The sequence below is a fragment of the Pinus tabuliformis genome, chromosome 4_1 (assembly GCF_031772625.1).
Source record: "Pinus tabuliformis cultivar Carrire ecotype Pingquan chromosome 4_1, CPIR1, whole genome shotgun sequence".
Lineage (NCBI taxonomy): Eukaryota > Viridiplantae > Streptophyta > Pinopsida > Pinales > Pinaceae > Pinus > Pinus tabuliformis.
Window position 1 is genome coordinate 4,413,501 of NC_142303.1, and position 72,089 is coordinate 4,485,589.

Here is a 72,089-nt window from a genome sequence, read left to right on the forward strand (position 1 = left end):
CCTTGTAGTTTACTACAAGAAATAACATATTTGCTATAGGGAGTTATAATTCACCGAATGACCAACCAAATTAGATCGAAATTGGGTGAGACAAATTTTTTTATTGACTAAGATGTCTTAGGTCTCCATTCCAAGTGGAATCACTCAAAAATACCTCTGTTAACCCATACTAAAAAATGGCAGAAAATTACTAGTCTAAAATCTAGAAATTCGAGAACTAGAGAGCTAGTAAATCTATCAAATGCCTAACCTAATCAAGTGCAAATGAAATGGGGTGGTATTTGTTATTAACTAGAATTTTTTTATGATCTAATGAAAGTGGAATCAACTTGATTGAATCTTGTTAGCATGCTCTAAAAGATAACAGAAATTCACTGTTATTTTCCACAAGGGACTTCCAGAAATCTAGATTTGGGAATAAGCAAGCTAATCCAAGTAGCTCAATGATTACTATGACCTTACAAATTTTTTGCAATGATGACATGAATCTTTTGATCTTGAAAAATTACTTGCTTCAACCATTTAACCCAATCCTACAATAATAAATCATTAATACTAAATGCACAAATAGAAAAAAGGCAAGAATAAGAGATGCATGTGAATAAGAAGTGAAAAGAAGGAAATTAAATGATACAAAAGGGCTTTGAGGCTCCTGGGATGGCCAGGCCCAAGGAAACACAGATTCCTATGAAGGATACCAAGATTTATAAGTTTAAAATGCCACCAATCTTCATTATTTCCATCAATACAATTACATCCCTGCAGAAAATGAAAGTGGAGCTACAAAAATATGAGTTCTCTCCACAAGAAGACTAATAAAAATTTGCTCCTAGAGAAAAATTTGACTTGGTAATTATACAAAATGATTAGGAATCATTTCCCATGAAAGGATGAAGCTTTTCCCACCAAAATCCCTAGATTAGTTGATCTGGTTCCCAATACTAGGAATTTGCATTAAATGGCAGGGAACACATTCCTAGATTTTCTCAAACATTGGAGCTCCACAATCTGTCCCATAGTTCTAGAATATATTGTTGATTAATTATTTAATATTGGTCCTCCTATAGTAGGGAGCAAGTCACTAGATTATCTCCTCCTCCAAATCTCCATAATTTGCCCAATATTCTCATAATATTCGACAAAATAAATAATATTAGGCACAAATACAAAATTATCCATAAACCTTCCTAATGAACATATTAAAGTTAAAAATACATTATCTAATGCAAAAAGAGATGTTTAATGTGTTAAAGGATAGTCAGATGGGCCTTAATTTATGTCTAATTTAGAGGCTCGTCACATAGATTTCATAGTATCAGATATGTAATAAAAGCGAGATAAATCCAAAGAGGATGTGTTTTTGTAAGCTGACAGATTATATTTCTTGAAAGGACGCTTGTTTTTAAATTGAGGTTGACAATCCCCAATTTATCTGTCCAAATCAGTGACTTTTCTTGTTAGATTCTTTAATAGCCTTGCCTTATTCAAAAGGTCGAGGAATGAATATTGCTCATAGTCGACATTACTAGAATGCGTTTTTTTGCAGACGTTGAAGGCTTATCATAGTCAACCAATGTTTTTGAATGAACACTTACAAGGTCCTTTTCAACCTTAATGGATTCTTGGAAATTTTCCTGCAAAGTGGCCTTCTCATCTATTTTGACATGCATGGACATAGATGGTGGCAGGATAGAAGTATAAAAATCGATGGCCACTTCATCTATAGCCTAGGATGTTTGAGGAATCTTATTCCAAAGGAGTTGAAACCTTTAACTAAAATATTTTACTTTCTTCTTGGGGCCTATTTTTATCCAAGATATTTCTTAAAGGAGACCAGATGGAGTCTTACCCTCTCCAAACTTTCCAATAAAGAGAAACTCAAAATCCTCCCAACCCAAAATTATCATGGGAGTCAAGAAAAAGTACCAGGAGGAAGATTTCCCTTCAAAATTATATGGGAATTAATGGAAAACTACATCTTCATGTTCTATATTTTCACAATCAAAATAAACCTCTTAATATCATCATATGGGGCATCACCTTTATTAGGGTTAAAATTTGGGAGGAAATTTTCCAGGTTCTTAGGTAGTGGATGTTCGGGTCCAAGGACAAAAACAACATCTTGAGATAACTAGGGTCTATTGGCCATAGTTGGGTTTATTTGATCTCATTGATGATATAATGGAAAATGGGGTCAATATTTCTTGGTTTAATAATTCGGCTCAAGGGATTCAATATATGAGGAGTTTGTAGATTGGGGCAAAGACAGTGGCTTTCTCAAACTTTCAACCAATAAATTTTAAATCTATTATTTCAAAAATCCTTTGACACTCAATGGAGGCCTAGTGGAAAAATAATTAGAAGTGTCTCTCTTCATAGATTTGGCCCTAATAGACAATTTTGGTATGTCTTTCTTAGCTCTTTAGATGTATTTCTTATGTTATATCCCTTGTTTGCATGTTATATTGTGGGTAAGTCATCAACTTGTTCGAAGTAATTAAACTAGAAGAGGATTTACATTTCTGGGAGCATAACTAAAGGGATGATTCATTGAAGGTTGAGTCAGATTCTTAAATTTAGGTAGGGATGTGTTAAGAAATTGTGGAATAGAGGATGGACTAGGCATTTAATTTATAGTGATGTCTTTATGTGCCATTCATCTCTTGAGATCTATGATTACGGATTCTTATGGGCTAAACCTCATTGGTAGCATCATAATAATACTTCCAATCCCTCGTGGAGTGGCCCTCCTTATAGCCGCATTTATATTAACAGGGAAAAGGTTAACTTTAGAAGAATGTCACCAATGAAAGGAGGAAACTCGATCATTAGTACCAATTAGACTTGTTTTCATTTAGTGCAGTAACCTCCGACTAGTATGTGGGCCTAGTTGTTTCTTAGAGGATTAGGAATCACTTTTTTCTTATGTTTGCTTATATGATTGAATTATCTAGTAGACTTGTTTCCACCTTTGGTTTGTTGTCATCAATGTTGATTTTCTCAATGCCTGAGGCTCTAGCCTAGGTTAACTTTTGTTGTGGTAGTCTCATCTCTGCCTTCACTATTTCTTTTCAAGGGCTTCAACTTTGAGCTAATTTTCTTCATTTTTTCCTTCTCAGAGTGCTTCTATCTCAAAATGATGTAACTCCTTTTGTTTTTCTCTTTGGTTTGATTCTAGAAGTTGGATGATTGATAGGTGTTCTTGCTGTTGAGAAATGGAAACAAGAAATTCTAGTTTAATTTTTCCTTAAATTAAACTTAGAATTAAAATCAAATTATATTCTCATAGCAACTTGTAAATAGCTAATTAAGTTTAATTAACTTAATTATCTTAGGAATTTTGAGTTGGACGTCTTTTTGTAGTCATGTAAGTGTTCTCCCTAAATTTTAGGGGTCAAGTATGAGTTTAAATTGAGTTGTAATTAGATAACTTAGTTTACTGAGTTATGGTCAGTTAAATTAGTTCTAATTGTTTATGGAACTAATAGAGGACTAACAATCAGTTGGTGCACTAGTGCATCCACAAGTGTTACTCCATTTAACTAAAGATTCCCTCATTAGAAACTCATGCATGTCAGTTCATAGAAAGACCCAGTTGAGACTAGAGTGCAGGGACAGTGTACTATCAGTTGTATGATTTACTGAGTTGTAAATATAATGCATGAAATCAGAGAAGGACCTATGTTTGGATTGTGTAGTTTTGGAAGCATGAATTCCATTTAAATATGGGATATTCATCCTAGGAATTTTGCAATGAAATAGGGGCTTGGCAGATAGTGGAAATTGGCTAAGTTTTGGCTAATAGGGAGCTTGTGATGTTGAGAGTTGAGCATAGTTGTGCGGAATTTTTCTTGTGAGAACAAGCTTTGTATATTCACTCATATTTATGATATAATACAATACAGATAGGTGAGGTTTTGAGCTGTGACTTTCCCCTGGAAAAAATATTGTGTTATGTGCCATTTTTTGTCTTCTTCTTGTTCATATTGTTTTCATCAATCTATTGGCTTCCACTGGTTGAAAGTAGAGGTAGATTCTTGTCCTATGCTTTAGAAAATTGCATGAGATTGTGAATCAACAGGAAATTCTACATGGTATAGGAGTTGAATTCAATATACTAGAGGATATTTTGAAGTTTTTAGTTTTGGGTTACAGGTGAAATTCGAATTTGCAATACATACTTCAAATGGCGTTCTACAGTTTGCGGCTCAAGTATGCCTTCGAAGGCAACTCGAATTATATAGCTTGGAGGGACATAATGGAGGTTTTTCTAGAGGATAATGGCTTGAAGGAATTTGTTGATCAAGACATTCCTAAGCCAGCAACATCAGATGCATAGAATCTGGCTTAATGGAAGAAGCGTGTGGCAAAGGCGGGCTGATAATCCTTGATGGAGTTCAAGACCACATTGTCTTGAGTCTCCACAGAAAGGAAACTCCATATGCTATGTGGAAAGCATTGACAAACTTGTATTCGAATAACAGTGACCAAAGGAAATTGGCATTGAAGGAAAAACTTCGAAAAATAAAAATGGAGAAAGGCGAGACTATTCCAAAATACTTGACAAAGTTCACTCAATGTCAGGATGAACTTGGAAGTGTTGGAGTCACGATTGCCGAGGATGATTCGATGAGTCTTTCTCTTCTGGGACTCCCAAAGAGTTGTCATAGTTATTATGAATCTGCCAATGGTCAGGAGAAGCTGCTAGATTGGGAACGACTATGGTTGTATTTGTTGTAGGAGGAGATCAGGAGGAACACCGGGGATGACTCTTCATCAAACACTGATGATGAAGGAAAAGAAGGGGAAAGGGAAAGCTTCCCATTCCAAATCAGATTCTTTCCATGAAGGTAAGAAGAAAGACATGACAAAAGTTATGTTCTTTCATTGTCATGAGCTGAGTCATTTTGCTACAAATTTTCCACTCAAGAAGTCCAAGAAGAAGTCATCAAGAGGAGTGGCAGGTGAGGCTTTGGCCTCTCAATTCGAATTGGAATTTTCCCTCATTTCATGCATGGTGTCATCAATGATGGGAAATGTATGGTACTTAGAGAGTGGAGCTTCATTCCACATGACTAGCAACAAGCAGATATTCAGTGACCTGGAGGAGAAAGATCTCTAAATGCATATCGATATGGGTGATGACGGGAGGTATAGTGCTACTGGATTGGGCATGGTTAATTTTCAGAGGGAGCATGGGGCTCAACTCACCTTGAATAATGTTATGTATGTACTCGGGCTGAAGAAGAACTTAGTATTTGTTTCCATGCTTGAGGATAGAGGCTATAATGTGATCTTCTCAAAAGGAAAGGCATTCCTTCGACATATAACCACAAGTCAAGTAAAGAAGATAGAGATTCGGGTGAAAAATATCTATAAGCTAGAGGTAAAGAATTGTGCTGCTTTGAGCATGAAAGCAAAGATGGTGTAGAGCCGAGACATTGGTGAGTTGTGGCACAAGCGATTGGGTCACTTGCATCATGGGGCTTTGAAGATCATGCAATAGATCTCTATTGGGCTTCCCAAAGGTACAATAGAAGAAGTTGATACATGAAAAGGGTGTACTTTGGGTAAATACACCAAGTCTTCCTTTCACGGCAGAGACAGTCGAGAAGAGGCTATTCTAGAGCGAGTCCATTCAGATGTGTGTGGACCATTCTCAACAGCATCCATGGCCAAACATAGGTATTATGTTATATTTTTTGATGACTTTTCTCGAAAATGTTGGATATTTTTTATGCATAAAAAGGATCAAACCTTCACAAAGTTTTGTGAGTTTAAAGCATTGGTGGAGAAAGATTCGAGCAAGAAGGTTAAATCTCTATGGAGTGATAATGGTGGTGAATATGTCTCAAACGAGTTTAAGAACTTATGTGTAGCGGAAGGGATTAAACGGGAGTTGATGGCACCCCATAACCCTCAGCAGAATGGGGTGGCCAAGAGGAAGAACAGAAGCATAGTAGGGGCAACGAGGGCAATGTTGCATGATCAAGGTATCCCACTAGACTTGTGGGTTGAGGCATCAAACACAGCAGTTTATTTGCATAACCATAGCCCACATCGAATACTTGGGATGGAGACACCAGAGGAGGCTTATTTCGGTAAGTGGCTAGATGTTAGTCACTTCAAGATTTTTGGGTCATCAGTATATTTCCATGTGACCAAAGATGCATGAAAGAAGCTTGAGCCAACAACAGAGTTGGGATATTTATGGGGTACACTGTTACACCTCACAACTATAGGGTGTACTTGCCAATCAACATGATGACAGTGATTTGCAGGGATATCAAATTCGATGAGGAGAAGGCCATGTAAGTTTACCTTGAGAGGGAGCTTTAGCTACATGCAGTTGAGGAGATTTTAGCTGCTAAGGTTGAAGAGCCTCAGACTGATGTGGAGCAGCCACATGCAAAGGATCTAGGAGTGGAGACATCCACTCAGGCTGAGTCTTCCAGAGATGGGAGAAAGCACACCAGAGAGGCGGATAAGTTGTTGTCGGATGCTAGAGAGAATGTGGGAACACACACATCATAACGTAGACAATGTAGGTCACCTGATAGGTACACTGGATGCATGGCTCTTCTGAGCAGATGTGTTTTGAAAGAGCCATCTACCTTTGAGGAAGCAGTGTAGCAGTTGATTTGGGTTGATGCCATGGTGGAGGAGTATGATTCCGTAGTTCGTAACAGTGTTTTGGATGTGGTCCCAAGAGTGGAGGATAAGTCTATGGTGAGCTCCCATTGGCTTTACAAGGTAAAGCAAGTTGCAGATGGTAGTGTGGAGAAGTATAAGGGCATAAGGCTAGATTTGTAGCCCATGGATTTTCGCAAGTAGAGGGGATTGACTATGATGAGATATTTGCTCCTGTTGCAAGGTACTCGTCGATCAAATCTATATTGGAACTATCAACATAGATGCGGTGGAAGATACATAAGATGGATGTAAAGACAACCTTCCTTAATGGCACGATTGAGGAAGAAGTGTACATAGAGAAGCCTAAATTTTTTGAAACCTTTGACTGTGATTCACATGTGTGCTAGCTCAAGAGAGTGTTGTATGGGCTGAAGTAAGCACCTCGTGCTTGGTACACCGGGATAGACAACTACTTTACCAGTTTGGGCTTCACGAAGAGTGAAGTGGATGCGAACCTGTACCACATAGTGGTGGAAGGTAAATTGTTGATCATTGTACTTTATTTTGATGATCTCATACTGACATGTGATGATTAAATGATCAAATCTTGCAAGGAGGACCTTGCAAGAGAGTTTGAGATGAAGGACTTGGGGCTCATGCATTACTTTCTGGGCAGGGATGTATGGAAGGGTGATGGGGAGTTGTTTGTGTCTCAAGGCAAGTATGCCAACCAGATACTCAGGAGGTTCCACATGAAGAGCTGCAAGCCTATGGAGACTCCTCTAGCTGGTAGCTGGAGGAATGAGGATTCTACTTTGGGAGAGGTAGTGTGTTATCGGGAAATCTAGTGTCTATGCAGAGCTGCTAGTCCCACTAAGGCTGGTATCTACCTTAGAAAAAAACAAACTAAAACCACTTTCGTTTTCCTTTATGAGAAGTAGATAAGAGAGGAAAGAAGGAGACCAACCTCTGTCTTACGCTTGGTTCCTTGCTTGATTCCTCTCCCTTCTGATAGACCTTGGCCACTCGCTTCCTCGTCTACCCAGCTTCAAAGAGCACATGTAGAATCAAATCAGCATAACTGTGATCAAGGACATAGATCTACTATCATAAAAAATATAGGACCAGATATATATTGACCACACAAATGCATATATCATCAATCATACAAGAATGTGGAGGAAAACTTGAATAGCTTTATTAATAATCAAGAATAGAAAAGAGGATTACAACCAATTGTTCTGACCCAACATCATCCTCTCAGCAAGAAAGCCCTTCTTCACCTCATGAAAAGCTTAGATCACCCAACACTATGATGTTACACCAAGAAACCAGTAGCACTTCCTTACAAGATACAAAATTCCAGCCTCCAACCTCTGGATCTCTGGGATGAGAAATCTATATATAGATATTTGCAGAGGTGTGAGTCAGCTCTGGGTTTTTGATTAGTGTCTTCTCTCTGATAGTTCTTGATTCCACTTGGAGATATCATTGATCTCTTACTCATCCTTGGGCGATTCTGAGAGGCAAGTGTCACAGGAGAAGTTTCTGGAAGATTCCATGATCATCCACCTCGCAAACTGTCTCCACCACTTGTCTATTCTCGCTCATCGCACCCTATAGAAGGAATTTTTAGTATGCATCGCACCTCCCATGTGAATTTAGGTGGGATGCATCTCACCCTTAGCACTGAGCAATCAGTATGGTCCAGTTTTGACCATTTCTGAGTAGTTTTTCATGGAGAACTTCTGGTAGATGATGTAATCAGCTGACCTTGTTTCTTTAGAGTCTTAAGCAACAATTTTACGGACTTAGGATCCCTTTGTTTATGGACATTTATGATTGGGGTTTCAGTGCCCAAAAATGTCTATAAAAGTTGCCCCCTAAAGCATGAGGTCGTTAATCTTTTGATGTCGGGTGAAATGCTTTATCATGAGGATCCGAAGTTTTTTCGAGCTAGAAGGCGACCTGTATAAGATACAATACAATACATTATCTTCATAATATTTTCATGATCTAGATGAGGCAGGCATGCCCATGCTCAGCTTTATAAATTCATTTTCATGTACATAAGACAGAAAATCGTCTGAGTGCAGACTGATGATTCTAGTAGAGCCATCATCCCTTAGATTGGATGATTATCTGTGCAGCAATGATGTACATTTGATGTCTTTATTTTCTTGAATATATATCGTAGCCCAGATGGATGAAACTAGATCCGGGGTCTTCAATATCGTTCGATCTTCACTCAAATTACAAGTCGATCCATGTGAGAGATGTTCTGGAGTCGAACATGGAAAGACATTGCCTGATTACCAGCCAGTGATGTAAGATGTTAATAGGCGTGAGAGGAATCACCGATAATGATGATTACCCTCAAGGTACGACAGTACAATTCACGTGGTGTGAAAAAGGGACTTGGCGTCGAACACCACGCAAAATCTTTTGGTCGAAGTCCATTGATGTAAACCTGTCGCCGGAAGTGAGAAACTTGCCATTGAGGCATGCAAGCTTCAAAGTACTGAAAGGGTTGTTCCTAGATTGACTTCCTGGATAATGAGCTGATGTCGACAAGAAGCGATCCATCATAGGAGGGCCTTAATGAATCCCACATCTATGACATGGAATAGAGCAAATGATTTTAATGGAGGTGAAAATGTTCTAATGATATAAGGTTCAGGGTGGCGGTCATGAAAAAATGGAGCGTAAATGTATTGCAGTGGATGAGACACAGGTGAATTCTCTGAGCGACTTCTCTTGAACATATCGGCGACACTGACATGATGGATTGGTAGCGTTAACCCCAAATGTGGATGGTGTGATGGACCAATGGTGATATGACCAGTGAACGGAACAACCCAACCCGACTTGGATGCGGAGTGAAAGTGTCATGTTCAAGAGCGACTTGCTACCAATAAAGTTTCTTCAAGTTTTCTTCCCAATTTTTCCCCAGTCATTGCTGACCAGTACCTCTTTATTTTTGTCAAGCTTGAGGAGGATAACATATGCTTGTTCTATAATTTTCCCTTCAGGCAAACCCATCGCTATGTTTTAACGAGCCTAGCGATAGTGAAACTCGTTCTTGTCTGTATGGACAAGTTTGTCGCTATTCGGTTTTAACGAGTTTAACGACAAAGATAACTCGGTCCTTTTCAATTTTAGAGAGTCTGAAAGGGACGTAAAGAAAACTCCAACAATCCTTTTTCGTCATATAATCCCTTAAGTTCGAAAAAATATAAAATAATACAAAAGGGATGAATTTTTGGTAATTTTAATGAGCCAAACAAAACAAGCGCTCGATCTTTTTGTGTAATAATCCCTCAGGTCCAAAAAGATTAAAATCTATAGGAGGGATAGCACTTCGGTCACTTTAATGAGCTGGAGAGGCTAATTACTCGGAAATCTTTTCATATTTTACGAGTCAGATGAAAAGAGCTTAAAGGAGACTCGTTTTTCGAGGAACAAGTGATAAATTCTAGTAGCAGTTAATTCCAGGTAAGGTTTGGAATTTTCCAATCACGACAGTGTCACAAGGATGGCTAACAGGATCACTCTTCGCAGTTGTTCCTCAAAAAGGGTAAACAATCAAATGGATGTGAATGATCGGCCAATATAGAGTGGAGGTGATGATGAGAACACGACCAAGGCTTCAAAGGCTGATGATAATGCATTCACGATGGTTATTTACCGGAAATTGGTTCATTTTTTTAATGAATGAGCTTAAACTCTGGGGGAAACATTTGCTCACTGCTTATGTTTAATTTTTAACGAGCTTGAACTCCACATAAAAACTGGTCGAGGCGGGTTTATTTTTTAACGAGCTTGAACCCTGCGGTAACACTGCTCGTGGCTAGGTTTATTTTTTAACGAGCTTGAACTTTGCGGAAACATTGCTCGTGATAAGTTTGCATGCCCCTAGCATAATTACGCAAATCAAGGTGCATGCCCCCCAAGCTTCATTGCATTCAACTCGGTGGTTGGAATGAAGGTTTACCTTTGAGATTTGGAAAGGGATTTGTTTCATTTTTTAATGAGGTTGACACAGTAAAAGAACTATCCTCATGACTCCTTGTTTCATTTTTTAACGAGGTCGACACGAGATAAGAACCGTCCTCGATATCCACCGTATTTACAGTATTTGATAGAAAATCAAAAACTGAAGGATGATTAAGGTTGCCGGAATAATCTTCGTGGTAATCCGGAAGATGGGAACGATGGTGGTGATTTTCCCATGGTGCCTCTCCTATCATCATTGACTGAATGATTCCTTTGTCTGTAGAACGTACATGCGACCAAGGATTTGAAGAGGTACCATATTCCTTAGACCTATCTATCCAAACACTCGATGAGCGTTTTTTTGGGTCTGCCCCCCAGGCCAAGAAAATTGATTGCTACAATATTTCTAAAATGGCGATGATCCATGCTGTCAAAATGTTCAGGAATCTTTCGAATCCATTAGATATAGAAGATTTCATATTGCAGGTTTTCACTGTGGCCACTTCCGCCAGATTACTCAGAGGTGGTAGGGAAAAAGTACCCATGAAGGCAGGGTATTTTAGTAGGCCTACTCCGATATTTTGAAGCGAATGGGGGCTTCCATGGATCATCGGAATGCTTCCCGTAACTTGGGAACTATTGGGGAGAAATGTTTGTTGGTCGACGATTGTAATTCCTCCTTGAAAGGGAAATGCAATATTCCTAAAGTAGGTCGACACAACCGCAGCCATAGCATATATCCAGGGCCTTCCTAGTAGGATGTTGTAATCGAGGTTTCCGTCGATTACTTCAACATCTATTTCTACTATTTTGCCCCTCAGTTCAACTTGCAAGTTACTTAAAATCCCGTATGGAGTGTATGATCATCCATCAAATGCTTTTAACATCGTTGACGATCGCGACAACGGTGGTGAGCCTAAATTTTTCCAGCAACTCATCGACATAATACATGTAGATGCCCCCTCATCAATAATTGTTCGATGAACATTTTTGTTGAGGGCTTTCACTTGAATAAGGAAAGCTAGTTGAGCTGGTAACTGAGGGTCATATCCTTTGTGATTAAAGGATACAAGATTGGAACCCGTTGGCTCAATCCCACCTATTACTGATAATAGAGCCTGCTTTTGGGAGGGGAAATTTTGCGGTACCTCAAGTGTCGACATAGCGGATGGCGATTGGGCCAGGTCCTCTACTATATTATAATTATGTGCTACTTTAGCACGAGGATTAAATGTCGATTTGTGTACTACTCCCTTTGGCGGCTTTATCGTTAGCTCAGGAATGATGGGTGGCATAACTTCGGTTGAAGTTGTTGTCGAACTACTCAGTTGATCAGTGGCCTTGTTGTTCGACAACTGTGGATTCCCGTAATCTTTATTCCTTTTCGATATCAAAGCATCATTTTGTTGTTTTGAAATGGACAACATAAGCACTTGGGATCGGGAAGCATTTTGACTAGCAACCAATTTGTTTCCCGGGTTTGGAAACGGATCAGTCAATACCACTGAGGTTTTTGAACTCTTAAAGAGTTTCTTAACTTCAGCTTTATGTGGACAATCTCTCGTTCGATGATCCTCATCACATATCTGACACCCTGCAGGGGGTTTCCTTTTCCCATAAGGGTTTGCAGAAGGTTTTTCAGGAGATGACTCATCCTGCTTCTTTTTTCTCCCTTTCTTTTTCTTCTTGCCCCCTGGTTGCTTCAGTTGTTTGCCCTTGTTAGTCGACATGACATTTACCTCCGAGGCGAGAAGTTCTTCATTTGCATTTTTATCAGAAATCTTACGGGCTTTCGTAGATGTAGCCTTTGTCGATTTCGTGCTTGTCGTACCTATCATGCCATCACCGGCATGAGAGTCTTTGTTTGATGTAGGAGGGGGAGGAACGAAAAATTCCGGTCTAGGAGAATCAGGTATTTTGTTGTAGAGCGTGCCATTCTGAGTATAGATCAAGTCTAGATATTGTGCACGAGCAATAACTTGCTCTTCAGTGACGACTCCTCCCTTTGCCACATCTTCTGTGATAGAAGGTAATAATGATTTAATAAACCATTCAGCTAGAAGCTGATCAGGAACATATGTTTTTACCATTCTACGGTGATGCCGCCACTCATGAATATGATCAGATATGTGAGTGGTTGTCGTTTGCTTAAAATTGGTAAGAAGTTCTGTTCCCATTTCGTACCTTATTGGTAACTGAAAATGGGTTAAAAAGGTTGTGGCTAGGGTGTTGAAGTTATCAAATGAAGCTCTAGGCAATTCAATATACCATTTTGCTGCTGGACCAGTTAACGTTCGCTGAAAAAGGCGAAGCCTAATCGAATCATTGTTTAGAGTGTTAGATGAACACCACAGATGAAAGGTCATCACATGATTCAACGGGTCTTCACCCGGATTTCCATTAAATTTAGGAATATCTAACGAAAGTTTATGCGAAATCGCCAGCCACCAAGGGGCGTAAGCAATTAGATCATTCATCAATCGGTTTAGATCTGGTAATTCTAGAGTTGCTACAAAGGGCAACTGTTGATTCAAGTTAGGCGAAGCATACCCAGGATAAGATGGAATTGCCTGAGCAGTTGATCTTTGCATACCAGCATAATGCATTTGATGCTGGTAACTTTGATAAGGTTGGTGGGCATAACCATTATAGTATGGTTGTTGATAACCGCTTTGGAAATGAGGTTGCCCATTACTTACAAAGATTTGTTGCTCAGGTCCTTGATATGATTGCTGGAATTGCAGTTGTTGAGATTGAACCAGCCATGGTTGTTGGACCATTTTCTGTTGTCCAATACTGGATGATTGACCAAGATGAGGAGTCATAGTACTTGTTTGAGCCTGAGTCATTCCAGATAAGGAGGCACTAACCTGAGGTTGTGATTGAGTCGTTGAGATAAGAGGCTGTTGTATTGCAACCTGAGAAACTCGGGGTTGACATACAACAGGTAGCGCTTGTACTTGCGATGTAGTCACCATAGCAGGTATAGTGGGAATATTCGACACAGGGTGGACTGGTTGCATTGAATATACAACCCTTAGTTGCCGAGGTAGTATTGGTACCCAACCGCTAGAAGTAATTATAGTTTGACCTGAACTTTGTTGCAAACTCCCATATGGTTGTTCTCCAAGAGGGAACAATGAAAAGGCATACTGCCCTCCATATGGTGGCAATCCAGTACTTAAAGGGTAGATTGGCCTTTGAAGACACATTGGATCAATTTGTTGAGTTTCAACATAAGAAATACCAGATGATAATCCAGATAAAGAAATAGGAACTGACCATGCCGTCGAAACAGTCCCTAATTGGACTTCGGCTTGTTGTTGATAACTTGTCGAGACAGATGGTACACCAGCGAACATTGTTGGAGTAGCAGCAGGAGGTTCTGCTGCTGCTGCGTCAGATGACACAGTCTTGGATGTTGACGGTTGTTCAGACATATCTAGTCTATCCAAAAGATTTCCTAGCAATTCTACAAGAACTTGCGATGAAGGGAGACTAACTTCTAAGACCAACGAGGGAACAGTGACGTTATTCGGATTAAAATAAATTTTAGACACTTTGACACAACTTGTTTTTTCAATTTTTAAGAGTCGAGAAAAAACAAAAGATGACTCTAGTCGTGTTCGATTTTTAATGAGCTTGAAGTGACAAGTGCTCAGATGGACCTTTTCCTTTAAGGAGTCTGAAAAGGAACGAAAACGACTACTCTGGAAATCTAGACAGAGGGATTACCAAACCAATTGCAAAACTGTAGAATACTTTTTACGGTACGACAGTCAATCTTCCCGAATGTTGTGTTCAGTGCATTGCGATCAATAGGGCGGCAGTCACGGCTTCCTATGGATAAAAGATATAGCCTATTGTGGTCTCCCAATATATACTCGACGGTACGTGGGAGCACAAGTCCATATGGCACTTATCGTCTCAAAGTGGAGGAATCACCCAACCAGCAATGAAAACAACAGTTACCAGGCTTTACGACGCTGAAATACGTCTCTAGCCTAGACTTCTAAATGTTGTGCGTTAGGTTCCAAAGCGTTTTTAGATTCATTAAATTTATTTTATAGTTGATCTTGCTTAAGAAATTTTCCTTTCAGGTTCACTGCGTGATGTAGATGTACAATTCCTAAAATGCAATCTAAGATGATAAACAATCGTTTAATCTTCTTTTTGCAATGAAAATCCTAGCTACTAAGGAAAGAGAGACGAAATTCTTTCAACATAGAGTAGAGAGCACACACTATATGCACTGTCCTAAATCAAACCAACAAATAGTCTAAATGCAAATGCACATGCATGTATTTGTTTTCAGCCTTCTTAATGTGTGAATGATAAAACGAAAGCTAAGCGCAAATCTGAATTATTTTTCAAAGCGACATTACTAACAAGTTTATTTTCAAGACAAAATGAAGGCAATGACGACACTTTGCGTTTTGGAATTGAAAACTTGCTTTCGACACTTGAAAAACTACTAATTCAAATCAAATACAAGAGTAATGGTGTAATCGACTATCAAGAACAATCGGATTCTCTTCTATGACTAAAAACGACACTTGCGACACTTTCAAATCAAGGAACAACAGTTCAATTATGCTACTTCTTTGTAAAAGAGAACTGAAAATGGCTCAAAATACATAAAAACATTTACAGTTCTTTGCACAATGGAGGTGGAAAAATGGTAAGGAAGGGGGTTTCAACAGAGGTATACTGACTACAGACAGCAAAACTCCTGAATAGATCTGAAAAGAGTGAACACAGAAACCAAAACCTAAGAGCAGAAGAGGTCTTGTCTGATCAGCGCACCTGTAACAAAGGGAAAGTGAGATGCAGCGCACCTACTACACTCGGGAAGTGCGATGCATCCAGATTCCAAAGAAGAGACAGTGCGATGGTCCAGGGACGAGACTTCAACTGGGTTCCGGGTCACAGTTTGCAGCTCAATTCAGGGATTTAGGCCGAGCAAGTGGTAATCAGTAAATAAATCACAGGGGTAGATTTGAGGAGGTTACTAGAGCCACCACAAGGGCAATTAGAGAGCTTGTAAATCGATTGTTCAATTCATAAACAAAACCCGGAGATAGACTGAAGCAGCAATGATCTACTTTGCACTTGCATAGCAAATGAAGTTTGAAGGCTAGCTGGCTTGACTTCAGGCTCCGTCTGTAAGTTTATAAAGCAAACAAATATAGACAAACAAACAATCTATTCTCTCCCAAGTGGAGTCGCCATTTTGTTATCAAGAAATCTAGTGTCTATGCAGAGTTGCTAGTCCCACTAAGGCTGGTAGCTACCTTAGAAACAAACAAACTAAAACCACTTTCGTTTTCCTTTATTAGAAGTAGATAAGAGGGGAAATAAGGAGACCAACCTCTGTCTTGCGCTTGGTTCCTTGCTTGATTCCTATCCCTTCTGATAGACCTTGGCCACTCGCTTCCTCGTCTACCCAGCTTCAAAGAGCACCTGTACAATCAAAGCAGCATAATACTATCCAAGAACATAGATCTACTATCATAAACAATATAGGACCAGATATATATTGACCACACAAATGCATATATCATCAATCATACAAGAATGTGGAGGAAAACTTGAATAGCTTTATTAATAATCATGAATAGCAAAGAGGATTACAACCAATTGTTCTGACCCAGCATCATCCTCTCAGCAAGAAAGCCCTTCTTCAGCTCATGAAAAGCTTAGATCACCCAACACTATGATGTTACACCAAGAAACCAGTAGCTCTTCCTTACAAGACACAAAATTCCAGCCTCCAACCTCTGGATCTCTGGGATGAGAGATCTATATATAGATATTTGCAGAGGTGTGAGTCAGCTCTGGGTTTTTGATTAGTGTCTTCTCTCTGATAGTTCTTGATTCCACTTGGAGATCTCATTGATCTCTTACTCATCCTTGGGAAATTCTGAGTGGCAAGTGTCACAGGAGAAGTTTCTGGAAGATTCCATTATCATCCACCTCACAAATTGTCTCAGCCACTTGTCTACTCTCGTCCATCGCACCCTATAGAAGGACTTTTCAGTATGCATCACACCTCCCGTGTGCATTTAGGTGGGATGCATCTCACCCTCAGCACTGAGCAATCAGTATGGTCCAGTTTTGACCATTTCTGAGTAGTTTTTCATGGAGAACTTCTGGGAGATGATGTAATCAGCTAACCTTGTTTCTTTAGAGTGTTAAGCGACACTTTTAGGGACTTAGGAGCCCTTGGTTAATGGACATATATGATTGGGGTTGCAGTGCCCAAAAATGTCTATAACATAGTGGAAGCTACTATTTACATGAAGCTTGTAGGTTCATTCATGTACTTGTTGAACACACAACTAGATTTATGCTATGCAGTTAACCAGCTTAGTCGATGGTTAGGCCTACCAAGCTGTATTGGAAGGTGGCAAAGCATGTATTGATATACCTCAGGGGAACTAATCAGTATATATTATGGTACAGACAGACAAAAGGAGTGAAGCTTCAAGGCTTCACCGATGCATGTTGGGCAAGGAGTCCATCTGACATGAAGAGCACATCAGTGGGGGATCTTTAGTATTGGGTTAGCAACAATTTCTTGGTACAACATGAAACAGAGATCGGTTTCACTCTATTCGATAGAGACAGATTACATGGCTGCAAGTCCGACACAATGTGAGGCCATAATGGATCCGACATTGATTTACTTCAATGTCATAGTTGTATCAAACTCTTTGAAAATCCAGATTTTCATGATAGGTCCAATCACATTGATATCCGATATCATCATCTCAGAGATTGTGTATTGAGGCGAATCATGTTGTTAGAGTACATTCCCATGGAGAAGCAAGATTCTGACATTTTGAAAAAGGCATTGTCAAGATGTAAATTTGAGTTTCATAGAGATGGGATCAAGGTAGTTGGTAATCCCTTTCTTGTTGAGAGGGTCCAGTGTTGAGAAATGACAACAGGAAAGTTAAGTTTAATTTGTCCTTGAATTAAACTAATAATTAAAATTGATTTTTATTCTCATAGTGACTTGTAAATAGTTAATTAAGTTTAATTAACTTAATTATCTTAGGAATTTTGAGTTGGAAGTATTTTTGTAGTCATGTAAGTGTTCTCCCTAAATTTTAGGGGTCCGATATGAATATAAAATGAGTTGTAATTAGAGAACTCAATTTACTGATTTATGGTCAGTTAAATTAGTTCTAACTATTTGTGGAACTAATAGAGGGCTAACAATCAGTTGGTGCATTGGGGCATCCACAAGTGTTACTCCAGTTAACTGAAGATTCCCTCATGAGAAACTCATGCATGTTAGTTTAGAGAAAGACCCAATTGAGACTAGAGTGCAAGGACATTGTACTATCAGTTGTATGATTTATTGAGTTGTAAATATCATGCATGCAATCAAAGAAAGACCTATGTTTGGATTGTGCAGTTTTTGAAGCACGAATTCTATTTAAATATAGGCTATTCATCCTAGGAATTGTGCAAGGAAATAGGGGCTTGGCAGAAATTGGAAATTGGCTAAGTGTTGGCTAGTAAAGGGCTTGTGAGGTAGAGATTTGAGCATACTTGTGCGGAATTGTTCTTGTGAGAACAAGCTTTGTATCTTCACTCATATTTATGATTTAATGCAATACAGATAGGCGGGGTTTTGAGCTATGGATTTCCCCAGGAAAACTTATTGTGTTATGTCCCATTGATTTGTCTTCTTCTTGTTCATATTGCTTTCATCGATCTATTGGCTTTGCTGGTTTAAATTAGAAGTAGATTCTTGTTCTGTGCTTTAGTAAATTGCGTGAGATTGTGAATCTACAGGAAATTCTACACTTGTTCTCTCAATTGAATTCTCAACTCTTCTTCCTCATATGTGAAGGTGTCCCGAAATAATAAGTCATCAAGGTCAAATTCATGTTCATATGAATAAGTGAGCCTCACAAATTTAATATTCTTTTATTACACTGTGGGGATCGTGCCTTCTAAAAGTGCATGTATAAAGCTTTATCTCCTTGATATTTTCGACTTCCTTAATGGATCATGGGGATTTTTTTAAGGCATAGTGACCTATTCTTAGAGGGAAACCTGACCATGACCTCTTTTTAATATTTTCCAATGCTAACACAACCCCGACTCCCACATTCTAATAGGTGATCTCTTGAATCATAAGCCTATAAGGGACAAAATGAGGCATGAAATGAGAGGGCATCAAGCAACCAAATATCATGATATAAGTATAATTTTCTTCACAATACCAATTTCCAATACCCTTGATGGTATTCCTTGCTTCTTTGGATAACCTAGGTGTTGGAAGCCCAAACAAGATCTAGTGAGTTTGGGCCATAAATTGATTGCAGATTTCATAAAATAAATATGGCTATTGGTATACCCACAACTCTTGGAAATATATATGAATATGTGTGAGATTTAGAGTCCATTTCATAGCATCTACCAAATACATGACTTATAAAATAAGGTGCTTTGATTCACTGGGATGTAGATATTGTGTGGGGTACTATTTATTGGTGCATTCTTTGAATGCATCATTTTCCCACCACTAAACCTTTATGAAAATTATAGAGTTGGTATGGGTTGCAAAGAAATTGTTAAAAAATTTCTTTCTTAGCTTAACCTCGGCCTGCTAGAGATGACACATTTCATGGAATGCATTAACCTTTAGAGAGGCTACAATTTCATCTTTGTTGTTAAGAATGACTTCTTGCTTGAATTTTTTCTACACCACTTCCCATTTAGTCTTGCCTTTACATGACACCTCCGGCATTTTGGTGGGAATTTGATGAATCTAAAACTTTCTAATGGAGCACGTTGTCATGTAGCCTTCGCTCTCTGCATTGAACTACACATTGGCATATATTTGATAAAACTCACCCCAATCTCGATAAGTGTTTCTGCCATGGAAAGCCCCTATGTCTCCATAGAATATTTCACTCATAGGAAAATCGAGCACTGTGGGCTATATAATGTTGATTTTGAGCCCCTTCCTTTGCGTGGTTTGTACATTTTATGGATTAGATATTTTTTAAGGCTTCCATGCAAATAAAACCACTATAAGAAATACAATAGATATGGTTCTTACAAAGAGATTTGACTCAACTGCAGTAGCTTACTTATATAAAGATTGAACTAGAAACAAGAGAGTCGGTGAGTAGCAGGTGCAAATTCAGTTCAAGAAATACAATTAGGCCAAAGGATAGTGTAATTATGCAATAGTGCGAGAGCGACATGTAAGTCTTGATCAAACACTTAAAAAAAAAGGCGATGTAGTAAAATCTAGAAAAGGATTTTAATGTGGTCCTAGGTGATGTTAATTCCAATATCAATGTGTTGGAATAATCACGGGGAGATGGTAAAATGTTGGAGTTTAAGTAGTGATGCCACAAGAGGAAGTTGTTGCCTATGAGCATGATTTTCTATAAGATGTGTGCAAGGATTAGCGAACCAAATTTAGAAAAAATCCTCTCATTAATGCTATAAAGTCACGCCTATAACCATTACGACTAACGGTAAAGTGATGTGTTGGAAAACATAGGAATCCTCTTGGAGGAAGTGGAAAAGGCTCGCTGAAGAGAGTTTGGAGGAAAAATTCCATTTAAGGTAGCCCACTCTTAAACCAAATAGAGTTAAATGAGATCACAAATTTAATGCTTTTCTCTTATAAGGTTAGTACCAAGGGCTCAGGAGAAATCAATGTATATTGAAATTGTTCTCAACAACTTCCTTTGGCATTAGATATTTGATACAAGGTATGCAAGAGGAGCATAAATATTTCTCTACTATAATGTCGGCATCATAGGATTAGTGAAAGATTGAACCAGTCATTACGATAACCCATTAAACCTATAACCCTTGATCTATGATGAGAGGTATTTTTGAAGGAACGAGAGAGAACACTCGACACATGGTTGGTGTAAAAAGAGTACTTCTTCAAAGAATATAGATAGATTTTACCTTCATTCTACAATATGGGAGGATATAAAAAAAAATGACACTTTCCCGATGAGATGACTATGAGGCTTAGGGACATATAGGATCTGGCACTACCGTTAAATGTCGACGAGAAACTGTAAATGAAGGGGCCCCACAAAAAAATAAGTTTGGCTAGGGGATGGTTTTTGGGCACAACAGAAAATGCTTTGAATTATCCATTCAAGTTAATAGATGGTTTTTTTTCTATATCTACATGAAAAAAATTAATTGTTATATATTTTTTTATTTTTCTTGTTTGTCATTAATAAAATTAAGTTATCCAATATATTTTGGAAATTACAATTTGAAATTAATAAAACATTTTTTTAAAATATAAATAAATTCAATGTTCTTGAATGGCCCTAGTGCAACTTGATTATACCATGTGAAAAAAGAGTAAATTTGTTATTTGTTTACATTACTCGTGTTGCATTGTCACTAAAATTTTAAAACAGAGAATCATCAACTTATACCCACACTAAAATTTATTATCAACTCTTGTAAAAAAATACTCTTCTAAAATCCTTACCCAAAACTAGGCCAATGTGACGATAACCAACCCCTTTAACATTTCGTGATTAAACATATTGAAAAAGGGAGATTAAACAACAAATATCCTAGTATACTTAATCTAATTTATTGATGATATGTTAAATTTCAATTAATTGAAAAAATATTAACTTTTGATTTCATTAAGTACTCTCATCTTCATTCTGTAATTAGAAATAGATACTACGGTAACAATCAACATATTCCACACCTACTAGGGATGCCACTTTTAGGAATATGTTAATTTTGTTAAAAGTGTTTTAATAAATAGAAAATTTCTTAACTTAGAATAGGATTGACTTTAATCTTCATTATTTTTTAATTAAAGGTAATTTAATATGCAACTTTTCTATTAATTTAAAATATTTATTTATTTTCTAAATATTTTAGTGTTCTCACTTTCTTTATGTAACTGGAATGTAATTACAACAATCATCACAATAGAAAATGCGAATAATATTGTCTAAAAAATAAGTTAATATAATCGTAAAATCATGACATATTTAAAAGAAGATTAATAGTTACAATACAACATAGTTTTTGTTTTTATGCGTAATTAATTAATTAATGCTATGTTTTTTTTGGCTCACATTTTTTGGTTATTCAAGAATGTTTGTATTTATGTAATCTGTCGTTATTTATGCATTCACATCTCTGTATTTCTTATAATGAAAGCCATCTTCACATAGCTTCCATCTACACTTTCATAGTCTACATAATCAAATCCATATTGACATAACTTTGTCCATTTATTCAATTGCACTAGGAGATGTTGAGATAACTTTTATTGCAGGTATAATGTTTTCATATGATAAATTATTCATTGTGATAATAATTTTGAATCTTGGTATTGGAGGTTAAATAGCTAAGTTTGGGGGGGTGAACAAATATGTGGAGGAAGGAGGAAGGGTGTGCAGAAAGTGCAGGAAGTGTCAAGCGCGGGGGGGGTGAACATTTTCATTGTGTGAGTGCGAAGGTGGAGTCAAATGTTTCATTGTGTGAAGTGCTTCTCTGCACTCCCTTATCTCTGAACACACCCCTTCTCTACACAATTTCTTTGCACACCCTTTCTCTTGCACTTCCCGCACACCCTTTATCTGCACAGTAAAATCGTAGTAGGTTCATATTAAATGAATATTTCAAAGCTACTTCTGCATATTTCTTTAGCCCATGCCTCGACTCCGCATACTAAATTATCTTTATGCGTACTACAAAAGAGAAAATATTGACTCAATATAGCCACTGCTCCTTAACAGACTCTCGTGCAGTCAATTTCTCTGCACAACCTTTCTGTCAGACTTCCCCGACAACCTCTCTCCTGCCTCCGCATATCACAATATTAACATTTTTTATGATGCCTTGACTCCACATATTAAATTAGCCTTATGCGAAGTGGAGAGAAAGAAAGCTTGACTTGGTATAGTCCTTTCTCTTTAACAAACTCCCCTAGACACAATTTCTCTGCACTCTTTCTCTCACCCTTTCGGCACACCCTTTCTTCGTAGAATAAAATAGCAGCGATTACCCCCCCACCCCCCCTGCATATGCAAGGGACCTGCAACCTCATTAGTTTTAGCATCATTGGGAAGGGAAATGTCCCAAAAATTGGTTAAAATTACAAAAAATTGGCAAAATAATTAGATGCTTTAATGCTTTTGGATTTTATTTCCTAGAAAACAATTAGAATTGGCACAACTCATATTTCCTTGTAGGTTATTTACTTAGGCTTTTGTCTCACTTTTCTGAGTTCATTTATGAAATTAGGTATTGTAAAATACTATGGATCCTCAATCTCGAGTTAAACTTGTCCCTTTGTAACGATTCCACACAAAGAGGTAAGTAATGTGATAATGAAAGAATCTTTCATTATGAGGAGTGAAAATCATTCCTTATAGATTTTGTACAGTAGCTCTTACTTAGCACCCCAATCGCACATAATGAAAGCCACCTTTGCATATCTTTTCTCCATATATCCATATCTTGCATAAGGAAAGGCATCCTCACATAGTTGTCGGGCGGTATAAATGCAATATTTACACCAACATTTAATTTGTCAATCCGGGTAAGTAAACTTAGAGGCATAGCACAATATATGTCAGAATACGACCTCAGGGATTTGTTAAATAAAAGCCAAACTCTTGCAAGAAATTCAAAAGGAGCATCATTCAGGAAAAATAAACAAGACTCTTTAAAGAAAAGTAAACACACTCCAGGAATCTACTTCTGGCTCCTCTTCTGGGTTGAGTTGACTCCTGCAGTAAGTCTTCCTTAATTGTCCAGGGGACAAGGGAATGTAAGCCCCATTCAAAAGAAAGTGATTCAAGAAATAAAGAATGTGAAACCTCTTAAAACATTATTGCTATGTTGCAAACTTGAATTTAAACTAGAAATCACACAACATCTTCATTCCAACTAATCTAAGGAAATAATTGAATGCTTTAAGAAGAATCAAAATAATAATGCACTACTTCTCTTAAAGAAAATTTAGTATTTTAGTTGTAAGATAAATATGCAATAAGAACCAATATATAATTCATGTTGTTTACCCTGATCTTATTAAATACTTCCTTATAATATATGAAACATTTAATTATAATGAAGAATTATGTGAGCATTTTGTCAACAAGATTCACAATCTTTCCTTATGCTGATCTGAGCATCTGCTTGTAAAAGTGCAGGAATAAATGTTTGCCTACAACAATGCAGGAATAAATGTTTTTCTGCAAAAGTGCAAGAATAAATGTTTTTCAGCAAAAGTGCAGGAATCTGTCTCATAGAATATTCAAAGGAAATTATGAGTATATGTTCAGTTAAGTTAACCAGAATTCTTGCTCAGCAATTATTTCACCATTGCATTCTGGAAATAAACTTTGTTACGTAGCAATGAGATCAGGGTAGATCTTTGTAAGAATAAATAAGAGACACAGTTAAAACATTCACCGTTTACTTTAGTTCAGCCTTTATGAAAATACATCCAAAAGAATTGATATTAAACTTAAATAACCAAAACAGTAAAATAAAGCTTTTGGAATGAAATTGAAAATGAAATGACTGAAAGAAGAGCTATGAAATGAAATTGTGAAATTATCTAAGATCACACTCACACCAAGCAAACTAAAATGCAGCAAATGAAAGTTAAGAGGTTTGGGGCAATGGACTGGCTGGTGGGCCCAACCATCCAGCTCGTTGCCCTTGCAGCAATTTAAATCACAATCTTAGAACATTATAGAGAAACAAAATTACTCAGAAGTGATTTCCAAATAAACTCATTTCAGAGTAGAAACCAGAATTCAGAATTTAATGCCAAGGAAATTCATTTCAGAAGTCTTGTTATAGATTCATTAAAAGATGCAGTGCTGGCTCCAATGGTCCCCTCTAGAGATCATCCCACTAGTGCACAGCTCCTCCTTCCCTACACAGAAAGATCTAATTCCTTGTTCTGCAAATGAAATACAATTTACAAACTACAAACTGCCATCCTCCCCACACCTACGTAGCTCCTCTCTTTTATATTGGTTTTTACATGATAGTTTCTTTAGCAAATAACATGGGGATTGAATCCCAACTAATATTAATCACTAGAATATCAGTACAACCATTTACCCATTGAAAGAATGAAGGTCCGGCACGAATTTCCCAAGTCCGTTTTCTACACTTCTGGAAAAATCGGTTTTTTTTAACAAATTGCCTCCAAAGAATTCTGTGTATCTCCTTAACCATTATGAATTTTGGAAAACTCTTTGGAGGCAATCTAACTTGCTATATTTTCAACAATAACCTCTCTCAGAATTTTCTGGTTCAGATCCATTGCCTTAGAAATCGTGCATGAAAATGACTGTTTGAAATTTGAGATGCTAAAATTCTGGAAAAACAATTTAGTTTTAGAAAACTGCCTCAAAGCCCGTCATGTAACTTTTAGGCCATTACGAATTTTAGAAATATATTTGAGGCTTTGTCATTTTGCTATATTGGGACCAAAACCCATGTTCTAGAATTTCTTCATTTTCCTTCACATGCATAGAAAACAAGGCAGAAGTTGGCAGTTTGGAAACTGCTGCGAATTTGGGGCTGAGGCATTAATTATTGCCTAAACATAAATCCGTACGACCTAGGTGTATCTTAGCTTATGTGGAAGTGTTCAAACACCATTTTGAACAAAAACCTCTTTCATATTTCCCTATAGATGTGTCAATGTATGAAAGCCCCAAATTAGTGCAGGCATGTTGGTGCAGGCAGAGCTGGTGCAGGAATGTTGGTGCAGGCACAGCTGGTATAGGAACTGCTACTATAGGAATGTTAACACCTGCCACAAAAGATCCTGACATTAATGATATTTTCACATTAAATTAACAAAACAAGAAGAGTTCATAGATCAAAAACTGTCAGCTCTAAATGTCTCTAAATGATAACTTAATAATGCGTAAAACGAATAATAATGATTATAGACACTTAGTATAGACATATAATTATTCAAGTAAATCATGAAAATTTGGACAAAAAGGAGGCTCAACACTCCCCACACTGACCTTCTTGCATGTCCTCATGCAAGCCAAACCATAGGACCATAAATGCATGGAAGAAGGCAGGGGATATGTTTTAAAGATCAAATTATGATTTCCAAAAAAAGTGCAAGCAAAAAATCTTAGCAAGGAAATATGAAGATGTCATGGTATGTCATCATTTAAAGTATTCATCAAGTCTGAAACAACACTATTACAGTTCCAACTAAAACCATGTTACATCCCTTATGAAAGTATCGAGTGCAGGAATGATAAAATTACAACAAGATCAAGTATAGGAAAGCAATGCTTTTTACCATAAATTATGGAAAACAAATACTGCACCTTTATGATAGACATCACATTCCTGTTGTCCTGTTTCAATTGAATTCCCTGCTTGTCATAGATTTCAGAGCTCTTATTTTTGTCCAGAGTCTTATTAACAATCATGATAAAAATCAAATCTTTGTTGAAAAGGTGCAATTTCAAGAAAATTACCATAAGATTCCTTCACCTAATACAACAATCCTGTACCTACATCACATAGTGCTTATTTAGAGGCAACCACAAACAATAGACATTGTTTTCCATCAACACCTTGTGAGTAATCATCACTGAGTAATTCATCACTCTAAATACCATAAAAAATTAAGTGAGTTATGATACCAGAAAAGGGAGATAAAAATAGAACAAAATGACACCTTCCTGGACCGATCAACAAATTGAACACTCTAAATTTATTGTCACGCAGATGCGAAAGTAAATTTCTCCTTAATCCAGTACAAATAATTACCTTCACTAAGGGTACCACATCATTAAAGATTCCTAATTTTTGAAAGATAGAACTCAAAGCATCATGCTCAAAGAATCTTAAAACCATTATCCAAGAAATAAAATGATGAGTTTTAGGGAAAGATAGAGATAACCAAGTAAATCATAGTATGCAATTAACTTTAATACCACAAACATGGCCCTACTACCCGCAGGTGTTTATAACCTTGGCAGGGATGTCTTTTAACCCAGTGAAATACCTGTGTCCCACTTACTAGATATAGATTCAGAGTTATCTTATTTAATTTTAAAAGTTAGATGAAGGCCACTGTCCTGGCTTGGTAACCAGCTGATGGCAGTGCCACTCACAAGAAATAACATGGATGAACAAGTCGGCTTGTGATGAGACCTCTTGTCTTCTAGTTTTTCAGTTGAAAGCCATTAGTCTGGCTTAGTGACCAACAAAAATAATGTCATGCATGTTAGGTCTCATGATCATGGTAGTTCAGCTCATCACGAGACCTCCTATCCTCCCCTAAATATTTTATAAATTCTGATTGTGATTAACCTTAAAGGTTACTTAATAAGTGGGGAGACATATCTACTCCTTAAGTGTACAGGATGGCGTGAAAAGATTTTAATGACTAATCATTATTGGCTAGTTCCTCTACCTTAAAGACATATTAAAAATATCCCTGATAATGAATGAAAGATTCTTTAAGTTAATAATGCTAGCATTCTCATGAATAGCTTATTATGATCTTTACACGAGTGGTCCACCATAGGGGGCTCTCCAATAGTACCTTCTCAGGGAAACTGAAAATTTATATCTCATATAACAACTTCTTTAGAGTGGTTAATCATGGTTACTTTTGAAAAATCATGAGGTATTAGAGTGAATCAAACTCAACAAGATTTGTCACAGATGTGTGTGTTAAAAACTAATGTGGATTAAAAGCGGTTTCAGTGGCTACGCTTTGAAAGTCAAAACCCCAATTACATTGTTGTAACAACTTTATTCATGGCATTTTTTTATTCTTCTACCCTAATCTACCCTAAGAAGTAGAAGACTCCCTTTTAAGTATAGGAGGACTTCCAATGCGACCAAGTGTGCAACAAATGTTGATTATACTCACACTTAGTTTTAAAGAATATACTTCAAGACATACCAAAGCGTGAGAAACCAATTGCTTCAATTGATATGGTACCAAGAGTTTTTGAATAATGAGGAAATAAGGTGGATTGATGACTGCTTGAAACCAGGATTCAATGAAATCCACATATGTATGATTCTCCAATTGATGCGAGTCTTCCACAGTTTGATAGTCATTCTCCTGGAGGCACAAAGAATCTGGTGAAAGACAAACGATAAATCCCTCAAATTTAGGCTCAAATATTTGATTTTCAAATTGACAAGAATGGTGTTAGATGATCCAAAAATACAATTTTATCATAGGTTATAAAATTAGAATAAAATAATTATTAATTTAAGATATTATTTAATGGAGACTTTTAGAATTAGCATATTGTTGTAACTAGACATGACTCTCCAAATGTGTCGTATCTTAGGCTCTATTTTAGGAGATTAGTTAGCTAGTTGGTTTGAATAGCATTTATTGTAAATGGACACTTGTTATTTAATAAGTGATCCATAATTAGAGGTAGTTAGGACATGGAGCTTATATATAGCTCATTGCAAGAGTGTTTGTGTTGTTCGGGTGTAAACTCTTGCAAAATCAATTATGTAATTTTTTTTTCTGATTAATAAAATTACGTGTCTGAGGACACTTCTGCCATTATTGTGGTATTAGAGCTGCCATTAATGTGGTATCAGAGCTTAATGCACCTTATTGGAGGTCCACACAATCACTTTAAAAAATAATTTTCTAATCCACCTTATTCCTCTAAAAGCATTATTTTTTGATCCCTTTTTAAAAAATGCTTTTACATTCATCCCATTAAATTATGAACATTGCCAAGACACTCCAAAGTGATGTAACATTTCCTTTAAAGCGATTTATGAAGACACTTCAAAAAAGATTTATCGTTTGTGCATGTAAAAGTATATGCACCATACACCATAAGCTTTATGTATGTTATTCGTTGGAGAGAAAAAGTGAAAGGGTGCGTAAATAACCTTTAAGGATACTACACGTAATCAACGATTTTGTTGAGCTTTTAACTCCAAGCTCACTGTAAACTCCACGCTTAAAATTGTTTTTTTTTTCATGAAACCATAGAATAAAAGTGACTTACCAAATCGTATCCGCATAAAATGTTTTGACAGAACATGATATGTCTAAAGTTCTTGCCTGTATCAACGAACTAGTGGTTGCATTTTAGAGATTATTTTCCACCAGAGAAACGAAGCGGAGAGAACAGCCAGAGCTCGCAGTCAGCCATGGCGTTACTATAAGAGGCAAGAAAGTGGGTCTTTCATTTCTTGAGGAAAGCCTGCCGTTCCATATCCTCACAACTTCAGTTAATTTGCTGACATAAATAGTCCCAGCAAGAACAACTTCTTGTTGCAACCTCCTCGATTTGAAGATTCCACCACTGAATTCACCGATGTTTGAGTAGTTTTTTGTTTAATGCGTTGAAACTGGACTTCTTTCAGCAGTTTTAGCCAAAATTCGTTCAAGAACGAAGACCGCAAGAGACTTTAAGATCACACGAGATCATAATATCACTTTCCACTCTTGAATTTACTAATTCAAAGACGAATTTTCCAGACTTTCTTCTGACTCATACCAAGAGCTGCGTTACTCCACTTCTGCTTTGGTGGTGATTTCTTGAGTGATGGAATGCATCAACACTGGAAAACATTTCCTCATTATGAAATTAAACACAAAAACATTCTCTGGAATCCTTTTCCCAAGGGGACATCCCACAGTTTAGAAGAAATAATTGCCGGTCGTGGCATGCCACTATCAAGACGCATTTAACTTTTTGTGCACCTAATTAAATCAAGAAAAATTTAATCTATCCATACCTTTACAAAACACAGTATCTCGGAGCCAAAATGGACAGCAAAAGCGTGCCAATGTCAACAGGATATTTCACAACGTTTAGGCATATTTCTTTCACTGCACTTCACTATGGCACTGCGCTTCCAATGCGTCTTTTACCCTGTTGTCACGTGAATTTTCAGTTAATTATTCTGTGCTGAAGCTTGCAGCCGTCAAGGGAACAACGATAAACACCACCAATCTACGATTTCATGTCATGGAGCTCACAAATATCACCATAGCTCCTCTTGCAGAAACTGCGAAACTAAGATCTTGACACAGGGTTATTTGGCAAGTCGCAGCAGCAACCAATTTCTTCATGAGCTCACACCAGTCGACACCAATGCTCCCACCGTGAATTGAAACCAAATCTCACGCGTAGGTGGTAATCGTCTAAGCTCTGATTCCACATATTGAAAATGAAATTAACTCAAATAGATTACAGAAAAACACACATAAAAATCAGACACAAAATATTGGCGGAAAAAGGCTTCAGCCTCAGGTATTCTCTCTCATTCTCATTCATTCATTAAAAAATTGAATATAGTGTTACAAATAAATAGATAAGAGACAGTGTTCTCAAGAAATGGTTGGAGAGATTCTAGGGTTTTGAGCTTCAACAACATTTGAGAACAAGTTTCAATGAAATATTGCTCCTCTGGTGGTATTTGAATGATTACTTCCCGGGGCGAATGTTCAACAGTAATGGGGGAAGTTTCCAAATTCATTCCCTTTCCAAACATGGAAGATGTAGTATTCTGTTCAACATGGGAATCAACCGGAAGAATAGGTGGTTCCAACTGTTGTGCAACCTCATGGTTTAGATTAGGGTTTATGATATGGTTTGGGCTAGGGTTTTGGTTAATGCTTGGACTAAGGCTTGGGTTTGGATTGGGATTAGGGTTTGGACTAGGGTTAGGTCTAGGGTATGGATAAGGGTATGGACTAGGGTTAGGGTACAGATTAGGGTTTGAATGAGAGCTAGGGTATGGGTAAGGATAAGGAGTAGGGTAAGGATTAGGATAAGGGGTAGGGTATGGATTGAGGCTAGGGTAAGGTTGCACATGTGGCTAAGACCATGGGGGAGGATAACTTAATGGTGCATTGGAAAGAAATTGTGGTTGTTGTTGGTGCTCATATGATTGAATTTGCATGGGAGATTTCCCTAGAGATAAGGATCCAAACGATTCTTGAGGCCATGGAGATATCTGGCTTGAGGATGAGGGCCAAGGAGAGGGCCACTATGGCCATGAAGTAGGATATTCGATTGGAGGAGGATTAAAAGTTTGCCATGAAATTGTAGGATTATAAACATGTTGAGAAACTTGCTCAGGAAAATAAGAATTATTCCAAGTATCAAATAATAAGGGGTTTTGAGTTATACCTGGTAGTCGATTTGACTCCTTACTTGATTTCCTGAGTACCTTTAGTAATCCTGGTAGTAATGGGCAACGTTCCGTTAGATGATCCTCTTCACAAATTTTGCAAATTTTTAGGTTACTAAGTGGACACTTTCCAAGGAGGTGTTTCTTTCTACAGTTGGCGCAAAAGATAAGCAGTGGGTTTTCATCTTGCTCCCACTCTTCCTGCAAATCATCCAATTTCGAAATTAAATATTTAATGATATCATTTTTATGTTCAATCAAAATATTAAAATTTTCAATTGTTAATTCTTCATTGGATGAATTGTATGTCTCTGTAGCAACATAAAGATTCCTCATTAGATGATTCCTCCAAATACCATTTTCCTATTTTTAGCAAGCCAACTGGTACATTTGTTAGCACATGAATGGTGTATATGTAGGGTGGGGGGTTCCTTCAACACTGAAAAACTCAAAAGATCAATTGCAGTAAAAATAACAAACCAAGATTATAAACTAAGGAAAGCACACTTGCGGAAATTAAATAACCTATATTGCAAAAAAGTAACACACTTTGCAGTAAAAGAAATTGCTCATAAAAACTCAATTGCAGTAAAATAAGCATCACACTTTGCAGAAAGAAAAAATACTCATAAAAACCAAATTGCAGTAAAAGAAACAAATCAAGTATCACAATTTGTAGTAAAGGAAATCACTCAATTGCAGAAAGGAAAACCTTGCTTGTGAGCTCTCTGGGAATGTCATCTAGTATGCTTTAGTAAACAAGGGGAATCTCATTAATCTATAAATTCAGTTGCGAAGGAAAGGGAAAAGCATGAAAAATCATTGAGGCCTTATCCTACAACGCCTCCCCCACAATGGCGCCAAATGTCAGGCGGTATAAATGCAATATTTACACCAACATTTAATTTGTCAATCCGGGTAAGTAAACTTAGAGGCATAGCACAATATATGCCATAATACAACCTTAGGGATCTGTTAAATAAAAACCAAACTCTTGCAAGAAATTCAAAAGGAGCATCATTCAGGAAAAATAAACAAGACTCTTTAAAGCAAAGTAAACACACTCCGGGAATCTACTTCTGGCTCCTCTTCTGGGTTGAGTTGACTCCTACAGTAAGTCTTCCTCAATTGTCCAGGGGACAAGGGAATGTAGGCCCCATTCAAAAGAAAGTGATTCAAGAAATAAAGAATGTGAAACCTCTTAAAACATTATTGCTATGTTGCAAACATGAATTTAAACTAGAAATCACACAACAACTTCATTCCAACTAATCTAAGGAAATAATTGAATGCTTTAAGAAGAATCAAAATAATAATGCACTGCTTCTCTTAAAGAAAATTTAGTACTTTAGTTGTAAGAGAAATATGCAATAAGAACCAATATATAATTCATGTTGTTTACCCTGATCTTATTAAATACTTCCTTATAATATATGCAACATTTTATTATAATGAGGGACGATTCACCATTGATGGATGAGCGGAGGGTCTGCACTCTCGGGTTTCTGTGAGCTCTGCAACGGCAGATCACTCCAGAAAGCCACAGACCTGCAAACGTTGATGACATCACGACCTTGTGATCTCAGCAAGACAGGTTCGAACTTCATGAACCCCCCCCAGGGGGAGGGCTCAACGCCTCCACCAATGGATGATGAAAAGCGGCAAAGCAATAAGGAAGGTGATAAACCAGAGTATCAGAGGGAGGACAGTATGGATCTGAACTCACAATAGGCAAAAAAGGATAACAAAGAAATTCCCAAGATCATCTCAACAACATGCAAGCCAATGGCCGCTGAACGCCCGAAAGTAGAATTTCCAAGTCACAGAATCAATGCTCAGATACAGTATATGAAGGACCATGCTTTGATAGGAAAGTTTATTGGACTATGGCCGACTGAGAAGGCACTGCGGGGATGGATAGTAGCAAAATGGAAACCAAAAGGACATATCATCCTGCAGTTGGGACCTAAAGGGTTCTTTACAGCCATTTTCAACTGCTTAGAGGATCGGAACAGGGTTCTGGATGGAGGGCCTTACTTCTTCAATGCCGCCAGACTGTATCTCAGAGGATGGGTAGAGCGCTTCAACCCTGATAAGGAGGATCTCAGTTTGGCTCCAGTATAGATTCGACTGTACTCGCTTCCTTTAGAGTATTGGGAGGAAGCCTCTCTACAAGAAATTGGTAACGTTCTGGGAGAATTTATAAAAGCTGCAGAGGAAACAAAAATCCGAAGAGATACCTCCTACGCACACATCTACGTCTACATGCATCTCAATAAGGACCTTCCAGATGCGGTAAGTTTGATCCATGACGATGTTGAGTGGGTTAAGCTGATTGACTATGAACATGTGCCGTTTAGGTGTAGAAGATGTCATGCCCTGGGCCACCTATTCAGGGACTGTCCTCTCACTCAAAAACCTTCATCCCCTTCTTCCCCAGATGTGCCTGAGGCTGACGGCTTTACCAAAGTGGCTAGTCGCAGGAAAAACCACAAGAAATCAGCTTCAATTCCCAAAATGCCTCAAGCCAACTCCTCCAAGCCTTCAACAAGCAAAAACTTTGAAGCATTAGCTCATCAAACTGATCCTAGCTCTGAAACTCTCGCTCCCCCTGAGAAGGATGCAACGAAGAACACACAATTGAAGCACATAGGTTCCAGATCGCTCCAAGAAGATCCTCTGCCCAGAGATCCCTTCTCCTCAACTAAGCTAAAGGCCCCAACCTGGAACACTCAAGGAATGGAGGTAGACAACTTACAATCTGATCCTAGACTAGAAGCAGAAACAGATGAAGAATTAAATGAATCTCAGCACATGGAGGAGGAACCAGAAAGCATAGATATTGGGGAACTAGACATTCAGGGCCTAGAGCAGTTATGTCAAACAAAAAATTTTGACAAAATTCCAGATCGACAACTAGAGAATCTGGAGGAGATCCTATCATGGGCACAAAGGCAAAAATCTTTAGGTATTCAGACTGGCAACCCCTTGGGTGGAAGATTCATTACCAAAGATATCAAGAAACGTGGAAGGAAAACGGATCTCCAACGAACAATTAGAATAGGAGAAATGTTAGTGGAGTTAGGCAGGTACTCCAAGCTAAAAAAGTACTATAACTCCCTCCACAATAGTTCCCAATGAAGTTAATCTCATGGAATATCATAGGGCTCAATGGCCCAGGGAAAGGCAGGTTACTCAAAAACATGATAATGCAAGAAAAACCACAAATCCTCTTCTTGCAAGAAACCAAGTGCAATTCAAGTGCTCTAGAAAGGATTGCAGCAAAAGTATGGCCAGGAAGTCTCACAGCTGCAATGGACGCCGATGGGGAATCTGGAGGCCTTGCAGTCCTATGGGATGCTCATTCTATTCTGCTCAACAACATCCATGCAAATAAGAATTTCATCCAAGCAACCTTTCACATAATCGGGACCAATATACACGGGCATTTAACCAATGTGTATTTTCCCCAGGAGGCTCTGCATAAAGCAGAAATCCTGAACACTCTCTCAGCAATCAACGCTGATAGACAGCATCCACTGTGGATTTCAGGGGGCAACTTCAACTTGATCACTAGGCTGGAAGGAAAAAGGGGAGGCAGAAACAGAGGAAGTCAGGAATGGAAGCCCCTAAAATATTTTATTTAAAACAACTGGCTTATTGACCTGCCTTTCAATAATGGACTTTTTACATGGAGCAACAAGAGAGCAGGGGTGCATCAGATCACCTCCCGTTTGGATATATTCTTACTTTCAGACAACGCTATTCATATTGGAGGAGACTTTGCTGCTTCCATCTTGCCATTCTTAGGATCTGATCACTGGCCAATCTCCCTTCAATGGACTCGTCCTGGTAACACGACCCGAAGACCATTTCATTTTGAGGCTTTCTGGCTATCCCACCCAGAGTTCAACAACTTAATCAACTCAGAATGGACCAATTTCTCCCCTCCTAATGGTTCAAAGATGTCTCAATTTCAGCAGAAGCTCAAGCATCTCAAAGGCAAGATCAAACAATGGAATCATACTTCTTTTGGTAATATTTTCCAGGCTTAGAGCACCCTCGATCAAGACATGAAACGTCTACAGCAAAGGATCATCATTGAAGGCCGATCCGATGACCTGTTAGAAGACGAAAAAATTCTTGAGGCGCAAATCTTAGAAAGGGCCAAACAGGAAGAAATGCTATGGAGGTAAAAATCAAGAATAAGGATGGCGAAAAAAACACAAAATTTTTTCATAGTACCACCATCCAACGCAAAATGAATAACAACATAAATCACATTCAAAATGAGTAGGGGGCTAAGGTGGAAACACATGAAGAAATTGAAAGCGAACTTCTAAACTATTTCAAGCAGGCGCATCATGAGCCACATATAGACAGATCGATAGCCATAGAAAAAATTACAAGAAACATTCCTAAAATTATGTCAGAGGAGCACAATCAACTTCTTCTCAGGCCTGTAGACTTACAGGAGATTGAAACAACAGTTCTTCAGTTGAAAGCGGGAAAGGCACCTGGCCCAGATGGATTTACCTCCAACTTTTTCCACAATTTTTGGGAATTGATCAAAATGGAAGTTTGGCAGGTGGTTGAGGAATCAAGAATCTTAAGATGGATGTTTCCTGGATTGAATGCCACATTCATTGCCCTTGTTCCCAAGGAAGCTCAGCCTAGTACTCCCGACAAATTCAAGCCTATTGCTTTGTGCAATATAATCTACAAGATTATCTCCAAAGTCATCGCTTCCAAACTCAAACTGTTGCTTCCTCTCATTATTTCACCTGAACAATCTGGATATGTTGAAGGTCGGAAGATTACGGATGGTATCATCCTTACTCATGAAATAATTCATTCCTTGAAGCAATCCAGGAAGCTAGGTATGCTACTTAAAATAGATCTTTCAAAGGCTTTTGATAGCTTAAGCTGGTTGTACATTAAAAAAACTCTAATTGCTTTTGGTTTTGCTCCTCCTTGGGTAAGGTGGGTTATGAGTCTCCTATCCTCCTTCTTTTCGGTCCTGATCAATGGTATTCCCTCCTCTCCTTTTCATCCTTCCCAAGGAATTAGGCAAGGAGACCCTCTCTCCCCCTTCCTTTTTGTTATTATGGCAGAAGGATTGGGCCGAAGCATTAAATTAGCCCAGCAATCTCAGCTCCTTAAAGGCTTGTCTTTCCACAACTCTGCCACCTTCACACACCAGTAATTTGTTGATGAAAACATGCTATTTGGTCATCCATCAGTTTAGGAAGCTCGTTAGCTCAAATATTTATTTACGGATTTCTCAGATGCCTCGGGAGCCTCTATCAATAAATCCAAATCCCAAATTTGCTTTTTCCATACCCCTGCTATTACCCAAGCGGCTATAGCCCGCATTCTAGGATTTTCTATTACTGTCCTTCCTTCCAAATATTTAGGAGCTCCTCTGACTGCCTCGGCCTTGAAGCATTCTTCATGGAAGATCCTATTAGAAAAATTGGAGGCTCGCCTTTCCTCTTGGACTCACAGAGCCTTAAATATGGCGAGTCGTCTAGTACTCATAAAAGTTGTTCTTCATTCCATGTCGCTCTACCTTTTTTCCATCCTTGCGGCTCCCAAATGGGTTCTCCAAGAAATCAAGCATCTCCAGAGATCCTTTCTTTGGGGAAGCTTAGGTCAAAAACGAAAATGGGCTCTTGTTAAATGGGACACAGTTTGTCTGCCAAAGAGTGGCGGTGGTACTGGATTGAGGGATCCTTCTCACATCAACGAGGTCATGGGGGTTCGCATATGGTGGAAATGGCTTACTGTGCCACTCACCCCCTGCGATACTATGTGGATAGCAAAGTATGCAAGCAATTGGCCAACAGAGGAACTAATACGAATGTCAGAAGTTAGCATGGGTTCCCTAATCTGGAATTCGGCCAAGCAGCACAGAAGCCTAATTCAACAGCATAGTTTCTGGGAAATAAAGAATGGCAACATAGCAAGGTTTTGGGAAGATTATTGGCAATAGATGCCCAAGTTAAAGGACCTAATTGCTCATTTGCAACCTCCGGAGCAGGATATGCAGACATATGACAAGGTTAAAAACTTTTGGAATACCTCTTCTACTCAAGGATATAGGCAATGGATCAAAGCAGATCAAATTCTAAGACAGGGAACCGCACAAGTTCAATAAACTATTAACACAGAATTAATGAAAAGGAGTATACATCTCTCTGAAGAAAGGGATATACTCAGATGGGGATATGAAGAAAAAGGCACCTTCACTACAAAAGAAGCTTATAATATCCTAATCAAGGAACATATGGTTAAAGACCCTCTCTGGAGCAAAGTTTTTGACCCTACCAACTGGCCGAAAATCTCCACCTTTCTCTGGCTCTTGTGTCATAAGAGGATCCTCACATGGGATAATCTCAGGAAGAGGAACTATCATGGGCCCTCAATGTGCCCCAACTGTAGACAAGAGGAGGAATCCGTAAAGCATCTCATGCATTCCTGTCGTATTGCGCGCAAACTCTGGGAAAAGGTCAGCTTCCGATGCCAAAAGGAAGGAAGAATACATGGAGACATCATCACCACAATTCACAACTAGGATCGAAATCCTTATCAAAGCAAGATCTTGAATTTCCTATGGAAGCTCATTCCGGGCTTCCTTATGTGGGCCATCTGGAAGGAAAGAAATCGAAGAATCTTCAAGGATCATTCTGCGCCTCTGGAGAATCTTTGGAAAATTATCTGCCAAAATATCAAGGAAACCATTTCTCTTCAATCATGGTATCAGGAGGACCTTCCCTCTCTCCCCCAAGAACAAAATATCTGGGCTAATTGGAACCTTCAGTGGAATCAAGAACATATTTCAAAAGGCCCAAAACCTCCGGTGGATCGTTCACTTGGAAAGTGGCTCCCCCCTCCCAAGTATATGTTCCAGCTAAACTTTGATGGAGCTTCGAAAGGTAATCCAGGTAACTCGGGCTTTGGAGGGATTTTCAGAGACTATAAGGGTGCCCCTCTTCTATCCTTCCTAGGATCAAAAGGATGGGACACCAATAATTCGACTGAATTGGAAGGTCTCTAGCAGGGTCTCATTCAAGCTCAAAACAACAGATTCTTTCCGCTTATCATAGAAGGCGATTCTCAGATCATCATAAATATGGTTTCTAAAATTATGCAAGGCACTCCCTCAAGCAAGGTGAGCAACAGTTGGAGAATGGCAAAGAGGCTTGAGCTCATTGAATCCTGGCTCTCCTCTCATAGGGCAATCACTCTGAAGCACATCCACAGGGAAGGTAATAAAGTCATTGACTTACTAGCTAATATTGGAGTTGAATGTGGGTTGGATCTTCACACAGGATCAATCTCCATCTTGGCCTCTGAAACACAACTCATGGATTACCAAAACCTTGTGAAGACTGAAATGGAACGGGAAGGAGAAGAGCACTCGAATGCGGGTGAATTAAATGTTAATTGATGGATTTATTTAATATTTCCGGCGCTCGTCCCTGCCAGATGTAGGACAATGCTCCTCTCCATGCACATATCTGTCTCAAGCCAGCTCACCTCAGGCGAGAACGATTCTGCATGAAGATTGCCTTAATTGCTCTCCCTGCCCAAGGAAAGGTGACTGTTGATATAATCATGGCAAATTCAGTTTACCATTCCATTGCTCTCACCCCATTCTCGTGCCATTGCTCGTTTCTTGTAGCAATTCCCTGTAGTAGGTCGATTTCAGACATCAGTGGGTCGCTCTTGGTGGCTCTTGGTGGTGAAATTGAGCTTCCCTCTTTCCAGTCTCAGGCCTATCCTCTGAACTCTGCTCACAACCACCTTGTGTTGTCTCATCTCCCTTCCAAAGATTCCTGTTCTTCTGAGGTTACCCACCACTTCTTATTCATGGTCCGTGAGCTCATGAGAAGCCGCCATGGAGGAATACGTGGGGGCCATGGGCGATCTCGGTCTACTCACTCTGTTGATCAACCTCTGCCCCCTGCTACGCAGCCCTCATCTTTGGAAAATTCGCCTCCTCTTAGCCCTTCCCGCAGACCTTTCCCATACAATGCTTTTCAAACTACTCATTTCAAGTTTCAGAGTAGCCTTAATAGGCCCATTATCACGACCAATATTACTATTATCTTTTCTGAAGAAGAGGATCATCCTCAAGCAACAGAGAGCACTTCAGTTGAGCTTGCGTAGGGCGGCAACAGAATGACGGGTAGTCATAGCAATGTGCAGAATATGGCTGAAGGAGGCAAGGTGGATAGGCATGGTAAGCAGCACGATGACGGTGGTGCTCCTGGTGACACTCAACCTCTAGATGGCAGCAAGCATGGAGCCTCTGCTTCAATGACCATCGCAGGTAGTTCCAGCGGCATTCGTCCTTTGTCGAGCCCTCCAGGAGGCAATGGGACTGGTGACGTGGCTGAGAATGAAGATATCTGTTGTTGGGAAAAGTATCTATTCAGAACGCCCCTATCCCACTCTAAGGTATGACAGTGCCTTAGCAACAAACAAGGAAAACTGCTTGAGTATTCTTCTTTATGAAATGTAAATGAAGAGGAAGGATGTAACTAACCTGTGTCTTTCGCTAGTTTGTTGATCCAATCGCTCTTCCCTTTGTTCGCTTCCCGCTGCCTGCTCCCTTACTGGCCCAACTTCACTTCCTGCAAGATCACAGAAGAGAGAAACTACACGAAGATATAGATTTACATTCATAAAAAGCTCAGGATCAGATTAAGCTAAACATGCAAATATAACAAAACATCACTGGTATACAAGCATGTAGAAGAAACTCAAATAGTTTTATTGAAATGATAAGAAAGTCCAAGAGGAGATACAACCAAGTGAGTCCCGATCCAGCATCTACCTCCCAGCAAAGGAATCCCTTCCTCACCTCCAACAAAGCATAAATCACCCAATGTACTAATCTCAATCTCAAACCAACTGCAATTCTCTGCAAAGTACAAAATTCCAGCCTCTGGATCTCTAGGATGAGGGATCCATATATAGATGTAAGCAGAGAGGATGAGTCAGCTTATGTTTTGACTTGTGGCTTCTCTCTGTCAGTTCTTGCTTCCACTTGGAGACTGAGAGCTTCTTACTCATCACTGGTCGAATTCAGTGAGGCAAGTGTCATTGGAGAAGATTCTAGAAGCTTCCATTATCTCTCCACCTCGTTGAATGACTTTGCCACTTGTCATTTCCCGCTCAACGCACCTGGGTAGCGCATTCAAGTGCATTGCAACGCACCTAGCCAATTTATTTGGGTGCTTTGCAATGCAGGCAGCTAGTGGAGCACTTGAATTGATCCTGATTTGACTGTTTCTGAGTAGTTTTTGGTGGAGAACTTCTGGGAGAAGCTGTCATTGGTTGACCTTGTTCCTTTAGGGGCAGGAACAACACTTTTAGGGACTTTGGATCCCTTGGATTATGGACATTTCATGCTTAGAGCTGTAAGGCACAAAAATGTCTATAACAGTTGCCCCCTAAAGTATGAGGCTGTTTATCGGGTGAAATGCTTTATTAGGAGGATCTGAAGTTCTTTCAATGCTGGGAGGAGACCTGTAGTAAGATACAATACAATACATTATTTTTCATACTGTTTTCATGATCTAGCTGAGGCGGGCATTCCCATGCTCAGCTTTATAAATTCATTTTTATGTACATAGGATAGACAATCGTCTGATGGTAGACTGATGATTCTGATGAAATCATCATCCTTTTGGTAGGATGATTATCCGTTCTGCAATGCTGTACATGTCAATGTCTTTATTTTTCCTAAATATATATCGTAGCCCGGATGGATGAAACTAGATCCGGGGTCTTCAATCTCGTCCGATCTTCACTCTAAGTACAAGTCGATCCATGTGAGAAATGTTTTGAAGTCGAACATGGAAAGACATCGCTTGATTACCAGTCAATGATGTAAACTGTTAACAAGCGCGAGAGGAATCACCGATAATGATGATGACCCTCAAGGTACTGCAGTACAATTCATGTGGTGTGAATAAAGGACTTGGCGTCGAACACCACGCAAAATCTTTCGGTCGAAGGTCATTGATGTATACCTGTCGCCAGAACTGAGAAACTTGCCATTGAGGCATGCAAGCTTCAAAGTACTGAAGGGGGTGTTCCTAGATCAACTTCTTGGATAATGAGCTGATGTCAACAAGAAGCGATCCGTCAAAGGAGGGCCTTGATGTATCCCACATCAATGACACGGAACGGAGTAAATGATTTTGATGGAGGTGAAAACGATCTGATGATATATGGTTCAGGGTGGCGGTCATGAAAGAATGAAGTATAATGTATGGTAGTGGATGGGACACGGGTGACTTCTCTGGATGACTTCTCTTGAACATGTCGGCGACACTTATGTGATGGATTGGTAGCATTTACCCCAAAGGTGGATGGTATGGCGAGACCATGGTGATGTGACCGGTGAATGAAACAACCCAACCCGACTCAGGCACGGAGTGGAAGTGTCATGTTCAAGAGCGACTTGCTACCAATAAAGGTTCTTTGAGTTTCTTCCCAATTTTTCCCCAGTCATTGCTGACCAGTACCTCTTTATTTTTGTCAAGCTTGAGGAGGATAACATATGCTTGTTCTATAATTTTCCCTTCGGGCAAACCCATCGCTATGTTTTAACGAGCCTAGCGATAGTGAAACTCGTTCTCGTCTAAAGACAAGTTTTTCGCTATTAATCTTTTTAACGAGTCTAACGACAAAGATAACTCGGTCCTTTTCATTTTTAGAGAGTCTGAAAAGGTACGTAAAGTTAACTCCGGAATTCCTTTTTCGTCATCTAATCCCTTAAGTCCGAAAAAGTATAAAATAATACAGAAGGGATGAATTTTCGATAGTTTTAACGAGCCGAACAAAACAAGCGCTCGATCTTTTTGTGCAATAATCCCTCAGGTCCAAAAAGATTAAAATCTAGAGGAGGGATAGCTCTTCTGGTCGCTTTAACGAGCTGGAAGGCCAAAACTCGGCAATCTTTTCATATTTTACGAGTCAAATGAAAAGAGCTTAAAGAAGACTCGTCTTTTGAGGAACGAGTGATAAAATGGGTAGCAGCTGATTCCAGGTAAGGGTTGGAATTTTCCAATCACGGCAGTGTCACAAGGATGGCTAGTGAAATCACTCTTCGCATCTGTTCCTCAAAATGGGTAAACACTCATATGGAGGTGAATGGTCGGCCAATGGAAAAGTGGAGGTGACGGTGCAAACACGACCAAGGCTTTAATGGCTGATAATGTTACATTCACGGTGGTTATTTACCGGAGGATAGTTCATTTTTTAACGAGCTTAAACGCGGATTGAAACACTTGCTCGATCTTATGTTTATTTTTTAACGAGCATGAACTATGTGCTAAAACTGATCGATAATCCAGTCATATGATAAGAATGTCTCATATAAAACGGCAACATTTAGATTTTTCCCCACATCCTTTCTTTATGCAAGTTAGGAAACGCCTAATCCTACGAGTTTAAAGGGTTAGCCTACAGGTTTAAAGGGAGGACCTAAAAATTTAAAAAAAATAAATAGCCGCCCCTTGCTTGCACTCCAAAAGGTTTGCATGCCCCCAGGTATAAAACAGAATTTCGAGGTCTCCCTCTATTCGAGCTGACAAAACATTTGTTTTATCAGGAAGGGTCACCCTTTATTCGAGCTGAAAAAACATTTGTTTTATCAGGAAGGATACTACCTCTTACAGGTTACCCAAAGATTGTTCTATTCACACAACAAACAAAACACTTCTTCGGCGATGTCTACCAAGATAAACAAAGGTGAGTGACAACGAGCGCCAAACACATAACTTTGACAAGAGAATCTTGTTCTAGAATAACCCCTATCTCAATCACGGACAGGGTACAGACTAGTCATATTCTCCCGCGGAAACCTACCCTATACCCGAAGTTTTCCTGCCGAAGCAGACCAGGACGCATGCCCCCTGGGTTCCAGTCATATCCCTCCGAATTACTCGCGCTCATCGGGAGGACAGACCGTGGGTTGAGACATTTCTTCTGTGAAGAGACCATTTAGGGATGGTATATGACTATTTACGATGCGTGATTCGGGAAATGAAAGCTGGTCCACGAGCTTGACCACTCTTCCTTCGTGCAGAAAACACATTACTCTAAAGAGTGAGGAGACGATGGCTCCCATGCAATAAATATAGTCTCGTCCAAGGAGTAGGTTATAATCCAAGGGTCCTTGAACGACCATCACGTTCATTTGAACGGTCTTCCCTTTCAATGTTATAGGTACATTGGGGAGGATCCCTAACGGTCAACTGGTTCCTTTATCGAAGCCTGTCAGATTTCTCATTTCAGGCAAAAGCGATGGCGAACCAAGCGCTTTCCAAGCAGTAGAGAAAAGGATACTCACAGATGCCCCCTCATCTATGATGGTACCAGCCATGACCATTCTATATATTTGGACGATAATTCTGAATGGTATGCTTGCTGGTAAGCGGGGTCTGCCTAGTTGATTCCAGTCGAAGGAGACAACTAGGTTGCTTGGAGGTGGGACCGAGTAGACGGCCGGGTACGGCTCTGACGAACTTCCTTCCTGCGATAAAGGAATGGGTAGGTTGCCCCCTTGTTCATCGGAGTCTGTGTTGATGAAGAGAATATGGACGGTGTCATCCTTGTTCTCTTCAGTGACTGTGTCATTCGAAGGTAAAACCTCTGAAGGCAAGACCGGGTCAACTGCCGCCTCGACCTTTTGACTTTCGTCGGGTATGGATTCAGCTGGTTCATCTTCAATGACCGGCGCTTCAGCTGACCACTTGAGCGGGCTAGCTGGATTCTCAACTAACGAAGGACTCGGCAAGAGTTTTTTATATCCAGGAGGAAGTCGTAACGGTGAAACCGGACGATCATCCAAAACTCTTTTAGCTTCGTCTAAGAAGGGACAACGGTGGATGGCGTGATTTCCTTCGCACAGTTTACAGGGAGATCTAGCTCTCCCTTTTTGTCCTGGGACTTCACTTTCGCTAGTTGACGGTGTGCTTTCAACATGGCTATCAGAGGTTGACGCCACCGGATTGTGCAAACGGGGAGACCAGTCCCTTAGTATCCGAGGGATGCAGGGACAATCTTTTTGAAAGTGGTCTCCCTTGCAAATGACACATGGCGATTTAGGCCTAGTCAGTGCAGTGTGTGGATTTTCGTTAGACGACACTCGTTTGCCCCAAGTCACTTTTGGCTCCTTCTTCTTCTTCTTCTTCTTTTTCTTCTTCTTTTCCTTCTTCTCCTTAGGAACTTGACTTTTGGCTTTGCCGGCCCCATCAAGCGAAGAGGAAGGAGGAGAGGAAGAATTAGAGGAAGTAGAAGGTTGGTGGGTAACTCTGGGCTGGTCTAACTGCTGATTCGATTGTTCAGGAATAGTGGTGTTCTGAACGACATTGGTTGAGAAGAGCCAGACCGGCAAGCCAATTGTTAGTCCTGGAAGCGACAATGTGGCCATATGGGGCGCACCAACATCTCCCCAAGAGGAGAAGGGACTAGGATTTCCACCAAGGGGAATTCCTTGGTTGGTAGGCTCCATTTTCTCAACCTAAATATCAACGCAGGAAAAAGGGTATGAATATTCCGCTTAAAATAAATTTTAACAACGCTTGGACACAACTTGCTTTTTCAATTTTAAAGAGTCGAGAAAAAGCAAAAGATGACTCTAGTCTCCTTCGATTTTTAATGAGCCTTAAGTGACAAGTGCTCAGATGGACCTTTTCCGTTAAGGAGTCTGAAAAGGAATGAAAGGGACTGCTCTGGAGTTCTAGGTAGAGGGTGTGCCAAACCAATCGCAAAACCGCAGAATACTTTTTAGGGTACGGGCGGTCAATCTTCCCGAATGCTGTGTTCAGTGCATTGCGATCAGTAGGGCGGCCGACACGGCTTCCTATGGATAAAGGTTTTATGCCTATAGGGGTCTCCCAATATATACTTGACGGTACGTGGGAGCACAATCCGTACTGGCACTTATCGTCTCTCTGGAGAAATCACCCAACCATCAGTGAGGCCGACAGTCACCAGGTTTTACGACGCCGGAACATGTCTCTAGCCTAGACCTCTATGTTGTGCGTTAAGTTACAAAGCGTTGTTAAGTTCATTCAATTTATTTTAGGTTGATCTTTCTTAGAAGTTTTCCTTTTTGGATCACCACGTGATGTAGATATAATTCCTAAATGCAGTCTAAAGATGATAAGCAAGCTTTTATCTCTTTTCAACAATGAAAATCCTAGCTACAAGGGGAAAAGAAAGACACAATCTTTTCTCAAAGAGCACAGAGCACACTGTAAATGCACTTTTTCCTAAATCAAACCATACAAACTATCAATATGCAAATGCACAAATGCATGTATTTGTTTTCACTTTCTTAATATTGATGCCTAAAAAGAAAGTTGTTGTACAAACTCGAATTCGATTTCAAGTGAAAAACACAAACAAGCTTCTTTTCGAAATCAAAAAGATGATTACGACACTTTATGATTTTGAAGTAAACACTTGTTTCGACACTAGAAATTCACAAATTCAATCCAAAAGACAAAAGTAAAAGCGCAATCAACTGTCAACAGCAAACACACTTACTCCTAAGATCAAAACGACACTTACAACAGGTCTAGATCTAAGGGCGACAGTATGACTAGTTTACTTTTGTAATGGGAAACTGCAAATGATGTAATAAATACACAAAAACAAATACAATTTCTTTTATACAACTGAGGCGGAATTAAGGCAAAGAAAAGGGGTTTTCAGATAGGTACACACACTGATAACAGGCTGCAAAAATCAGAGATAAAACTGAACAAAATGAAGCAAAGAACCACAGCTGCACAGGGCAAATGCTGATCAGCGCACCTGTTGCACAGAGAAACTGAATTGCAGCGCAGGTAGCCCTCTCGGGACCTGCGTTGAAATGCAGAACCTCTTCACAGAGCCTGCGCTGAAGCAGAAACGAGAATTTTCTCTGGGTTCTGGGTCACGGTTTGCAGTTTAATCTATGGTTTTTGGCCGGATAAAAGCTATCAGTAAGGTACAATTAGAGGGATGATTTAAAGGAGGACTAAGAGCTATCACAAAGGGCAGTTAGAGCATTTGTGGATCAGCTGTTCAGATCATAAACAGGCCCAGTGAATGGACTAGAGTAGCAGATCTCTACTTTGCATTTGTAAATGGCAAATGCAGTTCGATTCGCCACTCCTAAGTTTATGAGAAGAACAACAATAGAAACACAAATAAACTAACTAGATACGATCCCCAGCGGAGTCGCCATTCTGTTGTTGGGAAAAGTATCTATTCAGAACACCCCTATCCCACTCTAAGGTGTGACAGTGCCTTAGCAACAAACAAGGAAAACTGCTTGAGTATTCTTCTTTATGAAATGTAAATGAAGAGGAAGGATGTAACTAACCTGTGTCTTTCGCTAGTTTGTTGATCCAATCGCTCTTCCCTTTGTTCGCTTCCCGCTGCCTGCTCCCTTACTGGCCCAGCTTCACTAAATTCCTGCAAGATCACAGAAGAGAGAAACTACACAAAGATATAGATTTACATTCATAAAAAGCTCAGGATCAGATTAAGCTAAACATGCAAATATAACAAAACATCACTGATATACAAGCATGTAGAAGAAACTCAAATAGTTTTATTGATATGATAAGAAAGTCCAAGAGGAGATACAACCAAGTGAGTCCCGATCCAGCATCTACCTCCCAGCAAAGGAATCCCTTCCTCACCTCCAACAAAGCATAAATCACCCAATCTACTAATCTCAATCTCAAAACAACAGCAATTCTCTGCAAAGTACAAAATTCCAGCCTCTGGATCTCTGGGATGAGGGATCCATATATAGATGTAAGCAGAGAGGATGAGTCAGCTTATGTTTTGACTTGTGGCTTCTCTCTGTCAGTTCTTGCTTCCACTTGGAGACTGAGAGCCTCTTACTCATCACTGGTCGAATTCAGTGAGGCAAGTGTCATTGGAGAAGATTCTGGAAGCTTCCATTGTCTCTCCACCTCGTTGAATGACTCTGCCACTTGTCATTTCCCGCTCAACGCACCTGGGTAGTGCATTCAAGTGCGTTGCAACGCACCTAGCCAGTGTATTTGGGTGCTTTGCAACGCAGGCAGCTAGTGGAGCACTTGAATTGATCCTGATTTGACTTTTTCTGAGTAGTTTTTGGTGGAGAACTTCTGGGAGAAGCTGTCATTGGTTGACCTTGTTCCTTTAGGGGTAGGAACAACACTTTTAGGGACTTTGGATCCCTTGGATTATGGAAATTTCATGCTTAGAGCTGTAAGGCACAAAAATGTCTATAACAATATCTGGTATGGCAATGCATGCCCTGTTGTGGAGGAGCCTCTAGACGAGGATATGGTAATATAATGTCTCCTGTGCCTTTCGCGTTCTCCCAGAAATTTCCAATTAGTTTTTTGGTTAGATCAGGCGGTTTTGAGTCTATAGTTTTGTTTCAGCATCGACGGTTTGGTAGCTTGGTTCTCAGTCTTAGCGGGGTGGCATACTATAGCTCTTTGGTGGATATGAATAATGTCTCGGTCTCTTGTTTCTGGGCTCGATAGTTTCGTAGAGGGTTATCCCATCTCTTCTTATGGTCTTATCGTGGTATTCAGGCCCCTATGTTTTGCTCCTTGCTTACTGTAACTGGTCCTCCCATGCTTGGGACAGTTTTGATTTGTTGCAGGCTCTCAGATGTTTTTTCCTGAGGCCTCTTCCTCCTTGTATTAAATTTTTGATTTTCCTTTAATAGAATTAGTCTTTAGAGAGAAAGAAAAAACATTTTATTATAATGAAGAATTATGTGAGCGTTTTGTCAACAAGATTCACAATCTTTCCTTATGCTGATCCGAGCATCTACTTGAAAAAGTGCAGGAATAAATGTTTTCTTGCAATAGTGTAGGAATAAATGTTTTTCTGCAAAAGTGCAGGAATAAATGTTTCTCATAAAAAATGCAGGAATCTGTCTCATAGAATATTCAAAGGAAATTATGAGTATATGTTCAGTTAAGTTAACCAGAATTCTTGCTGAACAATTATTTCACCGTTGCGCTCTGGAAATAAACTTTGTTACACAGCAATGAGATCAGGGTAGATCTTTGTAAGAATAAATAAGAGATGCAGTTAAAACATTCACCGTTTACTTTAGTTCAGCCTTTATGAAAATACATCCAAAAGAATTGATATTAAACTTAAATAACCACAACAGTAAAATAAAGCTTTTGGAATGAAATTGAAAATGAAATGACTGAAAGAAGAGCTATGAAATGAAATTGCGAAATTATCTAAGATCACACTCACACCAAGCAAACTAAAATGCAAAAAATGAAAGTTAAGAGGTTTGGGGCAACGGCTGGCTGGTGGGCCCAACCATCCAACTCGTTGCCCTTGCAATGATTTCAATCACAATCTTAGAACATTATAGAGAAACAAAATTACTCATAAGTGATTTCCAATAAACTCATTACAGAGTAGAAACCAGAATTCAGAATTTAATGCCAAGGAAATTCATTTCAGAAGTCTTGTTACAGATTCATTAAAAAATGCAGCGCTAGCTCTAATGGTCCCCTCCAAGGATCATCCCACTAGTGTGCAGCTCCTCCTTCCCTGCACAGTAAGATCTAATTCCATGTTCTGCAAATGAAATACAATTTACAAACTACAAACTGCCATCCTCCCCACACCTACATAGCTCCTCTCTTTTATATTGGTTTTTACATGATAGTTACTTCAGCAAATAACATGGGGATTGAATCTCAATTGATATTCATCACTAGAATATCAGTACAACCAATTACCCATTGAAGGAATGAAGGTCTGGCACGAATTTCCCAAGTTTGGCCACTTTCTACACTTCTAGAAAAATCAGTTTTTTTAGCAAAATGCCTCCAAAGAATTCTATGTATCTCCTTAACCATTACAAATTTCGGAAAACTACTTGGAGGAAATATAGCTTGTTATATTTTAAACAATAACCTCTCTCATAATTTTCTGGTTCAGATCCATTACCTCGGAAATCATGCCTGAAAATGACTATTTGAAATCTGAGATGCTAAAATTCTGGAAAAACAATTTATTTTTAGAAAACTGCCTCAAAGACCGTTATGTAACTTTTATACCATTACGAATTTTAGAAATCGGTTTGAGGCTTTGTCAATTTGCTATACTGGGACCAAAACCCATGTTCTATAATTTCTTCATTCACCTTCACGTGCATGGAAAACGAGGCAGAAGTTGGCAGTTTGGAAACTGCTGCGAATTTGGGGTTGAGGCATTAATTATTGCCTAAACATAAATCCGTACAACCTGGGTGTATCTTAGCTTATGTGGAAGTGTTCAAACACCATTTTGAACAAAAACCTCTTTCATATTTCCCTATATATGTGTCAATGTATGAAAGCCCCAAATTAGTGCAGGCATGTTGGTGCAGGCACAGCTAGTATAGGAACTGCTACTTCAGGAATGTTAACACCTGCCACAAAAGAGCCTGACAATATGATATTTTCACATTAAATTAACAAAACAAGAAGAGTTCATAGATCAACAACTGTCAGCTCTAAATGCCTCTAAATGATAAATTAATAATGCATAAAACGAAGAATAATGATTATAGACACTTAGTACAGACATAAAATTATTCAGGTAAATCATGAAAATTTGGACAAATGGAGGCTCAACAATAGCTTCTTTTGTATTGGCGCACTCCACAATGAAAGCTTGATCTGCATCGCTGCATTTTGAATATATGCATTTCCAACAACTCGCAAAACAAAAACTTAGTAGAGCAAGTAGAAATGCACTTTGGAAAAAAACATTCGTAACAAGCTCCCTTGAAAACTAATTGAGTATGTGTTGGAAATGTGCATGTCAGAAAATGCATGATGCACACTTGGGCAATGCAACTACGAACATGTTGTTAAAATTACGTTAGGTTCTTCATGTTAATTTGCATTTAGGTTCATATAAGATTCATAAAACTTATATTTCGTTGAGAATTTGTCAATTGAATGCTTATTGTCCAACATTAAATGAAATGAGTTTTTAATATGTGATTTGTGTGGCAGAAAAAGTGTGCACAATAACAAACACAATTTTTATGCTTGAATATTCTGCACTTCTACATGCATTCTCCCTCTGCACAGTTCTCCCCCACGCCTTCCTTCCACAAAATACTAGTTTTTAAATCATTGAAGCCATTGAAAATGCATGTCAGGTAAAAACACATTAGCACATCTCTTAAAGTGAAGATATTTTAGAAAAATAACTCTAGTATTTTGCAGAGTTTACAATGAAAGCTTTCTTTATGCAATGGAAGCTTCCTTCACATTCTACATCTGTATGAGGCTCTTCACATTGTCAAATGCCCTAAAAGCTAAATACCACACTTCCACACAGTGTGTTATTAAGGCTATGTCTCTTTATTAATCGAAGAACTAGTGTGAATGTTTATCCGATTAACACACGTCACTATTAGAGCGACCAAATGCAAGCATGTTGTCCATGTCAAACCATATGTCTATAGAACCAAGGATTATTGCTAAGCATTAGTGTTTATAAACTATTATAATACACCGTCTTTGTAATGATAACATGTAACATACAAATTGTTGAAAGAATTTAGTAATAGTGCATGCAAGTAAGGACAAGTGTACAGGGAAACCATATATGGAAAAAATCTGTCGAGACAGAAATGTTTGCAAAGATATGGGAACCTGCAGTGGCAGATATTGACTATGATGTAGACGACTCCCCACTTAGCATTGAAGAATTAATTAAGTCTTAGCAATACTATTAATATCTATTTAGCAAATCAATATGCAATCACGTGATCACTCAAGTGTTTAATAACATTTAATCTAATATATTGTCATTGGAGAAATTTTGAGGTAAAAAATTGGTCTCAAAACAAAAATGTACAACAAAAATAAAATTTATAAGAACTAATAGGATTCAATAGGATGATGTTAACCATGGGGGATGATTCAACATTTTTGGAGTAAAAAGGTGAAAGGATAAAAAAATAAAAAAATAAAAAAATTAGTTTTTCAACCCATATTTTCAAATTATCTCCCTATGATTTTACTCAAATTCTAAGTGGGAGCACTCATTGGATGTGGAATTTAATTTTTCATCCAAGAAGTACCCATGTTTCATACTTTTGATGGACCCTACTACATAAAAAATGTTAAAGATATGAAAAAGGGTGATTGCAATAAAAAAAAATCGTGTATTTCACATTTTTTGTGTAAGGGGGTCCATCGAAAGCGTGCAACATGGTTACTCCTTGGATGCTAAATTAAATTCCACATCCAATGGGTGCTCTCACCCAAAATTTAAGTAAAATCATAGGAAGATAAGTTGAAAATATGAGTTGAAAAAGTAGTTTTCTCTTTTTTCCCTCCAAACCTTAATGAGGTAATCTAATCTTATTTTATTATTCCATCGAGTTAAGATACAAAATTTCATCACAAATACAGTTAATCATCTATACAATCATCATATATTAGAGAGTAGTAAAAATTTTGTTGTAACAATAATAGTTTGAAATGTTAATTTTTAGCTTAACGTAAAGCAGTCGAAACCATATCGAGTAAAGATACAAAATTGCCTCACAAATACAATTAATCGTCTATAGTTATTTTGCATTCGATATACAAATAAACCAAACTATTCATGCCACAAAATTAAACAATCCAAAACTGCCACTTAATTGATTTTTTGTAGTATGTTTTTGCATATTTTTTCTCTCGCACAACACTTCTTCCTCACGCGGATTAAAAACAAAGTTCATTTAATATTGGATAATAGGTGTTCAATTAACAATTTTTAAATCACTAATGCACTTAGTATTATGAAAATGTCAATACCAATGTTCGTTCACTCTATTTTTATCGCAAAAAATTAGCTGATAGCAAAAAAAGATAACAGAGTAAATGTCGTGAATACGCATTGGTCCATTGAATAAACGACGAAAAGACCTATATTTTTTGGTGGGAGAGATTTAGTTAATCAAAATAGAATGAGATTTAGGATATTAATAAAAGAGTATGTATGATTTTGATTTCTAAAGTGTGCCATATAGATCAATCATCAAACACAATTCTATCAATTGGACTATCTCAAATTGGAATTTAAGAAAAATGAATATTGTTTAAAGTAACCAATTTCAGAACAATACTTTTTTATTGTAGATAAGGAAAATTAGTACTAGCCATGTTGATGACGACAAATGGTTAATGAATACCATTAAAATTGACAGTAGTTAAATTTCATTTCAAAACTTTGATGTCAGTTCATGATTTATATGACTTATCACGTCTTACACATTATATGTATAGGCATGTTGGCTTTCAATTGGTTTCTCATAGCTCTAGAAAAATGATTTTCCAATGTTTATCTTGTTGCAGACCCGTTAGCACTGAACTTGCCTATAAAAGTTCTAGGAAATCGACTTTCTTTATTTCTTTTGAAACTAATAAGAATTATTAGGATTTTCTTTATCATTTCTTGATTGTTTTTAATGTTATAAGTCTTTTTGGTATCATCGGTGTTGAAGGAGAGGGGGGAGGGGGGATGCTTTGCCACTCTCGAATACCACAGTTTAGTTGTTACTATTACAATACCAACAACGAGAAAAATGGTCGAAAGAAACAATGGAAGATATAGGAAGAGGTATATGCAGAGAGCCAAGGTATCTTAATGCTCAACCAAGATATCTAAGAAATTTTATATAAATTGCAACTGCTCAAAATTTCAAACTCAAAAACAAGAGACACAATTCTAGTCTACAATTTTGTGGAATGGAAATCACAATTCAGAGACACATGCATAGACATGAAACAAGAAAAACCACAAGTACTCAGTGATTTCTAGGGGAACCCAACTAGGAAAAGCCCCTCAAGCCTTTTGCATTAATCAATTGAATAGATAAACTATTACAATTGCATGCTCCAAGTCTGAGCACCACCTACAAAGGTAAAACTGTTCTCCCTACTAAATGAGAATTTTTGGCCAACACTTAGCCACTTTATGCCTCCCCAGCCTCCTATTTCCTTACAAAAATCTAGGCTAATTTGAGCTCCTAAACAATAAGGAAGTCCCTATTTCATTGCACAATTCCCAAGGATTAATCAACTTCCTACATGAAAAATTTTGTACACTCCACTAGTATACAAATAATTTTACATTAGTCTTAATTCCTCCACTCAAGCTGAGGAATTCGAATTCCATGCATGAACGAGCTATTTTGCCTTGATTGATTAGTTAACTGACAAATCTTTGAGTTAGACTGTTATCTCACTGTACATTTTACCTTCCACTGACTCTATCTATAGTTAGAGGTTAGTTAACTGAGTACAACTAAAAATAATTGAACTAGATTACTAAAATTTAGCATTCAACACATGTATGACTGAAATCCAAGCCCACTAACTCGAATTAACTGAGATAACTGAGTGACAAGAGCCATGCCACACTAGTTAAATTTCTCCAAGTTGTCCTGTTGATGTGGAAATTCTCTTTACTCAATTTGACTATGGCTAAAGTCAAATTGAGCCTTTATGGCTACACTTTCTAACACTCCCTCTTAGCAAGAAATGGATTTTGCACCACCACTATCCAGCACCTTTGGAATGTATTATAGCACTACCTCTCGCTATTGTTGTTGTTACTACAACAACTGCAACTTAGAAGCATCCAAAAACATTGAATCAATTGTGTCTCTACAAATTTCTATTGGGAAGACTGCACTAATTCTGCATTGTGCCTCATGCACTGCTATCAACACTCCTCTATTCTCCTCATCATCTTATTGCACAAACTGACACTGATCCTTCTGCCACTGAACACTATGGGCCCTTTTAAAAAGGTAATGATCCATGAGAAAAGTATATTGTAACTTCTCTCCTATGGATCCTTCCCAAATATTTTCAACTCTAGGGTTAAGGCTCGACATCGACCCACCTCACTTCTAGAGGTATAGCTACATGCATTGTGAAATATGATCTACTGATATTGTTTCTACTACTACCCTGTTGTTTCTTCCACACTGTTGTTGCAACCACTGCAATAATTAGTATGATATCCTCATATCCTAAAGTGCTATCTTCCATAGGGTTTCTCCCTCTTAAATTAGACTCCCTCTAAGTCTCAATATCCCTCTGGTAAATCTCTCTACTCCTCAATCTTCTAATATCAATAATCACAAATCCTTTTTGTGTCACTAAACATTGGCTCACTGATCTCCCCATTAGTAGCCTTCTAGCTCCATTAAGAAGTTTGCACATAGGTTTTTTTGGATCTCCCTAAACTAGTGTTAGAGACATATTTGGGCAGTGCAACCCCAATCACATATGTCCATAAACCAAGGGCTTCTAAACCCCTAAAAGTGTTGTTTTATACCCTAAAGGAACAAGGTCAGCTGATTACATCATCTCCCAGAAGTTCTCCATGAAAAACTACTTAGAACTGGTCAAAACTGGACCATACAGACTACTCCATGCATAGGGTGTGATGCATCTCACCTATTACACACAGGGGGTGCGATGCATACTGGAAAGCCCTTATGTAGGGTGCGATGAGTGAGAGCGGATGAATGGCAGAAGCAGTGTGCTAGGTGGAAACCCAGAGAATCTTCTAGAAACTGCTCATACGACACTTACCTCTCTGAATTCGCCCAGGGATGAGTAAGAGATTTGAAATCTCCAAATGGAACCAAGAACTATCAGTGAAATGACACTAATCAAAATCCCAGAAGCTGACTCACTCTCCTATAAACATCTATATATGGATCCCTCATCCAAGAGATCCAGAGGCTGGAATTTTGTAATTTGCAAGGAAGTGTTGTTCGTTTCACTTTGAAGACATTGTTGGGTGATCTTGCTTTCTATGAGGTGAAGAGGGCTTTCATGCTAGGAGGGTGATGTTGTATCAGAAAGCCTGGTTGTAATCCTCTTTTCTAATACTTCTATCAATAAAGCTATTTGAGTTTTCCTCCATATGCTTGTATATCTCTGAATCTTGTATTTGTATATGCATCTATATGGTTAATGTATATCTGATCCTACATTATTTATGGTTATAGATCTCTATGCTTTGATGGTATTTTTCTGCCTTGATTCTACAGGTGTTCTTTGAAGTGGGACAAGTGAGAAAGGAGTGGCGAAAGCTCTATCAAAGGAGAGAGGAAACGAGTAAGGAGACTAGGTAAAGACTGAGGTTGGTACTCTCTGCTTCTCTCTCATCTATCTCTCATAAAGGAAAACACAAGTAACTTTAGTTTGTTTGTTTCTAAGATAGCTACCCATCTTAGTGGGACTAGCAGCTCTAAATGGACACTATTTTTCCCGATAACAAAATGGCGACTCCACTAGGGAACGAATAGTTTGTTTGTTTTGTTACTGTTGTTTGCTTTATAAACCACAGACAGAGCTTGAATTTAAGCCATCTAGCCTTCAAAATGCTTTTGCTATGCAACTATAAAGTAGATCAACGCTGCTTCAGTCAATCTCTGGGTTGGCTTATGAACTAAACATCTATCTTGCAAACATCCTAAGTGCCCTGGTGTTAGCTCAAATAACCTCATTAGATCAGCCCCTATACCTTGTGTTTACTGACTATCATTAGCTAAGCTTAAACCCCTAAACTTAGTTGTAAACTGTGAGTGAAAACCAAGCACAGTCTCATCCTTGGACCATCGCACCTCCCATCTGTTGCAAGTGAGATGCATCCTTCTTTCCCTGCGTTACAAGGTGCGATGATTGACTAAGACTGTTTTTGCCTCCAAATTTTGGTTTTTTCTTCATTGTCTTCAACTTTATTCAGTAGTTTTTCTCTCTGTGATCAGTATATCTCTGTTGAAACCATCTTCCTTTTCATTGTTCAGCCTCCATCAGAAGGAATTGTGAATGTTTTTTTTATGTATTTTTCATCATTTACAATTTTCCTTTGCAAATAGTAGCTTAATCGAGTTGTCGTCTTTTGATTTGAAAGTGTCGCAAGTGTCGTTTTCAGTCAAGAAAAAGAGTGTCACAAAGAATTCCTCTTTTAGATAGTCGATTACACTTTTTCCATTGTATTTTATTTGAATCATTAGTATTTCAAGTGTTGAAAGCAGTTTAAATTCAAAATCGCAAAGTGTCATCTTGACCTTACTTTTGTTTTTTGAAAAGAAAATTGTTAGTATTGTCGCTTTGAAAGAGAATAGTTCAGATCTATACTTTGTTTTCTTTTTGTCATTTTCACATTAAGGAAACTGAAAAACAATACATGCATGTGCATTTGCATTAAGACTGCATGCTGAAGTTGATTTAGGAAAAGTGCATCTAGTGTGTGCTCTCTGCTCTATGTTGAAAGAATTTCATTTCTCTTTCCTTAGTAGCTAGGATTTTCATTGCAAAAAGAAAGTAAACGATTGTTTATCATCTTAGATTGCACATTTATGAATTTTATATCTACATCACACAGTGAACCTTAAAGGCAAACTTCTTAAGAAAGATCAACTGTAAAATAAACTTCAATGAACATAAAAACGCTTTGGAACCTAATGCACAACATTTAGAAGTCTAGGCTAGAGACGTATTCCGGCATCATAAAGCCTGATAACTATCACTTTCATCATAGGTTGGGTGATTCCTCCTCTTTGATACGACAAGTGCTAGTACGGACTTGTGCTCCCACGTACCGTCGAGTATATATTGGGAGACCAAAATAGGCTACATCCTTTATCCTTAGGAAGCCGTGTCTACCGCCCTATCGATCGCAATGCATTGAACACAACATTTGGGAAGATTGACTGTCGTACCGTAAAAAGTATTCTGCAGTTTTGCGATTGGTTTGGTAATCCCTCTGTCTAGATTTCCAGAGTAGTCACTTTCGTTCCTTTTCAGACTCCTTAAAAGAAAAGGTCCATCTGAGCACTTGTCACTTCAGGCTCACTAAAAATCGAAAGCGACTAGAGTCATCTTTAGCTTTTTCTCGAATCTTAAAAATTGAAAAAGCAAGTTGTGTCAAAGAGTCATAAAATTTATTTTAATCGGAATAACGTCACTGTTCCCTCATTGGTCTTTAGGTTCAGAAATGGAGTCTACCAATAAAGGATTTCCCCTTGGGGGAAATCCTAGTCCCTTCTCCTCTTGGGGAGATGTTAGTGCTCCACATATGGTTACATTGTCCCTTCTAGGACTCACAATTGGCCTGCCAGTTTGGCTTTTCTCAACCTCTGTCGTTCAAACCACCGCAATTCCTCAACAATCCAATCAGCAACCAAATGAAGTTTCTCCCCAACCTTCTACTTCGTTTGTTTCTCCCTCTCCTTCTTCCTCTTCTCTTGGTGAAGCTAGCAATGCTAAAAACCAAGTAATTGAGAAGAAGAAGAAAGGGAAGGAGAAGAAGAAGAAGAATCCAACAGCAAAAGGGGGCAACCATGCATCATCTGGCGGAAATCCACACACTGCACCTTCCAAACCTAAATCTCCATGTGTCATTTTCAAGGGAGACCACTATCATCGAGATTGTCCCTGCATCCCACGGATCTTGAGGGACTGGTCTCCCCTCTTGCACAATCCGGTGTCTTCAACCACTGACGATCATGTTTAAAGCACACCATCAACTAGTGAAAACGAAGTCAATGGACAAAAAGGAAGATCCAAATTTCCTTGTAGACTATGTGAAAGCGATCATGCCCTCCACCGTTGTCCCTTCTTGGATGAAGCTAAAAGAGTCTTGGATAACCATCATGCTTCACCACTACGGCTTCCTCCTGGATACAAGAAACTCTTGTCGAGTCCATCACTAGTTGAAAATCCAATTAACACACCTTTGTTGTCAGTCGAAGTGCCTATCATTAAAGATGAACTCTCTGAGTCCACACCAGACCAAAGTCAACAGGTCAAGACGACAGTCAACCCAATCTTGCCTTCAAAGGGTCCACCTTCAGATGATACTGTCACCAAAGAGAATGAGAATGACACTGTTCAAATTCTCTTCGTAAACATAGACTCTGATGAACATGGGGGAAATCTACCCATTCCTTTACCGTAGGAAGGAAGTTCGTCAGAGATTTATCCGGCCGTTTATTCGGTCCCACCTCCAAGCAACCTAGTCGTCTCCTTCGATTAGAATCTACTAGGCAGACCCCGCCTACCATCTAATGTACCATTCTGAATAATAGTACAAGCTTACGGAATGATCATGGTTGGTACTATTATAGATGAAGGGGATTCTGTGAGTATCCTTTCCTCAACTGCTTGGAAAGTGCTTGGTTAGCCATCGCTTCTGCCTAAGATTCGAAATATGATAGGCTTCAACAAAGGAACTAGTCGACCATTAGGGATCCTTCCAAATTTGCCTATAACATTGACAAGGAAAATCGTTTATCTGAACGTGATGGTAGTCCAAGGAGCTCTAGATTACAATATACTCCTTGGGCGTGACTACATTTATAGCATGGGAGCTATCGCTTCCTCACTCTTTCGAGTGATGTGTTTTCCACATGAAGGCAGAGTGGTCCAACTAGTAGACCAGCTTTCGTTCCCTGGTTCAAACACAGCTATTAGTCAAATTCCATCCCTAACTATTATTTTTGCACAAGGAATGTCTAATCAATCTCCAGTCTATCCACCTGATGATCACAAGTGATTCGGTGATTGTGACTGAAACCCAGGAGGCATGCACCCTGGTCTGCATCAGGCAGGAAAACCCCAGATATAAGATAGGTTTCCATGTAGGAATATGACTAGTCTCATACCCCTGCCTGTTTACGAAAATGGATTTAGACTGGAAAAGGATTCCCCCGTCAAAGGTTATGTGATTGGCACTAACAACAATCACCTTTGTCCATTTCGATGGACATCGCCAAGGAAGTGTTTTGTCTGCGACATGGATGGAACAATTTTGCTAATGCAAGAACTTCCATATTGTGACCTGGAAACTCTACTTTATACTTGGGGGCATGCAAACCCTTTTGCACGCAAGTGAAAAGTGACCAGCGTAACTCTAACCCCATAGTTTTTACTAACTTCAACTGCTTAAGTTAGGTGATTGGTCTGATCAACCATTCACCTTTTCCAGGACCAACGGAAACGGTAAAGTAAAGGAGATGTTTCCCACCGAGAAGCTATCCTACCTAACCTTAGTAGTTCTTTAACCCCTAGGACAGTAGTTGGTCGTTCCTAGTTTGCATACAAAAGGCTCAGGAGCAAAGTTGCGCATGGGGCAAGCTCCCTAAAAAATGAACCTACTGATGAGACATCCTTATTATACGACTGGCACGAGTAGTTTTACGCAAATTTCAAGCTCGTTAAAAAATAAACCTAGCCATGAGCAGTTTTATGCAAAGTTCAAGCTCGTTAAAAAATAAACCTAGCAATGAGCAAGTGTTCCCATAGAGTTTAAGCTCATTAAAAAATGAACCCCACCTCCAGTAAATAACCATTTTGATCGCATGACTATCATCTTTTGAACCTTGGTCGTGTTCTTACCATCACCTCCACTCTTTTTTAGCCGATCATACGCCTCCATTTGATTGTTTACCCTTTTGAGGAATAGCTGCAATGAGTGATTCTATTAGCCACCTTCTTTACACTGTCATGATTGAAAAAGTTCCAAACCTTACCTGGAACTAGCAGCTATCCAAAAAACATCACTCGTTCCTCAAAAAATGAGTCTCCTTTAAGCTCTTTTCATCTGACTCGTAAAATATGAAAAGATTGCTGAGCAATTGGCCTCTCCAGCTCATTAAAGCGACCGGAAGTGCCATCCCTCCTCTAGATTTTAATCTTTTTGGACCTGAGGGATTATTACACAAAAAGATCGAGCACTTGTCTTGTTCGGCTCGTTAAAACTATCGAAAAGTCATCCCTTTCGTATTATTTTACACTTTTTCGGACTTAAGGGATTACATTACGAAAAAGGACCACTGGAGTTTCCTTTACGTCCCTTTTTAGACTCTCTAAAATTGAAAAGGACTGAGTTATTATTGTCGTTAAACTCATTAAAACAATAGCGACAAACTTGTCCATCCAGACAAGAGCGAGTTTCACTATCGCTAGGCTCGTTAAAACATAGCGACGGGTTTTCCCGAAGGGAAAATTATAGAACAAGCATATGTTATCCTCCTCAAGCTTGACAAAAATAAAGAGGTACTGGTCAACAATGACTGGGGAAAAAGGGAAGAAAACTTGGATAGCTTCATTGGTAGCAGGTTGCTCTTGAACATGACACTTTCACTTTGTCACCATGGTTGAGTCGGGTTGGGTTATTCCGTTCACCGGTCATATCACCATTGGTCCACCGTACCATCCACCTTGGGGTTAACATTACCAATACAATTCAGTGTCGCCGGTATGTTCAAGATAAGTCACTCAAAGAATTCACCAACCTAGCTAACGTCTCATCCGCTGTAATACCTTCACTCTCCATTTTTCATGACCGCCACCCTGAACCTTATATCATCAGATCGTTTTCACCTCCACAAAATCATTTGCTCCATTCCGTGTCGTAGATGTGGGATTCATTAAGGCCCTCCTATGACGGGTCACTTCTTGTCAACATCACTCTCATTATCCAAGAAGTTGACTTAGGAAGAACCCTTTCAGTACTTTGAAGCTTGCATGCCTCAATGTCAAGTTTCTCACTTCCGGTGACAGGTTTACATCAATGGCCTTTGACCGAAATATTTTACGTGGTGTTCGACATCAACTCATGTATTCACACCACGTGAATTGTACTGCAGTATCTTGAGGGTCATCATCATTGGCCGGTAATCAAGCGATGTCTTTCCATGTTCGACATCAGAAAATCTTTTCACATGGATCAACTTGTACTTCGGGCGAAGATTGAACGAATTTGAAGACCCCAGATCTAGTTTCATCCATCTGGGCTACGATATATTCAGGAAAGTAAAGACATCAAATGTACATCACAACTGCACAGATAATCATCCAAACTAAAGGATGATGGCTCTACCAAAATCATCAGTTTGCCACACAGACGATTGTCTGTCTTATGTACATGAATATGAATTTATAAAGCTAAGCATGGGAATGGCCGCCTGTTGGAGGGAATTGCTCCCCTAGGGCTTTTTGGGTTGAAACCCTAGCAGACTGAAATTTGTCTATTCAAAGAAGCACACATTCACACAGCCATTACGCTATTATAAGCAAATTATATTGTAAAGGGTACGTACCTTAGGTCCTACGTTTGAGAAGGCCTTTAGGGTCCAAACCCTTCTTGGAGTTCCCTTCTTCTCTTTTGTCCTACAAAACAACCAATTTAAAGAACACAACAGTATATGGACAAAAACTTATAAAGAAACCATCTTCATGTTATAAAGAAAGGTAGTTAGTTATGAAATCCAAACAACCATTTACATATGAATTCTAAACATGAATATCATTAACATAAAGAAGATTCATTTCGGGAACCAAGACATGTGTTTCTTTTATTATAGACAAATAAAGTACATAAAAAGGAATATTTTCTCCTGAGTCACCTTCAGCAGGCTCCAAGCAAAGCTTCCTTCCGGATCCGTTCCAGCCTCAAGCCTTTAACAAACTCCTTCCATGACTCTCTCCATGATGTCATAAATGGTGGATGAACATCAACACACAAGGAAACAAAGGTTTCCTGTACAAAATGGGGGAAATGCAGAAGGCACAAGGGACTCCAGACCTGATCAAGGGAAAAATCTCAGGATAATAACCTTTCTCTCTCTTCTCTCCTCCCTTAGGCCTTCCCTTTGAGGTCTTTTTATACCTCTCCCAAAGTAGTTTTTTAGTTGGGAGTTGGTTGGGAACAGTTGGGCCATGGGAACTAACAGGTGATCAGCAGGTAAAACCCGCGATCTCCACCCGAAAATAAGGAATTTTGTATTTTTTTAAGTGTTTTAATACATATACGGGGGTTGGGTATACACAGACCCATGTATACACGCGTTTAACTCGGGGCAATGTCGCGTATAAGGGATAAAACACTGTTTTTTAAATTTTAGGACCAGGTCTGGAAGGAGGGGTTGCCCTAGTCCATGAGTACAACATCACAAACCATAAGAGTGAGATTTGGAGCTATAACAGATGCCCCCTAATATATGAGGTCAGAAGGGGTACATGATGGCCGAAATATATTATGCGAGTACATGGAAAGGAAGTCTGTCAAAAACTGAGGAGGACTTCACCAGAATTCAGCCTGCCAAGCCACCAAAGGAGATCAGAAAGAAACACTGTCTAAGGCGGGCATACCCATGCTAAAAAAAAGTAAAGCATGTCCGCATATCAAGTACAAGTGGATCCACTAAGTATACAAGTATAAATGACTGAAAGATACATAATGGATGAACTGATCATAATGAACAAGTACATGTCTGAATATCACATATAAGACTGTCAATGATGCTGAAAGATGCAACGGATCACCGATATCAAAGACTGATCCCAAAAGGTACCAACTGAACATGATGGAATAGGATGGTACTACACTGCAAACTCAGGTGCCAGCATATAGAATGTCGCCATGACTGACTGCAACATATAAAGGGGAGTGGTATCAACTAGTAGCAACAGGAGCAACTGTCAAGTGAACCAATGAATGTTGATACAACCTGAGGTCTTCACCGACCGCCGTGGTACATTTCTACACCATGGGAATAAATGATTTGAAGTCGAACATGTGAGAAATCGTTTGATTACCGGTCATTGATGTATACCGTTAACAAACGTGAGACTACTCACCAATAATGATAATGAGCGTCAAGGTACCCAGTACAATCTAGCAAGTGTGAATAGATGAGCTGGAGTCGAACACCTGTAAGAATCTATCAATCAGGAGACAATGATGGTTTCCCACTGTCGATAGCGAAGGATCTGCCACTAATGACTACAAACCCCAAGGTACTGCCAAATGGACTCTAGATCTTTGCCCCAGAGCAATGAGTCAGAGTCGATAGGGAAAGATCCACTAGAAGGAAGGCATTAAGGCATCCTTCATCAATATAGCGCGAGTGTAACCCGTAGGCCAATAATGTGGAAGGAATCGGATGAAAAAGATGTAGTAACCCAACCGAAGTACGTTCCGGCGTACACAAGATGTGGCTAGCACACGACAGAAACCCTCTGAACCAACCAATAATGAAAGCTGACACAAAGGCGAGGTATCCACCAATAGGGTCAAATGGAAACCAAGGTATTGCACGAATCCCAATGTGTGATAATGTAAGCTGATGTCGAACAAAAGGGAAACCACTCAGCCAAAGACCCATGATACTGATCGATGTTGAGCACAAGGTGACCTATCAATAATGAAAATAGGACCAGGGTGCGGCTCTAGGCCTGTCCTCAGAGAAAGATATCGTCGTCGATAAGGACAAGACCTGCCAGCAAGAAGCCAATGGAGACCTTCTCAAACCGGCACGAGTAAAGTACCAATATAGCTGATGTGATGATAGACATGACACTGACAACCAGGGATGGCCGACTGAAAAATGAGTCAAGAGATAGCACAGAGAGGCCAACTCAGGCTAACTTCCCTTGAACAAAAGCACGACTCAATGTGACTATGTGGCAGCATATGATGAATCTGTATAAGTTTGCCATGTAGGAGGCACGAACGAACCCTCCATATGATTGGAAGAGATAACCAATCGGGGGAGAATTGACTCAATAACTAGGTTATGGCGTACCTAAGTCAAACTAAATCCCACCCAAGCGGAGGAGACTTTGTTTTGAGTGCTTTGTTCAAGGGCGACACGACTGACTCTAGCTGCCAACAATAAATGGAAATACTGTCCCGTTCCCGCTCTTTTTGGAATATTTAATTTTTTTGTCTTTTTCTGTTAAGCTGGAAAAAGAATAAAAGAATGCTATGGTACAGTGGAAAGAACGAGTGTCGGTGAAACAAATGATCTAGTTCCTGGGAATGGAACATTCCTATGCTCAATGCAGGGAGGTGAAAACTGGTCAGTGACACTCAAAGGTATGTTCCTTCCATGGGTCAAGGTGTGTCAAGCTGCAGAAGTCAAAGGTATGCAAGGTTGATTTTGCAGTCGTCATGGTCAAACGTTGGCTTAAACATGAGTCCAAGTGAAGCCAGCTCTAGGCCAAAAGGTGCAAGTGGTCAACATGAAATGCAGTAGTACAACTCAACACAAAGGAGCCTCTAGGGTATATGGCCAGAACGACGCGAAGAAGCAAAGAGGAATGAGTCTTCAACGCATAAGTCATGGCGGGACTAAAGAGGACTCCCGAGCCTAGGGATGAAAAATCAGCATGAGTGCCAAGCGAAAAAAAGGTACTAACTAGGGCACCCATGATAAGGTAGGCTCTACCACACAAGTCATGATACTTCTAAGCAATGAGAAGGTTCCGCACCATAACTTGGTGGGGTCGATCCTAAGGCAAAATGGGAAAGGAAACTGATAAGTGCACAATGCAGGCAGGAAAACCTAACCTATATGCCAGTTTCAAGAACCAATACCTGTCAGAACGGACCAACCATAAACTTCCAAAGGAGAAATCTTCCAAGTTCTATAAACATAAATAGGAACACTAGACGAGAAGTTAATACATCCCACATGTAAACTTCATATAAAATCTTTGTGTTATAGAATACAAAACTTGAAAATGTGTACCGCATATATACAATATGGTACAGGGAACCACACAGCCTTGCGGCTTACGCATAATAGTTCTGCTGAACAAACCCCTTGCAGGGCTCAGGCCAAGGACTCCTTTGGTAGTCAAAACTCATGGCTTCAAAGAGTTCCTCCTGTGAAGGCAAAACAAGTTCTAAGAAATCATGAGAACTATAAGGATCAAAAGAGGGAATTAAAGGGTCCCATGTCCCTATAGGATGAATCTCTCGGTCAACTGTCGGGACCAAGTCCCAAGAAGGAGAATAATAAGTCAAAGGATCCTTCTCAGAAGCGATTGAACATTGAGGACTCAATGCCACATAATTGACCCGTGGTGGGGTAGAGTCTACTTGAACACTTGCAACAAACCAAGGGGCATTCTGCAGTAAAGTAGAATTAGGGTGGTGATTATCAGATGCCAGCTGATCAATAGTGACAATATTCCCGTTATGATGAAAGCACAGTACTCGAAAGAGTGAAGACACCGCAACATTCATAGCATAGACATAATCACGCCCAAGTAGCATATTAAAGTCTAAGGGGCTATCAACCACCATCATATCGATTAAGACAGTCTTCCCACCTAAAGTGATAGGCAATTGAGGAAGAACACCCATAGATTTACCAGGTCTTCTATCATAGGCTAACAACTGACTCTGAGCTGTCAACAACTTTGGGGAACCCAAAGCTTTCCAAGTCAAAGAGGATATAATACTTGTAGAGGATCCTTCATCCACCATACATCGATAGACATTTTTGGAATTAACCCTGACCTTTATTTGGAAAGGTGCAGCGGAAGGAAGATGAGGCTCGACAAGACTATCCCAATCCAAGGAAACACTCCTAGAACTTGGAGGGGGAAAATTCGTAGAGACCGGAATGCCCCCTATACCAAAAGACTCTGTACTAGAGATCAAATAGACTCTTTTGTTAGGCGCTTCACCCCCCAAAAGAGGAGTGTAATCAGCAAGTGATTGCACTGGCGCAACCACATTATCAACCAATGGTTGATGGGATTGATGAGAAACCATATCAGATCTAGGAGTAGAAGTACTTTCAGACTCGGACCATATCCTTTGAACCTCTGGAATACCAGGGCATAAATGAGTAAGATGGTCTCCCTTGCATATCTTACAAGGGAACTTAGGTTTAAAACTTCTACGTCCAGGTTTCTTATCAACCTCCATTCCGCCAACATGACTAGCAGTGGTTTGTGGAGAGTCCTGAACATGACTTGCAGAGGTCGGCGACTCTTTGCTAGTATGACTTGCAGTGACTAGACTCATGCCCCCAGCATGACTTGCAGTGGCTGAAGACTCATCTCCAACATGACTGGCAGAGGTTGAAGATGAAGTGCTAGTGTGACTTGCAGTGACTAGACTTGTGCCCCCAGCATGACTTGCAGTGGTTGAAGGCTCATCTCCAACATGACTGGTAGAGGTTGAGGATGAAGGGATAGAATTATTCTTCTTCTTTGACTTCCTCTTTCTCCTCTTTTTAGATTTCTTGTTACAAGAAGGAGGAGAAGAAGGAATCCCAGATTTCTCTTTGAAAGAAGATGAACAATTAGCACCCATGTGATGCCCTTGAAATAAAGCATTCAACTGAGAAGCTTCAAGAGCATTTGGAATATTTGGAGTGGACCACAGCCAAACGGGTAGTCCAACATTCAACCCAGGAATATTCAAAGTGGCCATCAAGGGAGTACCAACATTTCCAAAGAAAGGAAAAGCACAAGGATCCCCTTTTGGAAGGGTACCTTGGTTGGTTTCCACAGGAATATTAGCCATATCAAACTGATCCACAGATCCTTCCCTTACGAGAATGTAGAAATAAATTTTTAAGGAATATGGATAAGCAATCAAAACCTTTTCCCTTGAGGAGGCAACTCCACAACTTCTGAAAGAACAACCAAAAGCCTTTCAAGATCGGTAGAGTGGTAAGCCAGTCGCTCAGAACACAAAGTCCAAACGTGACTAGACAAAAATACCTAAATCCAACTATATACAAGGAGCAAAGAGCACTCACTAAAAAGTCCCTAAAGATATCAGCCAGTCAAACAACTTCCAAATATTTCCGCTCCGGGTGATGAGGACCGGACACCAAAATACAAGAAAGTGGAGTCAGGGGCCTTCCGAAGATAGTCTGGGATAATGACGGCCCAGTCCTATCAGCGAAGGTAACAGAGGAAGTTACGTTGACCTCCTAACAACAGCCTGCACCGGTGCAAGCCCCCAAGCTTCGCAAGGGTGCCCTCCAGTAGTACCGTCGAGAGTGATACAATGTCGACCTTAGGTGCCACGGGATTCCCCTCCGTAGCCACCTGTGTGGATCCCTAGGAGTAGCAACTATGGATACCAACTCGTCGCAGAAGCCAGGCGGAACAGTCGTGAGGTAAGTTCGGACAAGTAGGAGAGGGGGTATCTCTCTTCCCTGTCTTCACAGACCCTCGTCCTTAACTCCCAGATCCAGAGCTTTCCTGGTCTTCCTAACGCTATTGGATTTTCTCTCGTTATTCAGACTCCTACGTCTGCCATTTATATTGCCTTGGAGAGTTAACTCTCCACTCGCCTAATCCAGGGCCCTAAAATCCTAAACTTGTTTGTGTAACTGACTAAAACAAAAAGTTCTAGTGAATTTTAGTTAGCATTTGATTTTAAAATATGTTGTTCTTTAAGTCACAAGGTAACGGAAGTGAAACTAGTGGTGTTCTTTGACGCAAAAGAAATTAATAAAAACTTAACTACATGCACATGCACTTTTTCGTTTTTCGATGAAGAGTGTTATAGACATTTTTGTGCCTTGCATCACTGAGCATGAAATGTTAATAATCAAGGGATCCAAAGTCCCTAAACATGTTGTTCCTACCCCTAGAGGAACAAGGCCAGCAAACCACAGCACTTAACAAAAGTTCTCCACCTGAAAACACTCAAAAACAAGGCAATTCTGGATCATGTCAACTGCTCCACTGAGCATCTGCGCTGAATGTCAACTGCTCCACTGTCTACCTGCGTTGAATGTCAACTGCAAAGAAGGCTACCTGCGCTGAGCGAGTTTGGACAAGTGGCAGAGTCATTCCTCAAGGTGTCAATGCCCAGGAAGCTTCCAAAATGACACTTGGATCAGGGAATTCGACTGGTGATGAGTAAGAGGTTCCAAATCTCCAAGTGGAAGCAAGAACCTCCAAGTGGACTCAAGAATTGAAGTGGGAGAGGACACTAGTTAGCTTCATACCAGCCTCAAGCTGACTCATCCTCTCTCCAAAACTCCTATATATAGATCTCTCTCCATGAGGTCAAAGGGGGGCTGGAATTTGGTATTTGCAAAGAATTGTTGTTGGTTTGTGGCTAGAAACATTGGGTGTGTTATGCTTTGAAAGGAGCTGAAGAAGGAATTCCATTCTGCTGGGAAGGAGATGCTGGATTAGAGCCCTATGGGTTGTATCTCTTCCTGAACCCTGTTACTTTCAATAAAGCTATCTTGATTCTTTCCTATATGCTGGTGTATTTTGTATGATTGCATTAGTATATTTGATTTACTTCTAATCCTGAATCATTTATGAATATGTGTATTTGCCTTTGTATTGTTTGCAAGTAGCTATTCTCTTGTCACAGGTAGTTGTTCTCTTGTGATCTCGTGGGATTCAAGTAGCTGTTCTCTTGATCAAGCGAGGAGGCAAGTAGCTGTGGACACACAAAGAGAAGAGGATCTAGTTCGAGGGACAACCGGAAGACAACGGTAAGTCTTCCGATCTCCTCTCTTTCATATTTCATAAAGGAAGAAATCATGATAGCTGTATTCGTTTGTTGCTAAGGCGCTGTCACACCTTAGGTGGATAGGATCGTCCTAAATAGGCATTTTTCCCCACAACAAATTGGCGACTCCTCTGGGGATGAACTTGTTTATTCATTTCATTTGTGTTTCCATCATTTGTTTACTTCATAGACTTGACAGCAACTCTTGAACTGTATCTTTCCCGGATGCAAAGTAAAAGTTGCTGCTTTGATCCAGTATGTTGGACTTGTCTATGATTTAAACTAGATCCACAAATGATTTGATTGATCCTTGTGATAGTCTTTAGTACCCTATCAAAGCATCCCTCTGTTTATACCTTGCTTGTGTTTCTGATTTGGCCTGAAACAATTGATTTTTGAGCATTTTGTGACCCAGAAACCAAGAAACGAGAGTTTCTCTCTTCAGCGCAGGCACTGTGAAGGCAGTCTGCATTTCAACGCAGGTCCCGAAGGGGCTACCTGCGCTGAATGTCAAACTGACAGTGTTGGACCTGCGTTGAACCAGTGTGGCCTTGTGCAGCTGGGGTTCTTTGTCCTTTTTTGCCCTGTTTTGATCTCTGTTTTTGCAGCCTTTAACCAAGCATAGGTGTCAGTCTGATAACCCTTTTCTTTGCCTGAATTCCGCCCCGTTTTTGTACAAAAAGATTGTGAATGTTTTTATGTGTTTGTGGCGTCATTTACAATCTTCCTTTGCATGAGTAAAGTAGTCTTTCTGTAGCCTTTGATTCAGATCTGATTGAGAGTGATCTTAGAAGAGAGTTCATTGGCTGTTTGTTCAGATTGATTATAGTTTTTTACTTTTGCTTATTGGTTTGAATTTGTTCTTTTCAAAGTATCAAAACGAGTCTTTATTTCGAAAATCGCAAAGTGATTGTAATCTCTTCTACCCTTGTTGATTTCGAAGAAAGCGAACTTGTTTATTTTGATCATTGTAAAAGCAAATTCAAAGTTGTGCAAAAAGCTTTCTTTGTAGGCATTTATACTAAGAAAGTGAAACCAAACACCTGCATTGTGCATTTTGCATTTGATAAGTTTGCATGTTGGAGTTAGGGAAAGTGCATTAGAGTGTGCTGATTGCTCTTTGAGAAAAGATAGTCGCTCTCTTTTCCCTTAGTAGCTAGGATTTTCAAAGTTGAAAGATTGTAAAGCTTGCTTATCATCTTAGACTGCATTTAGGAATTTGTATCATACATCTCGTGGTGAACCTTGAAAGGCAAACTTTAAAAAGATCAACCTAAAATAAACTGAATGAACCTAACAACGCTTTGTAACATAACACACAACATAGAGGTCTAGGCTAGAGACGTGTTCCGGCGTCATTAAACATAGTGACTGTCGATCTCGAAGAAGGTGGGTGATTCCTCCTGAGAGTCGGTGGCGCTAATACGGATTGTGCTCCCACGTACTGTCGCGTATATATTGGGAGACCCCTATAGGCGTATATCTTTTATCCTTAGGAAGCCGTGTCGGCCGCCCTACTGATCGCAATGCAGTGAACACAAAATTCACGAAGATCGACCACCCGTACCGTAAAAAGTATTCTGTGGTTTTGCGAAAGGTTTGGCACACCCTCTGCCTAGATCTCCAGAGCAGTTTCTTTTGGCCTTTTTCAGACTCTATAACAGAAAAAGTCCATCCGAGCATTTGTCACTTCGGGCTCGTTAAAACATCGAAGGAGACTAGAGTCATCTTTAGCTTTTTCTCGACTCTTTAAAACTGAAAAATCAAGTTGTGTCTAAAGCGTCGTTAACAATTTATTTTAAACGGAACAATCACCCTTTATTCCTGCATTGATCTTCGAAGTTAGTCTACCTTCATCACAAAGTTCTTGTAGAATCGCTAGGAAATCTTTTGGATAGACTAAATATGTCTGAACAACCGTCGACATCCAGGACTGTGTCATCCGACACAGCAGCGGTAGAGCCTCCTGCTGCTACTCCAACGATGTTCGCTGGTATACCATCTGTCCCGGCAAATTGTCAACAACAAGCTGGAGTCCAATCAGAGACTGTTTCGACGACATGGTTAGTTCCTATTTCTTCATCCGGATTATCATCTGGTATTTCTTATGTTGAAACTCAACAACTTGATCCAATGTGTCTTCAAAGGCCAATCTACTCTTTAAGCACTGGATTGCCACCATATGGAGGGCAGTATGCCTTTTCATTGTTCCCCCCCAGAGAACAACCATATGGGAGTTTATAACAAAATTCAGGTCAAACTGGAATTACATCCAGCATATGGGTACCAATACTGCCTCAGCAACCAAGGGTTGCATATTCAATGCAACCAGTCCACCCTGTGTCGAATGTTGCCACTATACCTGGTATGTTGATTGCGTCGCAAGTACAAGCGCTACCTGTTGTATGTCAACCCCAAGTTTCTCAGGTTGCCATACAACAGCCTCTTGTCTCGACAACTCAATCACAACCTCCGGTTAGTGCCTCCTTCTCTGGAGCGACTCAGGCTCAAACAAGTACTATGACTCCTCATCTTGGTCAATCATCTAGTATTGGACAACAGCAAATGGTCCAACAACCAGAGCTGGTTCAAACTCAACAACCGCAATTCCAGCAATCATATCAAGGACCCAAGCAACAAGTCTTTGCAAGTAATGGGCAACCATATAATAACGGTTATGCCCATCAAACTTGTCAAAGTTGCCAGCATCAAATACATTATGCTGGTATGCAAAGACCCACTGCTCAGTGTTGTTGGGAAAAGTATCCAATACGGAATGACCCTATCCCACTCTAAGGGTGATAGTACCTCAGCAACAATCGAAGCAAAGCTACCTAAGATTTCTTCTTTATGAAAGTAAAATAGGGGAGAAAGAGATCCACTAACCGATGTCTTTCGCTAATGGTTGATCCAATCTTCTCTCCTTGCTGCTTGCTCCCAGCTCCTTGCTCTTTCACTGGCCCAGCTACACCAAGATCCTGCAAAATGGCAAGAGAGGGAAAATACAAGAAGCATACATTCATAATTGATTCAAGGATTAGAATAAATCAAATACACAAGTATAACAATACATCATTGAGACACATGCATATAGAAGAACCTCAAATGCTTTATTAATGGAAGAAGTAAAGTTCAGGAAGTGATACAACCATAAGAGGCCCAATCCAGCATCACCTTCCCAGCAGAAAGAAATCTCCTCTTCACCTCCTTCAAAGCAAATCACCCAATAGTTCTAAACTCAAACCAACATCAATTCTTTACATTCACAAGATTCCAGCCTCCCTAGACCTCATGAGAGAGATCTATATATAGGAGTTTTGGAGAAAGGATGAGTCAGCTTGAGAGCTGACTAGTGTCCTCTCTCACTTCAGTTATTCTTCAGTTCTTGAGTCCACTTGGAGGTTCTTGCTTCCACTTGGAGATCTAGACCCTCTTACTCATCACCAGTCGAATTCCTTGATCCAAGTGTCATTTTGGAAGCTTCCTGGGCATTGACACCTTGAGGAATGACTGTGCCACATGTCCAAACTCGCCCAGCGCAGGTAGCCTTCTTTGCAGTTGACATTCAACGCAGGTAGACAGTGGAGCAGTTGACATTCAGTGCAGATGCTCAGTGGAGCAGTTGACATGATCCAGAATTGCCTTGTTTTTGAGTGTTTTCAGGTGGAGAACTTTTATTCAGTGCTGTGGTTTGCTGACCTTGTTCCTCTAGGGGTAGGAACAACATGTTTAGGGACTTTGGATCCCTTAGATTATGGACATTTCATGCTTCACGCTGTAAGGCACAAAAATGTCTATAACAGTTGCCCCCTAAAGTATGAGGCCGTTTATCGGGTGAAATGCTTTATCAGGAGGATCCGAAGTTCATTCAATCGCTGAGAGGTGACCTGTAATAA

The 72,089-nt window shown here is 39.4% G+C and overlaps 1 protein-coding gene across 1 annotated transcript; it reads left to right on the forward strand.

Annotated features, from left to right (window-relative positions):
- Positions 1–35,242: 35,242 nt before the first annotated feature.
- LOC149173959 (uncharacterized) lies at positions 35,243–36,811 on the forward strand. Its single transcript, XM_089423889.1, has 2 exons — positions 35,243–35,696; positions 36,105–36,811. Exons 1-2 carry the CDS (start codon positions 35,243–35,245, stop codon positions 36,809–36,811), a joined length of 1,161 nt encoding a protein of 386 aa, XP_089280015.1.
- Positions 36,812–72,089: the final 35,278 nt, after the last annotated feature.

Coding starts and splice junctions, on each gene's coding strand:
- LOC149173959 (XM_089423889.1), top strand. CDS start 35,243: ATGTCAGAGGAGCACAATCAACTTCTTCTCAGGCCTGTAGACTTACAG. Junction 35,697..36,104: donor GAAGCAATCCAGGAAGCTAG/GTATGCTACTTA, acceptor CGGATTTCTCAG/ATGCCTCGGGAGCCTCTATC.